This window comes from Pieris napi, chromosome 4 (genome assembly GCF_905475465.1).
Source record: "Pieris napi chromosome 4, ilPieNapi1.2, whole genome shotgun sequence".
NCBI classification, from domain to species: domain Eukaryota; kingdom Metazoa; phylum Arthropoda; class Insecta; order Lepidoptera; family Pieridae; genus Pieris; species Pieris napi.
Window position 1 is genome coordinate 7,181,953 of NC_062237.1, and position 60,948 is coordinate 7,242,900.

A 60,948-nucleotide genomic window follows, 5' to 3' on the forward strand; every position below is an offset into this window, starting at 1 on the left:
CTATTTGAATGTGTTGAGAACTCATAATACTTAGCACTCTAATTCTACCGGCGATTTTATAAATCATATAATTTTTAAGGTATATTTGTTACTATATTGAACTATATACGTAGAACATTAAATACATAAATAATCCTTCGAGGATATTCTCAAGGATTTCCTTGTTTTTCGGGTAAACTAACAAAAGATTGACCTCGATTATGTGTGGTCATAAATTGTATCGGTACCTAGTAATTGACATAACCCCAGTAGGGATCGATAGACTATCGTTTCGTATACAATACGGTACATACATAGATTAATGTTGTCTTATTATTGGGGATTCTGAAGAATATAAAGATAAAATGTAATCTTATGTGGCTAAAAAATAGTTTTGCGCGTACAAGAAACCTCTACGTTTTCTACAGGATGTTTTCTATGGGTCTAAGTCATACTACTGTCAAAGGTGGTAAATTTCATAGTACCTATTCGGACTATTCGATATTGGAATAGCGGTTTTAGAGTGCGACTCTCATCCCTGACCTGAAACCTCTCATCCCTAAAACCCCGGTTGTGCACTAAATAACTTTTTGTCTATGTGCGAAGTTAACTACACAAAAACCATTTAGAGGAAACCGGCATGCTAAAGACGTAAAAGGTCGCCAGCGTGATTCAGGCACAGAAAGCTAATCACCTACTAACCTATTAGACAAAACAAAAGATCACGACTCTGATATTATATCTGACGGTCTCTAAAAGGTTGTAGCGCCACTGGTCTGGTCTTGTACAGACCCAATAGATATGTTTTGCATTACAAACAAATAGAAATGTACAGTATTGCAAACCTTGAGTGATAGTGTTTTATGTATTTATTAATTAACTATCAGTTTTGGCTTTGTGGCTACCTAATAAATCGCGCATGTAATACATGCAATTAACCAAGGATAGAGCCATTTTCTTTTATTTTAAAGACTCTACATAATTTTTTGTATAAATGGATCGAGCCTTTTAATTATTGTATTAAACGATCTACTTTCTTACCTAAGACATCGTCGTTATATTATACATAACTCCACATTGTTTATTGTACAATCTGGCCTCAAGGCTAATTTGAATGAACCATGACTATTTATTTGCTCGGTGACAAAGTGGATTGCTTATTGCAAAAGGTTTAATTTATACATTGATGGTGAGATTTACACAAAAAAAATCTAAGACAGAATACTCAAAACAACTAAATAAGTAAAACATTATTTGGTTAAAAAATAATCCCATCTAAAGCAGCGCATCTGAAATTAACCTTAACGAAATACACGAAATGTAAAGCAAAAGATAACGTGTTAAAAGAAACATTTAAGCCATTTTTAAAGTTAGCCGATTTTCCAAGCAGTTCGTTAAATTAAAAAATCTTATCATCAAAATGAGATTTTTGAGAGAAAAAAAGTTGCGGAAATAAGATACGTTTTTCTTTCAGAGAATATGAATTCAGTAAGAAAATGAAGTAAAAGCATCACTTGGCAGCGCAGTGAGTGTTAATGATATAACGAGCGAAACTCTGCCTGAATTCCAAGTTGAAATTGTGGACCGCAAAATCCAGGAGGGGTGGCGAGCAATTGGGTCAGAGATCGAGATGTAAACATCTCTAATTCGAATTCCATCACTTTTTTTTATTTTTTATTATTTTATATATATATAGTATACAAGAAATGATGAGGACTATTATTATATACTAGCCACTCCTGCGAACTTCGTTTTGCCTTAAAATGATTTTTTACTTAGTCTTTGTTTCCAATTTTTCTCTCATCAACCTTCCTCAGAGTTCATGGAATAAATAAATAAAATACTTTACCAATGTCGATTCGCTTAGAAACATATTTTGCGATTCATTTTAATTTATATAGATTATATTTATAAGAGTGACATTAAAAAAAAAATTGTGTTCATTTAACTACCAAATATATTACATTAAAGTAGCTTTAATATTTCTGCAGATGGAAAAAATCTTTTTGTACGAGTCGAAGCTTTTGACGTTAATGAAAATGGAAATTTAAGTGAAAAGTAAAATATAAATTTCACCTTTTCGCTTAACACCATCCCACTGAAAGCGACGGAGCGCGTCCACCGACACGGCAGTTCCCTCCGCCGTAGTGATTCGACATGTGACGTCATCGCTGTTCGGGAAATAGCGCGGGAAAACTTTACTCTCCATTAAATTACGCTTGATTATTTATGTGGCAAAATTATAATACTTTTTGTTTTAAGTAAAACTGATAATAAAAGGTATATTGGGAAGCTTGGAGATTCATAATATTTGTTTTCGAATATTCATAAACTTCACAAGGATGGTGTGTTTATAAATTAATAGAGGTGTAGTTACATAAACTACGAGGTGCAAAATGAACAGAACAATGACGATAAACAAAATAAAACAAGTGAGTCAGTGTGTGTTAAAATAATTGAAATGCTAGAAGGATAAAAATGCTAGCCGTGACTTTGGTGGTCGTCTGCCAATTGGTAGTTACGACCACCGTCGACCACCATTACGTATTCATAGGTCCATACTATAATATATCAAAAATTATTGAAAACATCAATCAAAACTCAGATTTTTCGGACACCTTAGAATATTACTCAGTGAATGAGTACTATAGAATAAAAAGAGAAGCGCATTCTCTCATTGGTCCTTTTGATTTAACCAAGCTATTTAAAAAGAAGCAAAAAGCAAAAGAAATGTTGCATCCGAGTGCTTCATCGTTGCATTCAAGTGAAGTGCTTCCTGAAAGGCAGTTAGCGTTTGCTTTTACAGATACAATAAAACCCAATAGTATGTCTGTACTTAATAGTAAAGCAGATCCTATTTCTCCTTCAACTGAACCAAGCAGTGAAATAAATACTTTGAATAAGGAAAAAGTAGCAGATGATAAAAGGATAAAAGTAGTAGATGATGATAAAGGGACTACAGCGTTATCTGTAATCACATCAAAACCATATACAGAAAACCGTAAAGTTAATAATGTTGGAAAAAGGAAAACGAAATCCTCTACTGAAGCACCAGTTAAAAAGGTAAAATCGAAGAAGAAAGTATCGCGGAAGTCGAAAAGTGTGGAAAACAAAAGCGATCCTCAAAATAGATTAATAGTGAAAAAGAAAACAGAAAATGAAACAGTATGGCCGATGAAATATGCTGCAATTGTTGAAGGTGATATCGTTCTTGGTGGATTAATGATGGTAGGTTACATTTGAATTTCTGTTAGAATTGCTGTATTAGGTATTTAACAATTAAGGATTCAAAGAAACCAAGAAACTTTATAAAGTACTTTTAATAACAACTTGTTTAGGTTTGGCAATTTTACTCTGATTTCCGTTCGAGAATGGACCTTAGTTTTATACAAATTTCTCTGATCTTTACCCTATATATGATTATTTACATTACACTGTTGTTTTTATCGCATGTCATTTGTCAATTAACCCATGAAATGAGGTTGCAAATCCGGTTAAAGCCTTAATGGCACAGTGACTTGCTTTGCTGAAATACAAACGAAATTGATCGTGATCTCATTAATTACGTTGGTGTCGTAAAACATTTTCTATAAATTAAATGATTTAGAATGAAGATCTGAAATTACTTATCTGTGCGTTTTTAAATAAGTCGTTGGTCGTTCTTCAGACATACATATATTAATCTTCATTTACACATAATTTATTGGACTCTTATTTTGTCAAACCTAAAAAATTTGTTCCTTCTATTTTATGCAAGTGAGCTTTCTTTCCAACCTGAATAAACTTTGATTTTGTTATAATCTTGCGTGCTCAAGCAGCCGCAGATAAGTCCTAGTTTCGTATTCTGAAGCATATATGTCTTGTTTGGATGCATCAAACCGTTTCTTCTCAAAATTATTAGTAAATGTGAAATGTATTGAAGTACGTGCATTATTTTCTGGTTATTTCTGTGGACTAAGCAACCATACTTTAATATTTAACCGTAGCGTAAAGCGCCGCTAACACTTGACGGAAAATGTAGGAAGTAGCTATGTTAACTTGGCGTCATATTTAGGTCACTTGGCTTAGCACCTGTCACGTACCATGCACTAAATGCATGGATTTCCTTGTTAAAATTATTTCATACTAATTGTAGCCGTTTCGTTCGTTATAATACAGATATTATTTACAATCAAATATTTCACTTAACGTACTACGGTACTACGTTTAGGTTATAATGTATATTTCATCTGTTCAACGATCCCACAAATTAAAAAACTTATTAAGTGTTAGTAATACACATTATATTTTTGGTATTTTTGTTGCTTACTGGTAAAGGGCGTTAGTATTACTTACCTTCGTCTAATATAACAATAACTTACCATTCGTGGATTTTCCTACACAAATTGAATTATATTGTCTTTTGCTATAGAAAAATGTAAGATCACCTACAACCCATATTTTGGAATAAGTTTACCTTAGCCCTATGTATTTATTTTACTGTCTTAATTTTGGTTCCGATGTTCTTATAAGAAGTATACAAAATGGCGTTTATTTAAGAATAAATATAAAATTATCACATTCACACGTCTTTGCACTAAACTCGACATTAAATTAATATAAGAACTTAAGCGTAACAATACTTTAAACTTAATTATAGAACTTTAGTTTTGAATTTCTAATTTCAATTCAATCCTCTTATAATTAGACGAACTTATAAATACTAAATGAATATAACTAAGTTTTACTAGGTTAAAAATAAAATAATTTAACCAAATACTAATTTAACAAATATTAACTAAATTTAGCTAGTCGTAAAGAAGTCTGACAACGCTATTTTATTCGTGACACAAATCTTGTCGATGCCCGCTAGGCAGACCTTAGCTTAGTTTTTGTGTTGTTTTAACTCAAATAACCTGTATTCAAGACATAAGTGTGAGTTTGAACTGCAAAGAAATACTGTTCTACTATACGTATATAGAGTATTATTTACGTTTTTATTATTAGTATTTACAACTTAACCTACATGATAATAATAATATTTAAAAAAGGGTTAAATAGAAAATTCAAACAAATGTAAACAGTTTGGTCCCTGTGGCAGTGTATGGCGAGGAAAGCACCAGCTGAGGCCACCACTACTATCTACCAGACACCAACTTAAAACTTTACCAATTTTTACAAATCGTATAATTCTTGAATAGTTTGAAACGGCATCAAGTGAAGGGGAGAGTCACTTCCCGTAAAAATAATTGGAGGACACAGTCATCTAGTCGTTGATACATCAGAGCAGAGAAGAGGTCTCTTGAATCACAATATATTTGATTGGTTAACATTTAATAGAGAATTCGCTTTTACGGAAATAAAATGCGTTTACGCTTAACATTACTTATTTAAAATTTAGTATCAGAAAACTGTTCTTTCGTTGCGCCTGTAAGCAAACGTTATGCATTGATATCCAAAGTACGAATTTGGTTATAGTCGTAAACTGTTTTATGAGGCAAGAATTTTTATTCTAAAAAGAAAGAAAACGAGAAACTCATTTAATATTGATATATAACATAACAACTACAACAAAACAAAACTTAACTAACTTTAACTTATACTTACCTAGTGATGTTAATTGACAATTATCGATTCGGTGGCGTCTTAGCCCTAAGACCCATCTCTTAGATGTAGTTTTAGAGCCTAGACTTTGCGTTAAGTAGGCTCTCGTATATCAAAAATGAATCTTACCCTTATCCTTAAATGCACTGTTCTTTGATCATATTCTTTTATATAAGTCAGCTTCTTTCTTGAGGGAAGCCAGTTTGTAGCTGTGCTATAGACAGTTGCGCATTCAGATGACATCATAAGGTTACTTTTTGCAGTATATGCATGAGTCGAACAATGATGAAGATGGTGATCGATGTTCAGCTTTCTGTGCCTAACATTGTCTCTAAGTAACGCTGGTTTCCTGTTGGCCCTAGTGATAGTTAAGAAATATATTATCTAATCCCAACTCTGGCTTTTAGTATTCCTTTCATATTGTTATAACTATAAGATGATGATAACCATGAGCGATGATGTACTAATAGCAATTTTAATAATGATTTACATGGAATATTCACCTCCATCCAAGAAACATCCGTGAAAGCCTATTCACCTGAAACGTTCATATGATCTTGTACGCAATATCGTAAAGATGATATCAAAGGCAATAAACATTAATATTTAATGTCACATCGTATACCACGTTTTCTTTTATCGCTATATTTTTATAAAATAAATAAATGCGTAATTGGAGAGAACTTGTTATTGTTAGTTCGCGATGTTATTTATTTGACATTATATATATATCAATCATTTCATGGTAATTTTTTTCTCGCTAAATAACGTCTTTACTCCAACAGAAGAAAATGTATAATCCTTTACGCTATTATCACATCGCGCGAGTACTAGCTTTTCGAAGGCGTAACTATATACACAAAATTATCCTAATATAGTATGTATGACGCCAATTATCTGCAAGAGTACACAAATGAACATTAAAAAATAAAACATAGACATAAAATAAAATATAATATATATTTTATGTACATCGGTCTCATAGTTTAAGAGTAAAACTGCTTCAACTATAGGTTGAAAGAAGCGGACTATAAAGGCTTTTGTTAATATTGTGTAATAAAAAAAAAACATATATTTTCAAATCAAATTTTTTTTACAAGGTGTTTCGACGAATCCCATGTTTTAGCGCTGACCGAGTTCAGCTCTGTGGTTAGATGCTTAACTATTTTGGTTTTTCTAACCTTGATGGCCGTTTCACAAAGCATTTTCTTTTGTGAACTAGCGAACTGTGAAATCGACTCCCGGTGGGGATCTTCCCTGAGAGATAGGACCTCCAAATGTTCAAAATTCGAGTATACTCCTCAAAGGCCGGCAACGCACCCACTAAAAATGGGTGTTTATGGGCGGCGATGACTGCCCTTTTTGCGCCTCCCGCAGGTTCGTTTGCAGTTATATAAAAAAGAAAAATTAACCCTGCTAAGGTTTTAATTATTCAAGATATAAAGTGTTCAATAAGGGTTAGAAGGATGACATTCTTTTAAAAAAAATGATCACGAGCAAGTTTCTGCGAAACTGGAAACTAACGTTGAAAACTCAATACAAAAAACAAACAGGCTGGATGCCCTCCAGCAAGGGCATGGTTATGATAAGCGTAACCATAACATTATTGAAGATATGATAATACGACACATTTTCCGTCAAAAATGTTAGGTTAATTTACATTCAGATTTTATCTTCCGGGACCGATATCTTTTTATTCTGTTTTTATAGGGCGTTGTTTTTTAGATCTTTTATGGTCTATAAAAGAAAATTGCATGCAAGCTTCGTTACCATGTCAAACAAGAACTTAGTCAAGCTGAAATTTAGAATTGAGTCATCAACTGCGGCATAATGATGACTTAATGCAAAGATTTATGATTTAGATGAATTAAATACAATTTTTAGTTATTGTCTAATAGAAGATATACCATGAGACAATCCCTACCTAGTACCAATGTAGATGTATTTCTTTTGCGAAATAGCGAACTGTGGAATCGACTCCCGGTGGGTGCCTTCCAACTGTTTAAAGTCAGAGCATACTCCTCCCTTAAAGGCCTGTGATGATTGTCCTTTTTGGGTGTCCCCTAGGCCTATTTATCCCTTATAAAGTTTAAGATTTACACACACACACACACTTTATTAAATTAATTATCTTGATATTTAAATTACGATGTACGTATATAATTACACACAGGCACGCTCACAACCCTTCAGAAACCAGTGACCTGGCAACATAAGTTGACCTCACTCATTTCACAGGCGTTTCTTAAGTTTTATAAAATAGAAAATGAATTGTATTGAGCATATTATAAGGTTTACTATAATAATATAATAGAATACCTAAAAACTATATTTATAGTTATATAGTAAGGAGTGTTGGCCTAGTGGCTTCATCGTGCCTTAGGGTTATCCCGGCAGTGCACCAATGAACATTCTGTCTATGTGCGTATTTAACACTCGTACGGTGAAGGAAAACATCGTGAGAAAACCGGCATGCCTTAGACCCTATAAGTCGATGGCGTGTGTCAGGTACAGCCTTGCGATTCTGTAACTCACTTTTCGAACTCGAAAAGATGGGAGCTTGTAGTTTATTGTTTATCAGAATGCCAAATCATAAAATGACTGCTTCACGACTGATTTGAGAGCGACCGCCGATGCGAAAACCGCTGTGTTAGTTCGAAAAGTGAGTTACAGAATCGCAGGGCTGGCTGATCAACTACTTGGCTAATAGATAAAACAAATGATCACGAAACATACAGAAATTTGAAGCCCAGACGGAAAAAGGTTTTAGCGCCACTGTTTCATTTCGATTTAATAACTTAAATGAATCGTGATATGCTTATAAGAAAGATGAAGACAGAATAAAATATATTCTGCCTTTTATTATTATTGAGAATATGATGTTGTGTATGAGGCGTAAGCAAACATAAAATAAATATAAATATTCCACATATTTTAAATTATGATATTAAATTACATTGAGCTAGTACAGACCAGGACTATATTAAAAGCTATAATAGAACGTTGTGGTACATTGAAAGATAATATTATTTGGTATTTAATTACTAAATTACCACTAACATTATTAATTACCATTACCCTTTCATAGTATTTTAACAATGGACGCTCGAGTACTATGCTTCGAGCGATGTTATACTAATTGTATGTTTAATATGATATTTTCTAGTAACCCGAACATATCCTTTTTAATATACGAGTAAAAAGGATCACAGTATCTCGCGGCCCAAGTTTTCAATTATAAAACACCATTCATTTTGCGTAATGTAAAAAATAAATTTATATAAGCAAATCTTTCTTAAACTTATATCAGTGTTAACTAATTGGATTAACATACACGGCTGTTAGCCGTTAATTATTAATAATTCACACTGCTAACAACCGCGTATGCTATTATTAATAATAATAATCTACTATTAGAGATAATATAAAGCACGTCTATGAATTCGGCTGTAATTTTCAATCTAATAATGGGTGGTAACTATTAATAGAGCCATTCAATGCAAGCCCTGAATGAAACTCGACAGAGGATCCCCATTTATCTTTGTTCGGCCATTGACAGTTCCTGTCATTGTATTAGCGGCTCTTTGACCAATTTCACAGTGCGGTAATCAGACTAGGGCTCCAGAATTAATTACAATTCTAATATTCTAAAATTAATGACAAATGATAGACTTAATCGAGTATTTGTGTATAAAATTTGTATATAATTTATACATCGTAAATTACTTTGTTTATACAAATATTTTACGCTGACGCTGGTTACGCTGGCTTTTACTATGTTTATGTTGTTTTTTTCGGGTAAAGTAATATAAATAATCCATATTTTAAAATAAGACCTGCCTTGCGATTCTGTAACTCACTTCTCGAACTCACACAGCGGTTTTCGCATCGGCGGTCGCTCTCAAATCAGTCGTGAAGCAGTTATTTTATGATTTGGCATTCTGATAAGGTTTATCAGAATGCCATGCCAATGAGTTACAGAATCGCAAGGCTGTTGTGACGATTTCACACATACATTAGAATATTTAAAAAAAAATCTATGTCGCTCTCTGCTAAATATGCTTTGAAAGAGATATTTGCGATAATATTAAACTTATTAATACAAATATTAAGACAGACATAGAAAATAAAACCACTCATATCTGATTTTTGCTTATTAGTTCGACTGGCTGTCAGTGATTTCATGATAAGTAAACCAAATAATATGAGCATTAGAAACATCAGACTCGCCAAGACAGTGATGCTGTTTATATTGCGCATAATTACAAAAAAGGGTGCGTGTACTTATGTACGCGCGTAAGAAGTTATACTTCTTTGGCATTATTAAAAATAGTTTTTAATTGCATGCAAATAATTAATTACAATTAAATAATCAAAGACTGGAAAAGGCGTCATTATAGTCAATAAAGTTCAGTTTACATTTGAAAAATTAAATAAATAAATATTTATTATTATTTTCTTACATTAAGTGTAACATAAATTATATTATTATTCGAATGTTGTTTTTAAAATATGTCCAATGCCGTCTTCCGTGGGCAACTTCATTCTGTTAATTTTGTGTAACTGTGCGCGCGCATCGTAAAATTTCACTCTCATCAATTTTTCATAATGCGCCTAAAGAAGTATTACTTCAAAAACTCAACCAAGATAAGAACCCTGATTTGTATGACTATGGAAACTTTTTATCATTTATCTCCTATATATACAAATTTTGTATTTATTTTGTTTTGTAATAACGTAACACATTAATTGCCTTCGCTTTTCGCAATCTAATAACAGCGTATGTGTGTAATTAAATGTGTCACCGACAAAGTTAAACTTTTCCCACGTTCTGTACAACATTAAGTTGAAATCCGATTTAGAGATTTTGTGACAAATTTATTAATTTAATATTAGATGATATAGGTATATTTTAACTTGCAATTTTTATAATCATAACACAGAAGTTTATTAGTTTCTTAACTGACGTTTCAACAAGTAAATAGTCTAATTATTTAAAGTCTCCACCCACTCCATTGTGTAGTTTGAGCTTTCATATAATTTTAAGCTAGTTCAATATAGTCAGTACTAATTGGTTTAATATTTCATTTGCTAACTAGGCAAAGGAGCTAGGGGAGCTAGCTATTAGAAATAGTTTCTATAAGAGCATGACTATAAGAGGCTTACCAAGAAAGTTTCAGTGCAATCAAAAATCAACAAAATTTGGTTAATTCCCAAAACTTTTTTTTTTTAAATGGCTCTGGCACGGTTTGTGCATTAGCCAGCGTCAAGTATAAGATTTTTATAATTCGTGCTTTTTGCCTTAGAAATTCGACCATGTCCTCCATGTACGGTTTTAGGCACTCGCCCGGCACCGAACAACCCTCCCAAAGGCCGAGAACAAATTATAAATTAAATTAAAACTTGCTCTCGAACCGGGAATCGAACCCGGTACCCCTCACCTAGCTGCCACTTAATAAGACCGCTAGGCTATGAGGCCCCTCCCAAAACTTTTTATATAATTAATGATAGGTAGATTTTATTTTTCCAGAACCATATAAAGCCTATTTATTTGTGTAAAGGTACACGGTCGAGCAACAGGCTCCGAAGGTATGACCAGCGCGGCGCGTTGTGGTCCTCTAATGGCTCAGGGAGGTGTGCAGGCATTGGAAACTATGCTTTTTGCGCTGGATGAAGCTGTGCGAGCTGGGCTACCACCACCTGGTGTCAGGCTTGGAGCTCTAGTACTGGATGACTGTGATAGTGATACCAGGGGGCTGGAAATGGCGCTAGACTTTATTAAAGGTAAAAAACTCTAATTTATATAATAAAAAATACATAAGTATGTATTTTATTTTTGATATTTTCAAAGCTTTGGATGAATTTTCCTACTACATCACAAACTTAGCTAAAAATATGTATAATACACCACCAATACGCAATTCATGCCTATACTAATAATTTACGAAAACGGAACTTAAGTAATAAACGATTACTAAAATTCACCGTAAAAATACCGAAAGCATAATATGCCTCAACGTTGTTTCATTTATTATTAAAAATAGCACCCAGGAGGAAAAAATCGCAAAAAATAACAAAACTCTACATTTAGTTGGGAGAAAATTAACCTCAACCTCAACCTCAACTCCAGCGGTAAAACTGTATTTTTAAAACTACAAAGGAACAGTTTTTATTTGCGTTACACATTTTGTTAACTCAGAAATTGATGAATAAATTGGCTTTGAGTAGATTTTTTACATTGACTAAACATTATAACATAGTATAATCAATATCAAAGTACTTGTTATTGTTTTTTATATTGTATTTCATGTTCGTAGTGTATTTTTTTTGTACTGTGTTTTTTATCACTCCATAGCATTTTGTTTGTAGGATGTATAAAGTGAATGCTTCTTGTTATCACTTGCCATACAGAAACTGCTTTCTACACTTATCTCCTTCCCCTATCTTCATCTTCTTTTTTAATTTTTGACAAAATTTGAAACTTTTAAAGTCTGGGTCTCAAATTTCTGTAACTGTTTGATGATCATTTGTTTTTTCTTCCTTCTGTATCGCGCCGTCGACTTTTTGGGTCTAAGGGATGCTGGTTTCCTTAAGAGGATTTCCTTTGCCAAACGAGCGAGTTACACACGCGCATTGACAGAATCTTTATTAGTTCACAGCCGGGATTCGAACTTACGGCCTCGTAGGTGAGAGTCACGCGCTAAAGCCACTAGGTCAACCCTACTCTGTCGTAAATCTGATTTGTTACTATTTCATATAGTGGTCTTGTGGTATTTCACATATTATTTAAAATAACTTAATCTTAGTATGTTGTGCTATACCAACTAGTAAGAGGTCGCTAGTTACTATTAACGGTTTATCATCAGGATCGATCAGCAATATTGACGACGAAGAATATGCCTGCAATGCATCAGCTGTCAGGAAAGTGATATCAGGTGTGGTTGGAGCAGCTTCCAGTGTGACGTCAGTCCAAGTTGCTAATCTACTGCGATTATTTAAGATACCACAGGTACGACATTAAGTTCCTTTATAGACGATAAGTAATAACTAGTATGTATGGAGAGGATACTAAAGATGCCCTTTAGTTTTGCCTTGCTTCGCGGTTTTTTTTGCGTCCTACCCTTGGGGACCGATTTGCTTTTGTCAAATGCCGTTTTTGCAAGGCGGCCTTGCGTCGTCGAGAATGCTTTAGCCTGGGCAGACGCGGCGACATCCTGTGATGTGACTATCGACGAACGTAAAAAAAGCTTATCACTCAGCCACCAGGCCCTTCAAACAGGAAATCGCTAGAGCAAAATCAGAGTACATTGCCGAATTTGGCGACAAATAGGCCCGCCTCTCTTTGGAGACTCGAGATTTCCGGTTTCTTGCCAAAGCTGTCCAAAATAATTTCTGTTAGCTCTCCATTCCATCGCTACACAGGGGGATGACTCGCTGGCCCATATCGCGAAAGAGAAAGACCTACATCTAGGCTGCAACTTCCCAGCCTATGGGCACCCCTAAATATTATGCAACTGGATTTCCAGCTTTGTCGCTGATCGAACAACAAGGTCTTCAACAAACCTTAAGCCCGTGAACGCACAAGGCTGACAAATCCAATACTAAATCTCAGGATTGGTCCAGCCATGTTTTCTTATTAAACTCTAGCATTACGCTCAACACAAGATTTTGTGAAAGTTTGAAATCCTTGTCTTTTCTTATTGTGAGAGACGAAGGTATCGTAATACTAGCAATTGCCTGCAATTAAAAGCATACACAGTATATTGTAGACAATGTTATGTTACTTACTAAAGGGTATTTACGTCATTCTGAAGGTGACAAGTTTAACGTTTAAAACCTTAATCATTTTTGTAAGCAGAAAACAAAGTGAAAAAGACGTTACGTCAAGTTAAATTTAAAAGTTATTCGACAAAGGAACGCGAAGAAAAGCTCGGAAAACTCTATAAAATGTTAATTAAAGTAAGAACCAATTTTTACTGCAAGTTTCATTTAAGCGTCTTTATTAACTTGACATTTTGCCATTAGAACTTTGTAGGTAGTTTTAAAATCTTCTTCATTTGAAAAATCTTACGTTACTTAATTAAGAACTTAATTTAATTTTTACTATTTTAGTACAATAAAAACAATGTGTAGAAGGTCAGTAATCTCGCTAACTAACCTTACTTCATGCTTGCAACAACGAATGAAAGCTTGTAACAAAAAAAAATTTAATTAACAATCCGCTTTTTAAGATAGCCTTCTCAAACGGCGCAAGAAGTTCTGAGATTTCTTCAAAGCAAAACAGACAACGTTGCTATTATTAGTCGAAAACAATTTTAAATTTATTTTTTCTATTCAGGTTTCTTTTTTCTCGACGTCACCGGAGCTTTCCAACAAAGCCCGATTTGAGTACTTCACACGAACAATACCATCAGATCTTCATCAAGTCAAGGCGATGGTGGAAATCGTGAAAATTCTTGGCTGGAGATACGTATCTATAATTTATGAAGAGTCCAACTACGGTATTAAGGTAATAACATTCTAAATCATAAATAAAATACTAATTATCCTGAAATAAAGATACTGAACTATAGAGTTCAATTCACAGGTTATAAATCATACTTTTCGAGTTGAATTATAGGGGAAAGGTTTATAATTGATATTTTTTGCGCTTCGTAATATAATTACTTGTGAAAAATAAATTATTGTATTGTATTCCTTTTAATATTTTAAAATTAATGAGAAAGGTGATCAAGAATTTGATTTTTGGGTTTCTCGCCAAAGTACAATATAATAACACCCTTAACATGACTAAGCTGTAAACACAAGCACAATTTCACAGAAAACACAAAATATTAAAAAAAAGCATAATTCAATGAACAGAAAAATATAACAAAAAATAGGGTATGATTCTGACATCTCGAAATTCTTAAGCAAGATACTTTTCACAAAACTTACAATACTGTTGAAGAATACCAAAACTAACGTTGTCATTGCAAAGTTTCTAAACTTAGATTGCTGTTTTAAGAAAGTTACATTTTCAGGCATTTGAAGAATTGGAGACTTTGCTTGCTAGAAATGACATCTGCATTGCGGTAAAAGAAAGATTAGCTAAAGATTCTGGTGCAGCTGATGAAAAGGGATACGATGATATTGTAGAACGACTTTTATCAAGACCACGTGCTAGAGGTGAAGTCTGTATTTTATTATGTGACTTCTAAAATCCTAACGAATCCTCCGTTGAAGTAATACTAGTGTAGAGTATTATGTTTATCCAAGCACGACTTCTCCATCTAGGAATCCTAATCGAAGTGGCAAATGTAAAAATGCTATAATAATTTTATAAACCTTCTCTAGACAAATAGGAGTAAAAAGGACTCGGACTTAGATAATTGCATTGCATTTTCAAAAGGTCTGCACAAAGCTGTCAAATACTCAAAATGTAGATTTTAATTTAAAAAATAATATAAATATATAAATTTAATATTGAGACTTTAAGAAATGCCGGAGTTAAGTTCGGTGACGGTTTTTGGAGAGATGTTCAAATAAATGAAACTCTTTGTTTGAAGCTGGTCAAGGGGTCTCAAGGCTTGACACAAGTTTCAAGATCTGGTCTGGCTTTAATTGTGAAAAACATTTAATTGTGATAACTAACATAAAATTAGGGATAGTGGGGTTGCGACGCTAAAAACACTTACTTGGCTTATTTAAGCGTTAAATCTAATTGACTTCAATATAAGTGTATTCAACCTTTTGGACATTATCGAAAACAAGATTGTTATATTACAATTTATGTGTGTGGGAAAAACTAAAGGGGGTAATTTTGGCTTTAAGTGTGCGATGATTTTATTTGGTTTCCGCTTCTAATTAATAACTAAAATATATTACTTCAGGCGTAATAGTATTTGGATCTGACCAAGAAGTAGCTGGGGTAATGGCAGCAGTTCAGCGTAAGAAAGCAGAAAACATCTTCGGCTGGGTCGGATCCGATGGATGGAGTGCCAGGGCACTAGTTGCCGCTGGCAACGAACCTGTTGTGGAGGGAACCATTAGTGTCCAACCCCAGGCCAACCCTGTGATAGGATTTAAGGAGTACTTTCTCAGCCTTACGCCGGAGAACAACGCAAGGAATCCGTGGTTTGTCGGTAAAATATTTTTAATACATGCCAATTGAACAATAAGCAATATCGATATCAAACTGATTACCTAGATTAATTTTGTCGATACCTATTTAGTACAAAAGACCCATTATTCTCATACTTATTTTTTATTTTTTTCACATTGATTCACGAAACCTAAATAGATATTAGTTGGGTTAGTCGAGTTTGTATGTAGACTTGAACACGTTTCGGTTCGAATTCATTTCGCCCAACTATTTCTCCATATACAAAAACGCCTATTTAAATCATAGAAACATTACTATATAAGCTATCTATTTTTGAAACTGAATTACCAATTATTGTAACAATGTAAGCAAACATTCGGTAAACCGCAGCGCTTCCATTTAATTATTACATTAGCTGTGTAATTGCTATGATTATTTTAAAGGGAGTGCTTTATTTAATTATTATTAATGAAATTCCAACTGATTGATCACCGATTGCAAATTCAGTTTATAGGAATTGAATTGCACTTTGTATATATTTGTGATGCTGATTTACAATTTTATTGGCAGAGTTCTGGGAGGAACAGTTTCGTTGCCGCTACCCTGGAGCACCAAGAACACCATACAATACAAACTATAAAGCTTGTACTGGACGGGAGAAACTGTCAACGGAAAATACCGAATTTGAGGCCCAATTGCAGTTCGTTGCTGATGCAGTATGGGCATTTGTGTTTGCTATTAGGTAAAAACTAATTTAAATTCAACCGCTATTTAAATGGAACAAGTGTATATTTATATTGTTAAAAATTATTTCCATTTTAATCAAAAAATTAAATCCGTCGTTATAATGCTATAAAAGGGTGCGTAGGATGTGAAAAGAGATCAGTCTCTCAGACACGAGTGCTTCCTACGTCCTACGTTTAATTCAATTCTAATTAGCGGGTTTTTATAAATTTCCCTAAAGATACATGATTTTTTCAGGGATATGCATAAAGACCTTTGTGGAGGCCGTCCAGGGCTATGTGAAGCGATGCGGCCTGTCAACGGACCTACACTACTACGATATTTGCGACAAGTGCAATTTACAGGTAATCGAAGTCAATGTGGTGATAATACCTCTGCACTAGTAGAGTGTTATGTAAGACTTGGGCACTGTGCCCTACCCATTAGAAACCCTCACAGAAACCCAAAATGCCTTCTTCTTTATCCAAATTATTTTCGCCACCATGGATTACAATGAATAAATATGTTTTTAAATCGAACGATAAATAATTTATATTAACCGAGTGGCCCATTGTAGCAGAAATTTATTTAAATTTGTAAAAAATATCTAAGATAAACATATGACCATTATAAATTTTAGGTAAATTATTATCTACGTAGCATTACGTTTTACCATACAAAGAATATACAATAGACATTTTAAATAATAAAAGAAAATTAATAGTGCATCGAGTAGAAGTGCAAATCTATGACATTTTTAGTAAAGTTTAATAACTAACATAATAAACTTCTTAAAATATCATGATTCATGTGCACTTTTTACTTTTCATGTATCCTTTATTAGTTCAGTTGGTTTTTTGTTCCTGTTTATTTTTTTTTCTTTATGACTACATATATGTTATATGTATTTTTGCACTTCGCGCCTACCTTATCTAATTTTTTTTTTCTCTCTCACAGTGGTTGCCTGGAAGAGATCGCTCGAAAGCGATAAGGCCGCCAGTTGCCATCCTTTTCATTTAATTATGTTCAATTTTTAAATTGTAATGCAACGAAGTGTTAATAAATAAATAAGTAAGCATGTGCTTACGGGTACCTACTGTAAAGCGAGCGAATCGGAACACTCTTCTACTATCAATTTGACAAAACATAATCGTAAAATTTAAACGTAATTGAATCCTGCATTAGCTTCTACTGGTAAATACTTTTAGAAGCTACTTTGTTTAGACATATCTTTTTACATAAAATAGGTCTAAGCGGCGATGAGTTCCACTTTGATCAATATGGTGATGGACCGGCTCGGTATAACATCTTGCACTTCAAGCAAGTCTCTCCTAGAGTGTATCGATGGCTCAAAGTTGGCAATTATCTCGATGGAGAATTGGAATTGATTATGGACGGTAATTTTTGTTTTACCATTTTTTTAATAATAATTATTATAAGTCTATACAAAAGGATGTTTATAGTATTCTTTAACAAAACTATAGTTCATACTGGGCACATCTGTCATAAAATTTTACATAAATACAACAAAAAAAGAGAAAAATGTACTTCAAATACACATTAAAGTAATAAAAATGCCATTATCTTTCACGAGAAACCAAACTAATTTAAAAACAATATCTATTTCTAATAGTGGTTCTGTTGTGCAATTATTACAAAGTAAAGGAAATCTTTTGTCTTGGGAAATTAAAGCAAAAAGTTACATAGAATTTAACTCTAAAAGCGGCTGAACTATTTCCAGAGATCCAATTTAAATGGGATGAACGAAAACCACCCGAGTCAGTATGCAGTGCGGAATGTGAGCTGGGCCAGGCCAAGCAGTACGTGGAGGGAGAAAGCTGCTGCTGGCATTGCTTCAACTGCACGCAATATGAGGTACTTCGTATACTGTGAATCAATAGAAGTCTGCAATAAAAAATAGCGTGTTGGTAATGTGTACGAGGTCCACATATGAAATATTCTGGAATTTCGTAGGTTTAGATATGTCTATTACCGAGAAGGAATTTTATCAAAAACTTAAATTCTAGAAATAATCTTACATGATTATCTTATGCAAAAGGTATACAATATTGAATTGGCTACTACTTTACAAAAAAATTATAAGAAAAAAAAATTCGATTAAAGTAAAATACAAAATTTTAGAGATTAAATAACAAGTTAACACAATAAAAGTGAGGAAAATGTAAAAAGGCATTTATTGATTATAATTAAATGTAGTACTAATACTATAGATCAGATCGCCATATTCGGAGACAGCATGTGTGGAGTGTCCCCGTGGAACACTACCGGATCTTATGAGAACCCGCTGCGCCCAAATACCAGAACTGTATCTACAGGCTTCATCACCTGCAGCTATCGGAGCTATGGCATTCTCTGCTTTCGGAATTTTATTGACCATGTAAGAAAAACATTTATTATTGCGCCATCTAGTTTCACAATGGGCAATTAGAGTACCTTATATCACTGTTTTTCTAACAAAGTATATCAAAGGTGTATTTAAATGTAATAATAAACACAAACACCAAAACTTAAATGGAATCTAAGATTGAACAAAAACAATTGAAGATCCAAAAATAAATATATATATATTTTAATTTCAGTTTAATAGTAATATTGTGGGTTCTCCGAAGTAGTACCCCAGTGGTTCGTGCGAGTGGTAGAGAGCTGTCATTTGTGCTACTCACCGGAATTCTTATGTGCTACTTGGTTACATTCGCGTTAGTTCTACGCCCAACTGACTTCTTGTGTTCTTTGCAAAGGTAAATAAATATTACATAAATGTAAAAGTTCGAAAATTATAAAGCACTTAGGGGTTGAAAAACATAAGCTATATTATACTCTTATATACTCCAACATATGCGTATACAGAGCCTTCATACATACAGAGCATTTCTTTTAATCTAAAATATATGCTTACAGGTTTAGTACAGGGTTCTGTTTCACCGTGGTGTATGCAGCTCTACTCACTAAAACCAATAGGATTGCCCGTATATTTGCAGCAAGCAAACATTCAGCACGCAGGCCTTGCCTTATCTCACCCAAGTCGCAGCTCTTGATATGTTCTATCTTAGTATCGATTCAGGTATGTTTGTATGGGACATGTGGATTTAGTTATAACTAGCTGACCCGGCGAACTTCGTTCCGCCTAACAGTTTATTAATATCATGTCAACTTTAGTTAAACTTAATTTAGGATTTCATTAAGGTAATAAGTTAATAACATTAATACAACGTTTTTTGTAAATAAAGAAATGTTTTATTGCTTGCCATTGAGGAAAAAAGAATTGCAGTTTTACACATTAGGCCTCTTCTCTCTTTCACTTTCACATTCTGATATACAACATTTTTTGTTTTGTTATCCGGCGCAAGAACAAAGTGGTAGGTTTCTTTTATATGCGTAATTTTGTCAACGAATGCAAACAGCATGTAAAATTAATTTATTAATTTATTTTTATTCGATAACTTATCCGATATTTTATTACTTATTCTGCTGAGAATGAATACATATTATATTACTTAAACCCTTTGCATGGGTTAGATAAACTTTAGAGTCGCTCGACCTCTGACCACCACTGATAAAAAGCACTCAAAACGTGAAAATAATCAAATAAATTTGCATTTTGCGTCACTCAAAGAAAATAATAATTAAAGATGAAACTGAATTCTACCCAGCATTAGCAATAGGTTTTAAAAATAATTTTGTGTCCTTATTCTAGGTCGTAATAGTTGTCGTATGGCAACTAGCTTCACCAGCCAGGGCAATCCACCACTACCCCACCAGGGAAGACAATATGCTTGTCTGTGACTCTTACGTGGATGCGTCATACACAATAGCGTTTTTCTACCCTGTGGTATTGATAGTTGTATGTACTGTGTACGCTGTTCTAACCAGGAAGATACCCGAAGCCTTCAATGAAAGTAAATATATTGGTAAGTCATTTAAAAAAACATTTGGTATTACATTTCGATATCTATGGTACATGGTATTTTGTTTTTATTTAACTTACACTAATTTCCCAGTAGTAGTCTAAGACAATAGACGGTAGACCGCTACTACACTCACCAAATACCGTCGCCCATGAGTGTTCTTTACAAGCACTATTTTAAAACGATCCAAATAGCTGGATCGTTCGTTCCTAGACTTGATTGATGTCTAAAATTCATCGCATGCGCGTAATAGTCTACTTCTGTAATACTATTAGTTTTATATAGGATGATCGTTAATAAATGTCTTTCAGGATTTACTATGTATACTACCTGTGTGATTTGGCTAGCCTTTGTACCTCTGTACTTTGGTACAGCAAGTCACGTGCCTCTACGAGTCACCAGTATGGCCGTAACCATATCACTAAGCGCCAGCGTTACCCTAGCATGCTTGTTTGCGCCTAAGGTGAGAATGGTTTATCATAAGACGTTGACAAATGTCACTCTAAAAAGTAAATGTATAAACAGTCGCTAAGCATGTTTAAAATAAAGAAACCTAATTCGAAACATAATCCTAAAGTGATTTGGACTGCAATATTCAAAATCTAATAGTGTAAAGATGGCTGTGTTTCAAATAGGATATAAAATAAAATATGATATCAAATATGATACCTATGTTTCAATATGATTCAAATATGGTACACCGCTTCATCTTGACGACAGCGTAATAATAATATTTTTTAAACGATTTTTAAAGAAAAATAACATAGGTCAAATACATTTTCGTTTATGAACACATTGACAAAGTAGTTTGATGAATTTTAGATGTACATAATCCTAATACACCCGGAGCGCAACGTGCGAGCGAACATGATGACATCAAAATGGCGCGGCAGTCACGGTCGAGGTGCCGCTCCAGGAGCCGTGTGTGCTGCTTTGGTAGGTGCTGCGCCTCTGCCACGACCTGCGACTACACCCTCCACTGACTTCTCTACTATTGATGCGGGTAAAGACAAAATACAATATTTATAGGTTAAAAAATTTCAAAATGTACCTCATTTTCAAAAATAGTTAATCTCATCGACAATCATTGATTCAACGATGACATTGAATCCCTAGAGCAAATAAGACAATCCCTATTTAAATTCCTTCTAACTTACTAACGACAACGACAAGAAGTGCACAAAACATCCAACAGATGTCGCTTAAGCCAAATGTGTTTAACAATATTTTTTGTATACATATTTTATTTACATTAGGGTGTGCATTATTTCCTAATCAAGCTCGTAATACAATTAATATTTTTTAAATTTAATTTTTGGAATACTTCAGAACGATCAACATCTACAGACAGGCAAGTGCAAACAGACGATTTGAATCCGAGTCCAAACAACCAAGAGCGAAATGGCCTATGTTTGGACGCGAACAAACTCGCAGAAATCGCTGGTGGGTTACCAGCCTTTGAATCGAACACCGTGCGACGCCGAGCAACAGCAGAGCCGGTTCGCGTTGCAGTTGCAGTTGTGGGTGCACAAACACCCTTATAGCCCTTAAAAATACCACGGAGACCAGTGTTGGTGTGACTTTAGTGAAAGTGTTTTAAATGTGTATAAAGCAATTTTTTTTCTTAGTATGGTAATCTCAAGTACCATGTATTATCTTTTTACCAAAGCGTGATTGACGTCGCCTTTCTTAATTACCTTCATGTTTTTACTAAGTTTGGAATACTAAATAGCTGGCAGACGTAAAGGATTAATAGCTCTAGTTTTCATTTGCTACGTATGTAATAATATATATGTCACCGTAAAATTGTAAAAACCGTTAGATTGTAATCTATCTCGCGAGATTGTAAACTGTCGAAAGATTGTGAACCTCAACGAACTGCTTACAAATTAACGTATTATTATTCGGTATTTATATGAAATTGTTGGGAAGTAAAATTAATCTGTAATTGACCAAAGTTTGAATGATAACTAAGTTAGTGTAGTACAATCTACCGAATAATAATACGTTAAATTGTAAGCAGTACGCTGAGGTTCACAATCTTTCGACAGTTTATAATCTCGCGAGATATATTACAATCTAACGGTGTTTACAATTTTACGTTAACATATACAACATTTTCACTGTGCAAGATTCAACAACTAAGTGTTTGAAACTATACCTATTAACTGAGAAACCTTTTATAAGGACTTTGATTTGATATTCAGTTATAAAGGCCATACCTACCATATTTGAGAACTTTGTACGTTTGAAACCTTAAAAGGATGTCGAGTGTCAACCTGTTTGGTATAATTATTTTATTTCGAACAACTGCACACAAGTCAGTCCTAAAAATTAAAGAAAAAGAATTTTTTGACGAATGCTGGTATAAAAATCTTAATTAGAAGAACAAAATCTTAATTTTATTAAATGCTTCAAATACATTCGGCTTCTATCAAAAAATCCTACGTTATTTACGAAGCAATTAAATTTTTAAGCATAAATGCTTTAGCATGATTTTTCATGCATTATTCATTTGCATGAACAAGAAGGATGTATAAGGCCATTGAAAAAAAATCAACCAATGTATTCCTTTGTAATATAACGAAAAATTATGAAGCCTATTTTATAAGGTTTACTTTTAAGATGTTCACTGTTTGCGATATTTAAACTAATTATTATAATTGATGTTGTGTTTTGAAAGTATATAGGTATTACGAATATGTGATATTAAAGTAAGATATTTCTTTAATCAAACAAAAATATTGTAAATACCAGGATTAAATTTTACTAAGTTGCCACGTGTTTTTTTTTTGCGTCACTCTCGTCATCTATTTATAAAATGGAAAACATGAAATATCGCGATATTTACGAGTACGAGTTCCACCGTGGCACCAGTGCAGCAGAAACGGCTCTAAGGATTAATAATGTGTGTCGCTAAAGGAAAACACAGTGCGTTTTTGGTTCAAATGGTTTAGTTCTGGAAATTTCAACCTGCAGAACAAGCCCTGTGGACGGCCGGAGACCAAAGTTTATAACGAAGAATGGATGGCTATTGTGAAAGCAACTGCAAATCATGATGGAAAAGCTAGCTGCTAAACAACCAAGGCTGTCAATCGCTCTAGGCCACTGCTGCTTCACGACAACACTAGACCACACTGCACAACAGACTGCTACCAAGTTAGAGGAGCTTTAATTGGAATGTCTAAGACATCCAGAATACTCCCTGGACTTACTTTTTTTTTTTTTGGAGTTTATGGCCTGGTATCTAGACCTTTAGGCCAACTGGACTTACTTGCATACTTGCTCCCACAGATTACATTTTTTTTCAAAATTTGGATAACTTCTTGCAAGGTAAAAAATTTAACTCTGATTGGGCAGTCAAAACTGCAAAAGTCAAAGATTTTATTGATAAGTTAAGGGATCAATCAACTACCTATAAGATGGCAAGTGCATAGATAGCAATGGTACATACTTTGATTTACATTAATGAAATATATTCTATTTAAAATAAATCTACCTATTGTTCCTCCTATACAAAACGCCAATTTCATATGTAACTATGTAAGGGCCTAATATTATAACAATATAATTTTTTTTTCATGATATTATTTTCATTTTCTATCACAACAATTAATACACAAAATATCTTTCTTGTTTCTCACATTTATAAAACAGTATTTTATAAGAATGCAAAAGTTTTATATTGAATTTCAGTAGTACAGTGATCACTGTAACGTAATGCCTCTGGTAAATTCATGTTTCAATATCATTAAGACTATTTAACATAAATTATTTGACTAAAAACAACATTCAATTGACATTAAAGAGCAACTTTAAATTTATTCCAGTTTCTAAATTTATTTTAGTTGATAAACTTTATTAATGAATGGTCAATGGAAACGGTTGCTTATGCATGCAAGACCCAAAAATAAATAATCATAGGTATACCTTACACAAGAGGACTGATTTAAACAACATTTAGGAGAACACTGTTTATTCTCAATAAAACAGAATATATAATTTTTCACTAGCTTAAGTTAAAAAATGTAATCAATTAATGGATTAGTAAATAATAAACTTCAATAACATTACTTTTAAATATTCTTGAGGCTTTTTATTGCTATGTTCTCTGTTAGGTACAATATTAATCCAGTCTGTTAGGTATTTTCCAATTTAAGTAGCACATTACAAAATAGCATTCAAAATTTTTTTATGGAAATTAAGGTTTTGTTCTGATACACAAACCTTTAATTCTACAAATTTACAGGGGTCTATGATAACTTTTTTGCTTTTTGATATAGTGTGTCCACAACTTTGCTCATGTGATGAATGGTTTCCAAGACTGTTTCATATGTTTTCTCCAGGGGGAATTCATCAAACACAATCAGAACACCCTCCCCTTGGTCTAAAATTCCATTAAGCTTTTTATCAAGGATCATTTGAGACAATTTTTTCTCTACTTGTACTATGGGTAAGCGGATACAACGTGCAACATGATCAACTTGGACACGCATGTAAGGCTCCACGATACGACAAAGATTTTGTTCCAACATGGTATCATAAAGGGCCCCAAGGTGTGCACGGACAACAGCATCTTCTTCTAACTCTGGTTTGTAAGTCTTTAAGGCAGCCTGGAAGTCAGCAAGTGATCTCTTGAAAGAAGCAGTAGCAACTGCACGCATTGCTTCAATTTCCTTTCCTGCATATTTGAGAGCAGCTTTGCTACTACTTACAGTACCAACTTCATCAGCTTGATTCAGCATAATCTTTGACAGCAACATATATTTCAGTGCTGTAAGGGCCTTAGGGCTATCAGCTCCATCATAACCTTCAAATGCCTCATAAAAATAAGAATATGCTGTTTTGAAATCACGCTCATCAGCAGCATGTAGAATACCTGATTGAAGATCTAATGCTGCCTGCATTTTTGGCGGGCAATAGATAGCATTGGCCGTTGTACGTGCTGATGTCAAAGAAGCTCGAGCTTTAGGCAAGTTACTTAGTGCATGGAACGTCTTACTCTCAAAAAGTAGTACTTCGAGAAGCAAATTCTTGTCATCTAACTTCTTAAGCTCTTTTAACAATGCAGTGGCTAAATCCAAAGCGTCTGTGTACATACCAGTATCAAAATACAGCGCGATTAGTCGCGCCTCCAAGGACTGTCGTAGAAAGGTTCTGCGTTCCTCCTTTGCCCATTCTATACACTCTTTACATAGCTGCACTTCAATACCAATACCTGCTTCTAAATCCAAGAAAAAATCTACTAAAGAGCGGACCAGTTTCGCAGCTTTGGCCTTACTAATAAGGCTTAGAAAAGGCCTCGTTGCTTTGATCAGTTCCGCCAACTCTTTAGCCTTTCCTTCTTTCTTGTATTTTTCACCAAGATTCAAAATTCCTTGTTCTTTAGCCCTTATGTTTTCTTCGTCATCTTCGGGTACCTCACCTGTGCTAACCATTTTGTCGGTCATGCGGACGTCTTCGTCTCTGTTCGACGAGGATACGCGTGACCTCTCGAATAACATTGCTCCGGCCATTATGTGTATATTTATCACTAAAAACGTATTTATATGATGACACAACAACAGCTACACTTTTTCTTTGTAATTTTGTATATTCGCAAAGTCATCGACGACCTTTTCGGAAACAAATCGTAGACGCGTACGGAGTTGCCATATCAAACATAAATCACACGAATAATTTTGTTTATTTTCTACCAAAATTTAAACAAAAATGAAATGAAATTTGAAATTATAGCAGCATATAAGAACCTTCTTTTAACTAGAACTAAATTATTATTTGAAAACAGTGTACTGTTATAATAATTGTTAACGATGCCAATATACGAACTTTTTTTATAAAGAAAAAGAAGTAAAAGTATAGACAACCAGTGTGAATCTACCATAAATTATATGAACAATTTTGAGTTACAATTTTTTATTGGTTTTATGCTGCGTAATTATTTCGTGAATTAAATACGTAGACCTGTAAAAATGAATGAACAACGAAAAATAAAAGTTTTCATGGATAAAGACGCTAGTGACAATTTTCTCTTTGATATTTCGAAAATATTGATGCAGTTTTATGAAACGCCAGTAATTTTTTTCACCAAGAATGATTACTCTGACAAAATATTTAATACTTTATGTTCTTTGCGGTCTGCTTTGCAAGGTGAATCAGATTCTCAGATTGTTGATATAATTGTTGATTTTCATTTAAATTGGCTTCATGCTATTAATGACATAGATCAATTTTACAAACGATTAAATGATCTTCCTAGAGAAGAGGTTTTTCAGGCGATAAGTTACACAATAGATGCTCTCGGGTTTCGTCTTAACTATTATCACAAATATATGAATAAATGGAAACCATCTTTATCAAATGACCTACAGGCTAATCTTAATGCTGAAATAGAAATTGTGGAAGAAATGCATACAGAAATCACAAAAGTTCTACTAGATAAACTAAAATGTTTCAGAAACTACTCTTCTGATACTGAGTTCAAAGTTAAGGTTTCCAGTGCTGTGGAAGAATTATTAAACTGGATTGATAAAATTACCGATAGTCTAGCATTTGAACTTAGCAAATATATCAATATTCATGTACCTCATCTTAGTGGTGATTTAACAAAAACTTTGCAACAAATTATTGATGACTTGCATAGTTCGAATTCAGAAAGTGCTCAACGGATGCTAGAACATTTAAAACAGAAAGGTAGAGAACTTGGTGCTATGATTCGGTCCACAACCAGCCACGACTTAGAAATATGTAAGGTGATTGAAAAGATAAATATTTTGGAAGACCGTATATCACGGTTAGAACTTGAACCTACATCAGCCGCAAGAATGGCTTTGGAAAAGAAAAGAGATTATTTGGAGAAAAGGTTGAGCATGCTTGATAGTTTGAAAACAACACTGAAAAGTATGCAGCAGCTAACCGAAGTACACTTAGAGTCTGTACCTGATGATGAGCTATGTGTCTGTAAAGATTTTTTTGAGTTTAGGATTTTCAATCATGATTTGCAGCCAGAAGATCGTGAACATTTGGTTACCGAGTTATGCTACCTTTGGGATTTAGCTGTTTTTGGTGAACGCAGCCATAAATCTTTTATTTCTATTTTAAGTGCAGCTGATATTAAAGAAGAATATACCGATGAATTAGGAACATTTTACATTGATGAACATAGTAGAAAAATATATAAATTACCAGATGATGATACTCTTTACCAACCAAATGAAAAAAATGAACTTGTTCCATTAAGTGATGATAGTGAACATGTCTTCTTCTATGATGAATGTGGAAGATATTTTAGGGACCCTAAAACCAGGCAGCGGGTCTATAAAGCCTATCAAACTGCTAGTGAGTACATGATGGATAATACAGGTATTTTATTGAAAGTGAAAGAAGAACGCGATGGGATAACTTACTATTATGATAACTGTGGTCGCTATTATATTAACAGTGAAGGAAAACACATTTACCGCGATGAAGACTCTGTCAGTGAATATGAAAATGATGGTTTTGGAAACCTTGTGCGTATCCGAAGTCATGCAGATATGTTTGAATTATGTCCAAGCGATGCTAATGTAACTGAAGATTTTAAATATTTAAAACTAAATGTTGGCAAAGCTTTACAGGAATGTATTTCTGATGTAATACTGCATCAACCAGCAGATCCTATTGAATATTTATCAGCTCGCCTTGTTACATATAGAAAAAATATTGAACTACGTGAGAAACGTGCTTGTGAAAAAGAGGAATTAGACATAGAGCGAGAAATAAGAATTGCTGAAGAACGTGCTGAGGCTGAACGAGCTGCAAGAGAAGCTGCACTACAGACTCAAGGTGGTAGTGAAGCTAGCTATGATTCGAATCTTTATAAATACAATTCAATGCATGCTGCTGATGCAGACTCATTTGTTCAAAGTTCACATTAGAGCGTTATGTATATTTATAATGATGATATTTGTTTTTGCTCTATTATTTTAATTGATTTTGTCTGATTTGAAATTATTTATAAAAAAGATATTAAAAGAGAAGAAATGGAGGTATTAATGGCTCTATTATGTTAAATTAACCCTGAGGGGAGCCTTTTCGATTTTCCTTTTTTACCGACCTAATGGTAAGGATTTGCCTGTCTAGCAATATACTAGCCGGCCCGAAGGCTCCAGTAGATATGGTCTATACCTAAATTCCTAGTTCTATAAATCATTAGCAGACGGATTAATTTTGTTTACACGTCTCAGGGTATGACGTCATCGCATTGATTGTAGCAGTAGAATGTAGGTGTCCCTACAATCCCTATTTGTGTTTCAAAAAATATTATTAAAGTATATTTTTTATTTTGTATATATTTATTAACAGAATATCATCAATCATCGGGTCTAAATTACGTTACAAAAAAACAAAACTAAGCAATATTATTGTTCTACCGGAATCTCATTGAAAATAGGGAAATAAAAAGTTGTTGTGGGAAATACTGGGGAAATTGCATTAAATGATCTTGATACTGTTAAATTTTTGTCTTTCGTATTGTTGAACATGAAGTATATTAGTTATTTGTATAAAGAATGTTGTTATATACCTATCGGGTTCTTAAGTTAGGAAAATATGTCATGAAATATAAACCAATCGTAAATGTACTTATTATATATCATTTCAATCGTACAGATAACCTAAAACTTCATTCAGAAAATGATTCCAAGAACTCCACTTGCATTTCTTGTTCTTCATTATATCTTGCTTGGTGAAATAGTTTTCAATTTTCTTTACATGTTCACAACATTTTCGAAAATCCTCTGCACCAATTTGTGAGAAAGCTTCTTCTCTTAATAATTTTTCACTTCGATAGATTACAATCAACTTATAATAATACGTTAAATTGTAAGCTCAGAATCTTTCGACAGTTCCGCGAGATAGATTACAACCTTTCGGTATTTGCAATTTTACGGTGTCATATACATTAACTATGAAGAAAATGTTTTTAAAATAGCCCCTCGCCTCCAGAGCTCAGTCCTCTCAAACCTGGAAACAGTTTATACGTTCGGAATGATAACTAGCATTATCCATAATAATTAATGAAGGTCTAGTTAGACTTGAAATCAGCTTCTCTGTTAACCATTCTGTAAAATTGTCTTATCATATCGTGTCACTCATATTATCATGGTGGTAGTTAACAGATACATTTGTTGATTTGATTGTACAGGTACACGACAGACAGACAACGATTTGGTACAAAGCCTTTTACTTAACCAGCGTTTACATTGTAATTTATTGAAAACAATATTTCTCGCTTGAGATTGAAGTGGTATTTTCTACATTTTCATTACAATAAATTTCAAGAAGATAATCAATCGCGAAATCTCAGCAGCGGTTGACACTTGACAGATCTCGTATTTTATTTTTGTTTTATGCCATGAAACTCCGGTAGACTACAGGAGAAAAAAATATTATCTGGATACCTAATTAAAAGTATGTCTTATAAATTAATAAATTAGTTGGTTAAACTAAATTATCGTAAATTTTTACACTTGCAACACCGGGGGTCCATTTAATTATAAATGACCCACCTGCTCAATTTTGTCCCATCAATATATTTTTATTAGGGATGGCGATTCTTTACGAAAAAGATCGATTTTTAAATCGATTCGAATCGTAGTCTAATGAATCGATTCACGAAAAAATCGAGGCCTACAAAATCGATTCTTAAAAAATCGATCTTTTTTTCAAGTTTGCGTTTACAATGTAAATTTGTATCAATTTTACTAAAAACAAGATTAATATTGCAATTAACGATATCTTATCAATAAAATCAGGGAATTCAAAAATAACAATTATTTTTATTACCGTATCAAACTATAAGATCAACTATAAAAAAAAAAAAAGTATTTATATACTGAATGTTTTTATTGATTGCAAAAAAGTAAAAAATAAGAAGCGCTTTACTTATTTACTTACCTACTCTCAATTAGTTATTATTTCGCAACAAACACTACATGAAAATCTGATGAAAATCAATCATGAAAATACTTATATTACGCTAATAACAGTATTCATTAAACGACAATAACAAATGAATAATGCAATATCAATCGTCACAGATTATAAATACATAAAGTCAAAGACTACAAACGTAACTTTTTTATTAAAGAGAGGCGAGTAAAGGATACTAAACATACAGCCATCTCGCGAGTTTATGAGTAGTTAACTCTTTAACCGGCAGCACTCTTATAATTCAGGCACATTCAACTAAATGCAAATAATTGTATGGTTTATACCAAAACAGAAAAAATCGAATGTCGATTTTCAAGGGTGATATATCGATTCAGTGAATCGACACAGTACTTCATATCGATTTAAAAAATCGATATTTTCTGCTCGAAAAATCGATTCTTCGATTAATCGATCTCAGATCGCCATCCCTAATTTTTATTTAATTACACTAAAAGTTAAGTGAGTTATATTTAATATAAATACTATTAATTGATTTTGAGTTTAATATACTGTACTCAATATTCTACCTTTTCAAAATTTGTCAAGTATCTAAGAATTTTCTACTAAAAACCATTGCAAATAATTTCTTTCACGATTTATTATTATGTGTGGTAACAAATATTATAAAGTGACAACTGTTGTCATTTATGACTTGTCCGCCATATTGTGACTACCGAATTTGAGTTTTAATTTTATTTCATGTACAGTGCTCGGGGATAGAACGACCCTTATTTTTTTAATAATAAGATTTCAGTAATAACGATAAAGCAATACAATTAAACCTTATGACAGTACTTAGATAAATGTAATTTATCGCTCGAAATGAGGTGATAGTAATGAAAAAACAGTGTCTTCAGTCTTGTGCCTACGTACTTCCTACAATGATTAAAGTTTTGGGGCAAGGCTCTTCTGTATTTTATGTAAATTAGCATGGATAAGGTTGGAGTGACGTATTCGTGGTTAAATATAATCATTGTGAGAATTGTAGGAGTGCAGTCAAGTCCTATCATTCAAAAGTGGTGAACTTTACAACGTAAATAAACTTAATGGAAGTGAAGGTCTAGTTGAGCAACAGGATGCCACCAAGACCGCCTCCTCCACCCGGTCCTCCTCCACCTCCAGGACCTCCACCTCCTCCAATTTTTGGAGGTTCAAAAGCTTCAGGCTCAGCTGATGACCGCAATGCACTACTAAGTTCAATAAGACAAGGCGCAAAGTTAAAAAAGACTGTTACAGTGGATAAAAGTGGACCACATATTCCTGGTAAAGTGTCTAACAGTGTTTCCAATAATGCACCAACGGTTGGGAATGGAGTTAAAAGTAGTGGAATGTCAAATGGTGGTGCTATGCCGGGTCTAGGTGGACTTTTTGCAGGAGGCATGCCTAAATTAAGGCCTACTGGAAAAGGATTTACTAATAGTGGAAGTAAGTTTATTTATCTGGTAAATATATGCATATTATCAAAATCTCTGTAGCTTTCCTTTACCAAGGCAATATTATTACTTGAGCAAGTATTTAAAATAATATAAATAACATTACTTCTTTACTTTATCAATATTTATATTTTCAAAATTTTGCTATTACATAGTTTTGCTTAAATGAATTGTATGTACTTGTTAAGTACTTTGTTCACTTTCTTATCAATATAAACTGATTGGCTTATCTTTTGATAAAGAACTTTTATTAAAAGTATTCTTTACTTATTAATTCTTTTTCATAATGTAAAATTTTGCCTATTTGTGGATTAGGGGATTTTTATGTTTTTAATTTCCTAGATTCATAAGATGCTATAATATAAGGAAAAACATTAGTTTACTAATAGATACTTCTTTATTTATTTCTATAAACACGAGATCAGAGAATAACTATGGGATTAAAATAGAAGATTTCTTGTATGATTTTTATCACAATATTTTGTTAAGTTTTGTTGGAACTACTGTAATTCCTATTTAAATAAGAAATACAGGTTTTAAAAATAAATGACAACACTTACTTATGGACATACATAATGCTGTTTCCAAAATGTTTAATGTGTGTCTCCGAGTATTCAATTTAAGAAGTAATAATTAATTAATTGTTTTAGGCACAACTCCAAATGGTCAAGTAAGCAGTGGTAGTTCATCACCTCGTTTCCCTCAACATAAGTCACCAGAAAAGTCAAGATCATTTGGATCCCCTGGAGGGAACTTAGTTGCAGCCCTTTCTGAAGCACTTGCATCACGAGAGTCATCAAAAGATGTTCGTGAGTCACCCAGAGATCAGGCACCATCTAGACCAGGTGTTAGGAGGCAGCCCAGTGAGGCTAAAACTAGAGGACCTCCACCAGATCCCCCGGTGCAAAAGAACCCCATGCCTTTGGTGAGATATTTTCTCTTTATTAATAATCATCAAGTTTAATATGATTTACTTCATAAAAAAGCAATGTATTGTTGAAATTTAAAAAAAATTTCTTTTAGTTAGGTAGTAACCTAATAATCCCAGATTTATTAAAAATTATCAGGTACAGAAGGCTGACTACTTTCCCAAAGAAAAACTATCATGACATGTACTAAATAACATGGAAACATATATAGAAATCGAAGTCCAATCAATACCTTTGTGTTAGAGTTGTAGCGCCACTTTTTTATTCATAAAAGTGTAAGAGGCCTATTAGTTGATCAGTTTTCTAATAAATTTAACAAAGAATTCTCATTAACAATCCTGATTATTTATAAGAATTCTTAATTATTAACATGATCCATGCATTACATAATTGTTTGAATGTGAAGTAATTATTGACGTATTATTCATTAAGTTGACTAAGTGCACCCATAACTATGATGACTCATACTTTGACTAGTTTTTCCATCTATACCAAGACATTATTAAATGATATTTTTGACTGAACTAAACTTCGTATTGCCTTAGTAGTAATGCAAAATAAATGTGTGGTAAAATCCTATGTTAGCGTTCTTTTAATAATACACTATTTTATAATAAGACGGAAGCATATAAACTATTCGGGTAAGTACTATCTTGACCGTGAGTTAAAAAAGGGCGTTGTCTTTCAAAAAGTGAGTCCGCTAAAGCACATAACGATGGCGTTATAGGTTTCCAGGAATGATGTCTAACTAAATATCCACCCCACCAATGATTTTTTCTAAAAACAGAATAGAGATAATAAACAAAAGCCCACACGTACGAGCTCAAAAGTTTCATAGGATTAAATTGTTATTGTATCGAGTGAGCTTCCCTTTGTATGAGAACGATTAACCTAGATTAATTATTTGTCGGGTTTAATTTGTCTGAGGACGCCAGTAATGTTTAAAAACGTAACCTACTTTTCGCTCTTTAGACTGAATAGAATTACCGAGTGATAATATTACATTAATTTTAACGAAACAAAATCTGGACAATGGGTTGTACGTAAATAAAATAATTTAAGTCCGATTTAAAAGTAAAAATAGAAATGTTATATTTTACGTCTGTCTTAGTCGAAAAGCCACATATCATGAAACCTGTATTGCCTGGGCTCGTTTACCAGCTAGCAACGATTGTTTTTGATGATTCAGGTTGACGGCTATCTATATATATATATATAAAAAGAAAATGGTGTTCGTTTGAGGCTCTTTCACGCTTAAACCACTGATCGTATCGACATGAAACTACCACCATTCGATGCGAAATTTTCCTAGATGGTTTATGGCTATTTATTTTTTTAATTCCAACGTTCCTTCATTTTTTTATTTCTGTTCTACTTTTATGAAAATTTTTCCCGCTAATAAAAACAAAAGAGGCTTCCTAGAACCGCAAAACGTCAACATCTGTTAAAAACTCGATTTTCGAAATATTTCAATTATCTTAGCGGGAAGTTAAAAAGAAGAATAATAAAAATATGAAAAAAAATAAAATAATGAAACATAAAATTTATTTTAATTCGTCCAGCAAAGCGGGCGCGAAACGGCTAGTGTATAAATATATAAATAATATAGAAATTAAAAGCGAACAAGATTATATCATGGTCCACGCATGAGTGTGCTGTTAAAATAATCAAGGCGTGTGGTAAAATAGCCGTCCAAATATCGCATGTGGGTGGGGTTTGTTTTGTAATAAGATTATTTATATTCTGATAATGTTAGCTGCGCTTGCGATCGTTTCGCAACGCACGTGTGCGTATAGTTATACATATATATATATATATATAGTTTAAATTGATTTTGAATTTGAGAAATCACGTAATTAACCTTGGGGCATACCCCTTGACTTTTATTTATTTATGTAGGTGTCTGTTACCTATTTCATTAAATTATATGAACAATTATAAGTATTAGGAAATTTATACAGAACAGAGCGATAAATAACAAATATTTCATATAGAGCTGTTAAATAAAATAATAGAATAAAAAATATATACGTGACGTAATTAATTTGGGTACGTTTAGGCATTTTTTTTTAATTTGAGGTGTGCAATTTATGTGTGTACCTTGAACCTAGCACTAAAGAAAAACAAATATTATTTTACGTTGTATATGTTAACGTAAAATTGTAAAAACCGTTAGATTGTAATCTATCGGTTATCGGTTATCGGTATTCGGTAGATTGTACTACACTAACTTAGTTATCATTCAAACTTCTTTGGTCAATTACAGATTAATTTTACTTCCCAACAATTTCATATAACTACCGAATAATAATACGTTAAATTGCAAGCAGTATGTTGAGTTGACAATCTTTCGACAGTTTACAATCTAAGAAAAGTAGAAAATGGCCGTTTCACAATTTGACGGTTTCACTTCGATAGATTACAATCTACCGAATAATAATACGTTAAATTGTAAGCAGTACCCTGAGGTTCACAATCTTTCGACAGTTTATAATCTCGCGAGATAGATTACAATCTAACGGTTTTTACAATTTTACGTTAACATATATTTATTATGTTCGTGGCCAAAAACAGTTGATTTTGAAACTTCACTCGTAGACCGCTGGAGCCACTCCAATTATCTTTATGCTCGTTAGTTCGTATCTCGTACCTACAGTTTTTTGATCGTGCTGTATAATTTTTTTTTTAATATTTATCGCGACAATTTAAACCCTAATCATACCTCGAAAGTTAAACCATGCTTAATAAGTTTCGATTAAATCGCTACTGTATGTATTCTCAAATATTAGTTACGTATTTTTTTAAAATTGAATTGTATAAAAATTCCACGTCGCTCAATTATTTATTAGATTTAAATCTATTTGATAATAGGACTCCCCGATAATAGAAAAGGAAATCTCTACTTATATCGCAACTGTTTCCAAACACTGCAGAAACAGTTTCTAGCTTTTGTTATTAGGAATTCATAACTGTAGTAGCCATAAAAACTAAAAAGCCGAGGAGTTCTAAAAATATGGATTGAAAATGGGAACTGTACTGTTATTGTTACACATGTAGTAATAATACTAATTACCGCTATCATGTTTTTCACAATGTCGATTTAATACAACTGATAAAGAGGCTTCTAGTCTATCAAGTTTATCAAACGGTTGTTATAAAATATTATCGGGGTTTTATCACATATATGAAGGTATTAAAAAAAATCCGTTCGTATATTTTCAATACCATTTCAATATAAAAAGATCCTTGACGAAGAACAAAGTTGTTATGTAAGAATTGAAAACCTAAAATATCTTTAATACAATTTCAATACTAAAACTGGAACAGCCATTAAGTCTAGACTGGACACGGAATTATTGATGTAGATGTTGCACCGTCTTAAACTTGAAAAGGTTTTACAAAAGATGATATTGATTTCAAACGTTCTCGAACTTTTTATACTCCGATAAAACAACAGAGAGATTTCACATGCTTAGGGTAGGTTATATTTGTTAGTAGTAATCGTAGTTGTGACACAAAAACACAAATAGTAATCCATTTTTTTTCAAGAAAAACCGAAGAGGGCTTCTTCAATGAAAGGGATCAATTTGTCTGACACATGAATTGCCTCTTTTCTATGAAAGAAAAATACAGGTTATTACAATGACTTTATAAAAGCTAATGTGGAATGCCTTTGCAAAATTCTACAATTAATTGAAGAAAAAATGGATCTCAAAAACAGTATACACGTTGGTGTACAAATTGATTTTATTTTCTGTTTCTTCACCAAATGTTTAATCCGAAATTAAGTCTAATTAGTTATGTGATAAGAAACGGTTAATACGGTGTTAAATATTTTTAGTTACATGTATACATCAACAATAAAATAGTTCTATCACTACTTACGCTACACACTACGAATTATTTAATAAAACGGCTCCCATTTGGTGTCAGGGTTGTGGGTGATTGTTTTTCAGGACGTGTGTAATTGACCCCGTTTCTCGATCCCCTTGTATATGAAATTTAGGCGAGCGTCAAGATCGTTAAGAACACCGTTTTATGTTTCTAATGGCGAAAAGAAAAATATGATATGTTGAATCTATCGTAGAGTAAGAGAGCCATGAAAAGCACTCTTCTTCAGTGGCGCCGCACAACTTCCTCCATTCTCCGTTGTCTTCGGCAAGCCTCTGTGCCAAAGTGATGGTAAGACTTGTCAGGACCTTCACTTGATGCGCCCTCCTCTCCTAAATCTATCTATATATCCTAATAATGCATGCTTAAATCTTAATTAATTTTAACAAGTAAACAATATCTTTACATTACAATAATGTTACGCAAGATATTAAATTGCCTACGTCCAGTGCGTATTTGGCGTGCGCTGCGAAATATTATTTATGACAACATATATTTACGACGTTGAAATATAAAGTTCAATACAAAGGCATCAAATGTGTCTCCTGGAACATCTCCTCTCTATACTTCCGGGAAATTACGTTATCTTTGTCCTAAGTAGGTCAATATAAGCCTTAAATGATCGGCGACAGACACAGAATTGTGGCTCTTTACGGGACTTGGTACTAGTACTACCTGTCTCAGCGTCTTGGTCAGCAAGGAAACATCTGGATAATCTGTTTCCACTGGATTCGGTCCAGCGCCTCTTTTATTACAGTGTACAGTTTTGAGGACGATGAGTCTTTCACTTTATAGGTCAATCTAGTTGGTAAACGCCTACGTGATCTTTTGCCTTCTATGTTACTAACCACGATTAGTTTCTTCAAGCTCGCATCGCCTCTGCCCATGAACTAGCATAGTTCTATACTATAAAACCAAGTAAGATTTATGAGCGCATATCATAGATAAGATTGGCACTGATAAGCCAGTTTGCTTCGATTAAGAGATGTTTGCGGTCGAATATTTCCTCATAATATTTTATTTTTTCATTAAATTATTATCGGATATAAAGAGAGTAAGTCCATTAATTGAAATTTATAATTAAGGTTGTGGCTTTAAGCGTTTTCCACAACATTGCTAAAGAAAGTTTTTCGTACTTGTGAGAGTGGTATTAAGTAGTATTTATATTGAACTATAAGTATTGAAAAATTATTTTTAAATCTCCGAAATATGACGTTAACTGTGAAAGTGTTATTTTCAAAAATAAAGGCTTTACAAATGTTGGTTCTATAATATATACGCGTAGCAAATTTACAACACAATAGTAGGTTCGGTAAAAGCTTAGAAAATAAAATTAAGAGAAAATAATATTTTATAGGAGTATACAAACATTCCTACCGACTGAAGTTTGACTGTCTTTTCGAATTATTTATTGTTGTCGTCCAGTTAAATTAAATCCCTACAGGACACCTACGTACGGTTGATTACAGCTCAGTTTATATATAATTATATAATATATACGCGTAGCAAATTTGCAACACAATAGCATTATACATTTTTGTTACCAGACTTCTATACAATTATATTTAATCAAAACAAGAAATCCTTGTACTATATAAACCAAAATCGTTAAAAAAAGATTTCTAGACCTTTCTAATAATACTTATAAATGTTTTTCTAGTTTCATCACATATAAACGAGGAGGGTAAATAATAATAATTTATTTGCAAGAATATGGTATAAAAATATTATGGTGGTACAATCTAAACTTCACATAGCGGCGTGTATATTTGTCTTACATAATAGGAATATATAGTAATAAGGTTTATATAGAAGTTACATATTACATTACACTAGCAATCATATCGTAATAGTAAATTCTTATATTGTTTTATCAAATTAAATCCAAATATCAAACCACCGTTTTGCAGATTTAAAATAAAGCTTATTAATTCAACTTATTATACGACTGCAAATAAAGAAAATAATAAGTCGTTAGAAAATTTCACGTCCTAACCATTGTTTCAACATACAATGACAAATCTCATCCCACAATATAAAATCAATGGTTTTTAACATCGCGTATCGTTCCTACCATCCTTGGTACTCAAGGGTAGTACTTGTATTTGAAAGTCGCAGCAATAATTGGAGGTAAACGATGAGAGATAACAAAATTAATATTTGATCATGATAATGCCAGTTGATTATTATTTTCATCATTCAAAAACTTAGGCAAGTTTCATGTGTAGTTTGATCAGATTGGCTAAATATTTAACATACAATAAATACTTAATCTTTAAAACATACTTTTAGTCGGCAATACTATAGTTTTAAAATACGACTAGTTTGGAGGGCAGCAACCTGTTAGTAATCGGATTGACATTTATCGCGACTTTAGCAGGGTGAAGGTTAATCTTTTATGGTCGCATAGATTATAGAAAATATATCAAATGAAATTTAGTAGTATTTGCACTAATGATAAATCTATCTCCAGTTGTTTATTTTGCCCTTCCAAAGTTACATTACTACAGAAGATAATAAAATAAAGACTCAGGCAGGCGAAAATAAAGTCTACCAGAAATGCTGACAGTATCTTATTCGTAAACACACTTATAAGCCATAATAGTTATGCTTGATATGTCAATTTATTTTAGAAGTTATACTAGAGTGATAAAAAAAATGTCTTTATTCATTTTAAGTAGATATGCATTACAATGTGTAAGATTTGGGAAACCTTTTAAGTAAGAAATACCTGTGTCAGGGTTCCCAGCTCTTCCATAACAAACTTAAATATAAATTCTTTAAAATATATTTATATATAATCTAATTACATATTTTATTTAATTTACTTTTCAACAACACGCTAAGATAATTAATAAGATAAGATAATTATGTTTATATTAAAGAAATAAATAGAAAATAAAAAGACTACTACATATTTTAATTCGATGCCATCTTGAAAACGTTTATGCCTACACTGAAGACCAGAATGGTTTATGTACCTAACGCTTATTTCAATTATTCTATTTATAATACGCGCGTGGGTATGATTCCCAATCTTTATTTATTTAAATTAGAATATGCGGGAGATTGTTTAAAAGTAAAACCCATAGTAAACTTTATTTGGAGTACCTGGGAGATAAGTTATTCTTAAAGCTTCTGCAAACCTAGATGTTGGAATACCATATTTAATACTCGCGGTTCTATTCGAATCTCACAATCATCATATATTCTATTTAGTCTAATTGTCGAAACTTATATGGGGAAAACAAAATTAAGAATTCCAATGTTCCTGTTGCTTTTGTGGTGAAGATTTGTCTCAGTCAAAATACCACATAGATAATAAATTTATCCTGCAGTTTCCTGCAAATAATTATTAAATTTGGGTTCAGTTAATAACTAAACCGTAGTAGCTATTTTAAATTTACAATAATTTCACGTAATATTGCCTAATGATCCTCCAGGTGTATATACAATACAAAAATGGTACCTACATGAAAAAAAATCATTGTAGTTTTTTATAAAAAAAAATTGTATGTAGCTAGAATAAGTGTTGCACGTAGCGTAGGCCTCGCTATGGGTCATAGAAAATATTACTTAAAAGCATAGAAGATGTTTGATTATTCAATATACCTCAAGGTCCACCATAAGGTCAGAAACTGTCCGGTATGAATCACCATTATCAGTTTTCCCTTCGAGCCTTATGTTTATGTGATCACTTAGTCATCCGTGACTCACAATGTGTCATTTACACCGCAAATGATATTGGCACATATGCACGATTGTTTTCTAATGGTAATCATGCGGTTGGCAGTAGACCATTTACCACTTTTTGCCCTATAGGCAAGGGAAAGTTCGAAGTAGGTAAATACGTTATCGTGTCTAGAATAAAAGGCAAATTTTATTGAATTATTGAGTGCCGTGATATATAGATGTTGACGAATTCAGAAATAAATTATTACTGCACTTTGTAATACAAGGGACCGAGCATTTTTCTTCGTTATAGTGAGTTTACGTTATAGGGAGTGAAGAGAAAAAACACCAAATTTAACCAATTACAATAATTTATATATATATATACATATAATAATAGATAGGTGACAATGGTGCGTTTAATAACTGAGACCAAAATTTCCTACAGGCAATGTAATTTAAAAATAATGGCACACGTGTTAACAATAACAGCGGCAAGAAGGCTGTATGGCCTCAGATGTCTTTCTTAGAAATTTCGGCACCTCAATAGGTTAGTTTTGTAATCTGATAATAAAAACAATTACACTTAAGTATGTTGTTCATGTCTAAAGATGAAAATATTTCTTCGTCATAGAGAGTGGCTGTACGTTATAAAAAGTGAATTAATGTATGGGTTTTGTGTTAAACCAAACAAATGTGCCTCATGCTACAGAGAGATTTTCGTTACAACGAAAGACGTTATAAAGATTTAACACTGTATATTGTAAGAAAAATATTTACTTAATCATTTTTTTTTCTTTTATACCAGTTCTTTGTACTAACAGTTCATTGTACTACCAGTTCTTTGTACTACCAGTTCTTTGTACTACCAGTTCTTTGTACTACCAGTTCTTTGTACTACCAGTTCTTTGTACTACCAGTTATTTCTAAATAATGGGAGCTATGTATTATGTAGAGAGACGTCGATTCCCTTTAAACATTCATCCACTTCGTGTAATCTTCTTAATTGTCTGTTTTCGTATATGTACCTACTTTAAAAGCATACCCAGGAACCGTTCCAATCCCGTTCAATTAGTAACCCCTGTTGGGGCATGGGGAAAATACATTACGGCATCCGTTCATCGATCGTTTGTCAATGGTGTTCAGCTTTCTGTGACTACCAATTAGACGAAATTATTGTTTTGCTGGGAATCGTACCAAGGACAACAATATGCGTTACAAACTAAGGTCGAAGCAAATGTAATTTATATGGAAAAGTTGATAGTATCTAATCTAACTTTTTATCTTTTACACCAAAGCTTAGATTGTAGACGATATTTTCTGTTTGCTTAGCTTATTCGGATGTCTGGTGCTTAGCCTGTTAATTGTAAAAGGATCTGTTGTAAAATGTTTTTAAAATCTTTATATTTCGTTATAAAATGAAATAAAATCGTTGTAGCTTACGAAATATATTTGGTCCTTATTCCACGCTCATCAACGACCTGGCTGGTACTTTATACGTAGAACCTTAACAAGGATATGATTATGTTTACCGGTTATAAAATATAGATGAATAACACAATAACACTTAGTATATAGTAATAAACAGCCCTAACACATAACCGAGCCCTTACTCTGTAATTCTAATAGCAATACCGACAATGATTGCGATCCCAATAATGAGTTTTTGTTCCGCGCGTTCCCAAGTTCGAACATCGAACTTGCGTACAATAACGACTGGATGTTGTCGTCCCTATTGGAAGTCACAGAGTAAGTGACCAGCTCTAGATTTCCTATATTGCATACAGTGGTAGAAATAGCATCAGAGGTATTCATTAATAGTTTCACACATAAGCTATTTACTTAGGATTTCAAAAATTTGTTTGTTTATTCGGCGTAAACTTTCGTAGCTGAGCCTCCATAAATATGTATCTAGTTTATTATATATATCCCCTATATTATATATCTAATAGGGGGTCTATTAGATATAATTTAATGGAAAACTATGAGTACGATCGTTACAGCCGTAATAGTCTATTTATTATGTTTTTATAACTTATTTGATGGCACAACCATCAATAGGATAGCTACATTTTGTATAGGTATAATGTTGTTGTGATGTACTGTGTTTTGTATGTTTTTTTTTTTCAATTTAATTTTATGTTTAACCAAAATATCATTTATATAGATAACTTAATGTAAGCCTTTAAAATCATCTCAATTTGCATTTAATACCGGCTCACAAATCAAGGGCGTTGAACAGACAACAATAATTGGATAGAAAGAAGCTCCGATACTCTTTTTAATCGCCTATATTTTTGTTTGACAACATGCTTAACAGCGTAATAATAAACTTAATGATTGGCCTGCATCATTTGCGCAACAAAGGGAAAATGTAGTACTAGTAGGATTAATAGTAATTAGTAGGCATTTTTGTAATACTATTGTATAGCTTCCGCCAATATTGTAATGAATGTAATGAGCAGGATATTACTTAATATGGCCGACCTTTGACGTGTTTTAATAAATTTGTTTAAACAGCTGGGGTTCTCATATTACGTTTTTTTATGAGTTAAAATTTGAGCTATTACCGCGAAAGAGTTGATGGACTCATTTTTTTCTTATATCAAATCTTTGAGTAATTTCATTTGCATTCATAGTAATATTTTCATATAACCAAAATAGTCGTTTTTGTTTTTGATATTTTTTTTATTGACAAAAATCAAAATGGTCGTGCGCTTCCAACAACGCGAAAAAGTCATATTTTAATATAGGATGAAATATAGAGATAATTTTATTCTTCAGCAATTTTGTTCCAGAACACTTGTTTAAAACATTTATCTTTTCACGATCGATGAATTTCACAAACACTTTAATTAATATTAATTTGATACTTTTAAATTACAGAGTACATCAGACTCGGTTCTAACTACGGGTGTGACGGAGCGAGTGAGTTCCGAGCAGAATTTGCCTCCTAATGTCGCTTCCACGCTGCACCGCAATAGGAGCTCGTTGCACTCGGGCTCTCAGACGTCTTTGGGTAAGAATGCATTTTTTTTTAATAATATTAAAAATGTCCTGGCCAACGTCAGTGAATGCACAATACATATGAAAGCCTCATAAGTGTCCCCAATACTTAAAGTAGTCCTCTAAAGGTATACGGTATAAGTACTTACGTGTTTGACAAATGGGAGTGCTTACCGCTAAGTCTGGACTGTGAATTTTACTTTAAGTATTATAATAATAATAAAAATAAATAATAATTTTATGTTTCATTATTATTATTTTTTTTTTCATATTTTTAATATTCTTCTTTTTAACTTCCCACTAAGATAATTGAAAATTTCCGAAATTCGAGTTTTTAACTGATGTTGACGTTTTGAGGTTCTAGGAAGCCTCCCCGAATGTTTCCGCGGTGAAGTCCGTATGTATAAATTTTCATAAAAGTAAAACAGCAATAAAAAAATGAAGGAACGTTGGAATTTAAAAGATGAAGGAGCCTCAAACGAAGACCATTTTTCTTATATATATAGATTTCTATTACTAACATCGTAATTACTCTTTTATAATTTACATACTTTAAAATTTTTATCGCTTATTCCAGGTGGTTCCATGACGTCACTTACAACAGCGCCGCCGGCAGCCACGCCAGCGTCTTCGCTGTCCACCTCGGACCTATCAGAGCGGCCTAGAGTCAGCCATGGGAAGCCCAACTTGGCTCCCAAACCGCCGACTAACCAACCCGACAGGCCTTCACCACCGCCTAAGAAGCTCCTTGTTAATGGAAAATTGGCTGCCAGGGCGCAGAGTATGAGAGTGCCTAGGTTAGTTAATTTAGAATATTTTAAGATATTACGAATTTATTATGGGCCTTACGGATAGAAATTAAGAGTTATAGTTATAGTTATAAACGTCTGCAATTCTATTCGCGTGTGGAGCGCTATTATCCTAAAATTTGGTATAAATGTAATTTTTATATATTTACCAGGAGTGACTAAGGGAGCGTTCAAGTATTACGTCACGCAATTTTTAGAGATTATTGCCCCCCCCCCCCATGTAACGCACCGTAACGTTTTTCTGTACTGTACCCAAGTATAGTTACCAAGTTACCATTATGTGGTGTAAAGTACTGGAAAGTCGAATAATATTAACAATAACGCGTAATTCAATCCCCGCCCCGTATCGTAACGTATTACAAAAGAAACTAACCTAACCCCCCCTCCCAAACTTCGTTACGTAATACTTGAACGCTCCCTAAATCATAGAGGCAGCCCTTATTAAAACATCGGGTTTTAGATCTTAATAAAAATGCCCCAGGTCGCCTCCGGTGTCCCCGCCGTCCCCTCCGGGACTGTCTCGGCCCCCGCAGCCGCCCCCAGCGCCTCATAACCCGCCAATTGCATCCAAAAACAACGCATCGCACTTTGGTAAGATATAAAATTAAATTATCTATCAAAAACACAAGACAACACATTTTTTTATTTCTTTATTAAGCTATTGCATAGATTTTATCGTGGACTTTGAGCGCGGCGACCGAATCAAGAAATTCCGTAACGAAAAAAACCTAACACACGATGACGTAATATAGGTGCGGCAAATACGCGTTAGTGGGACAGAACGCATATTGCGCATTCCCATCTGTCTGACGAGATCGGTGACGTAGCGTGAGCGCGGCCGGTGCAGCCGGTACGCGTTAGAGTGAGACAGACTATATAGGCGTTTTAGTCTGAGTGGTAGATTGAAATAATATCAAAGAAAAACAAATAAATAATAAATAAAAAATTATAACTGCATAAGTTGATAAAAAATGCTATGCAATAGCTTTACCGCGGCAGTCCCCGAGTGCCACACGTTTTTTTTATTACAAACGTTAACTAACTGCTTTGAGATGTGATGAGGAGCATAATCTCTCTTTGATTGCAGTTTCTCACAAACATTTTGTAAAACAAAAGCTTGACGATTTAAAAGAGTGGAGAGTTAAGTTCTTCTCGTCCGTTCTCAACCTTGATTTGAGAACAGCCAGTATAAATTTAAAAGCATTACATTTTTTAATTACGCACTATACGAAGACCTCTAGAGTCTCGTCGCCTGCTTAGAGACTAGGCTTACACTACTCTCTAAATTCAAGAGATAAGATCTGTCATTGTCATATCACTCTACTTTATTGCGATTTCAATGTTTTGATTCTATTAACTTTATTGCTTCATTGTTTGAAACTTTCACCAGGTACCATGCGAGCACCTCGCGGCCTGCGCCCACCCGGGGTTTGTCCCCCTCCACCTCCGGGTGCTCCTCCTCCTCCCCCTGGAGCACCGCCACCGCCCCCTGCCCGAGGGGCTTCGCTGGCACAACCTCCGCCGCCCCCGCCGCATTATAGGCTGAACGTAAGTAATTTATATGTGTTATGTCCATTGATATATAAAAAACCCAAGATGCACAATCAACGTCTAAAAAACGTCCTCAAAAAATGAGCGCAACATTCTAAATTGTGCACTCATTTCAAATAGTCTCGCGTCTAATAAGTGGAGTCGATGTTATTTATTTGTGTTTTTTTTTATAAATAAATTTATGTACTTTTGAACTTTTTTGTGTGTAGTTTTTGACAAATATATTTACTAACAAATTATTTTTTAATTTAAAGAAAAAACTTTTTAACCGGATTAAAGTTATGTATTATTATAAATTTCCAACTATTTAACATCCAATACCTTTTGTCTTTAGTCACCGTGACCACGCACGCTGTAAAGCACCCGAAAAGTCGGATAAATTTAAAATTATGTTAAATAGTTGTAAATAAAAAAGTCATGTTCGACTCCACTCAATACCTTGTCCTACCGAACCACGGTCGGTCGTAAAATTTTATTGCTTTAAGTACGTATACACTGCGTTGTAATAACAACTTTAAGCAATTCGCGTAAGGTTGATTTTGCAATAATATATGCTTGTAACATATACTGTTATAGAAAATGACAGAAATAGTGTTTCGGGACACTTTCGAACGTTACTTTTATTCGAGACTGTGCATCTTGGGTTTTTTATATATCAATGGTTATGTCTCTATATCTCTGTTATCAGTACGTATGTATTACTATTTTTAGATTTAAGAACCCTTTTTAAGTAAAAAATTAAAGTTAGATAAAATCCAAAACTACAAGTAACATCGAAAATGCTGAGGCTAAGGAGACCGCCTGGTTTTGTCATAATTTCTTAAATAATTTGATATTTAATTGATTAGGCTCAAATGTAAGAAACCAATATTACACGATAAAATTAGGCAATTCCATGAATTTAAAAATTTATTTTCTACATGTAAGATTATCGATAAGTACATGAGATATCTGTAATCTGATTATGAGATTATGGTAGTCTCTCTCTCTAATTACCTTTCAAACTTACACTAATATGTAACAACAGTATGTATTGCCAAAAAGTAGTTCTTTTTAAAACCCATTAATAATAATTTTCATGGATATAAAATTCCAGAGCACAAACGAAGAACCCCACGCGCCTGCACCGCCCGTCCGCGGTTCGTCGATACGCGAACGCGCGGCCGAATTTGACGCTCGCTTCGCAGCTTTATTCCACCCGATGACGTCATTCCCTGATCCGCCGCCTTTCCTACGCGTTACGAAAGGCTATTGCAGTGCCTCTGCGCAGGGTAAGTACGCTTAGAGCGAGTCAATGGGATAGTAGCTCGTAGACTAAAATTCTGAGATTATTTTACCCCGGTGGTTTATCGTCCATACCACCAGAGCCAGAAACAGTTAAACTAGCTATCCCCTGTATTAACTGGTTGTCTTTTTGACAGTTGGGAGAGTAAGGTCACACTGATGTTTAAGCCTCACAGGAATAAATAGTATTCTGTACATTTTCAAATGTCAAAATGTTTCAGATGACAGTTATATTTAACTTGTTGGACAAAATATGTTTTGAAGGGTACTAAAAACCCAATATTGCTACTGTTTTGATTTATTGTAAAATTTTGAGCTAAGTTTACTTAGGTAAAAACTAAGGGTGATATTCAGAGTCAATTGGACAAGCCAAGCACGAACAAAGGAATTTCCAAACCAAATCTTTGTCCAAAAACATTATGGACTTATATGTACATACATATACATAGGCTTTCTCCGTTTTTAATTGTTTCATATAAGTTTAACATATGTGTACCTCAGTACGAACTGCTGTTACTATAGGAACAAACTATCTTGTTTGTATAAAATTACTTTTTTATCAATTTCTAAACATTCCCATATTATAGTTTAATACAGTTCTCATTTGGCAGCTTTAAATTTTTTGATTGCTTTAAAAATTTGATTTGTGTTTTTGTAATAATTACCCTTATAAAATTAGTTATGTTTTAAATTTTATTCTTGTCTGTGAAAATATTCCGAAAGAGCGTAACGCACATAATATTGCTCTTTAGTCATAATGTATACAATTAAAATATGTAAATAAGTTGTTTAAGTGCATTAGGTACAATTGAATTTGGCATAATAATTTTAGAAGTATGAACCAAATTGTATAAGGGAATGTCTATTTTGTCTATGCTCCTCTTTACAGTTGCATGTAAGTGCATGTCGTCTATGTCCAATATTTGTCTATGTGAAACTCTTCCCGTCCAAAAAGCATTTATCTTTAAAAATTTCACGCTTATCCACATTTTGTTGTCATCGGTTTGGGAACCATTTCATGTTCACCAGCATTCTTCGTTCCCGTAAAACCAAATTTGTATTTACATAAGAAATTAGCTGATTAAGTGTAAATGTTGTTGTTTATGCCGACGGGCAAGTCTTGAATCGTTGGCAAAAAAAATTAATTACCAAAATTCTAACATATCGTACGAAATATTTTAGGTATATTGAGTCATAGTATTATAATAGTATTTTTGCATTTTTGTTTGTTTAAAGATCATATTCACGTAGATTATAAACGTGTTTCGAATTATTATTAAGTTACAAAGTTCGCATTGAAAACGGTGCTATTTTGCTTTTTTAATGACGTATTTCTACTTATATATTTTGTAGACTTTAATTTGCATGAATATGTTCTTTTCTACGCACGTAGATGTATGTGTAGATTAAATTTGTTACTAGTGAGGTGCCATTATTGCGAACGTAATGCCTGCTTGGAAAATTATATGAAAAGCATTCTCTCGGTTGCCGGCAAGTGCTTCCAATTGGAAAAATTCATGTCACTTTTCCGAACATTTTTGCAAGGGACAGCCGAGAGATTAAGGCTTTACTGGTATGTGATACGGATGTAAAATGCTTAATATTTAAATTTATATTTTTGAACAATAAAACAGTTAATATTTTACAGCGTTGTCGAGTATTTCATTGTTAAACCTAACACTGTGTTGTCCCGAGCTTTTGTATTGTTTAAATCGCATTTTTACAGGTTAGACATTCTTGTTACTTAATATATTGTTAAAGATGTTTATAACATTCGACAAAGTCTAATTATTATTTAAGAACAGAGTCATAATCAGACTGTTGACAGACAGCGTGACTTTCTCATTATGGGTTAACATTGTCATTATTCATCAAATTCCAAGAAGAAATGGGTATACCTTGTTGGGAGAAGTAGTTTCGTATTAATCTTGTATGTGTTATCTCTATTGATTTTGTAGTTTATATATGGGGTAAATTTCTTAATAATACTCTATTTTGTTAATAGTGCATTGATCTATTGAACGAGCATGAACGGGTAAGTTCAGTTTTAGTAATTAGCATGGCATGAATTTTGCACGTAATACAATATAATCGACACTAATAATGATATTAACTTTTTTTGTAAACGCGGAATACGACGTATACCTAATCAAACCTAACAAAATATGACCCTCACTTTCATACAAAACTAATCATAATAACATCATTTAAAATACATCGCACGACTTTACGTTACATTAATTGCCAAGTTCATTTAATGTATATACACGTCGCTTTAAGATGTACCGGTAATAAATATTAATTAAAAAGTGTTTGTCAACAGTGAGTAAGGCCCAAGCGCCGCCGCCCCCGCTGAAGGTGCCCCTCGAGGGCTGGACGGGCACGTCGAGCGCCTGCTAGCGACCGCCGGGGGCTTTTGCCCCCGTCCCCAACACACGCTCGGCCACCACGGCTCACCTCGTCCCAGACGCACATCCCGCTCACGCCCTGCTCTCAGTGGCTCACGCGTTACTTTTCCCAGCCAAATACGCAACGAAAACAAATGAATCCGACCTGTCCCTCCCGATAGACGACGTCGCAATGCCCGCCGAAGACGTCAGCGACCTCCGAGAGGTCGTGGACGCGATCAATCGACTCTGCGAAAACATGAAGACTAGTTATGACGAGGAGGAACCAGAGTTGGTCCCCTCAGACGAGGCAGTGGTCCGACGGGTCGAGAACTACGTCGCCGAGAAATGGAGCGACTCTGTCGTCGAAGAGGTGTCCGATACGGATCAGCTGGTGACAGTGTGTGAACCGATAAGCGAATATTACACGGCCTCGTCTGAAGTGTCCTTACTCTCTGATGAAATGTGCCAACCGGATAAGGAAAAGGTTGACCGAAATTACGCCTCGTCTGAAGTATCTTTACTGTCGGATGAGTTGGCTCAATTTGAAGATTCGGATAAGGAAAGGGACGATAGGAACAGTGTAATGGCCGGTCACGTGGCCGCTATGAGAGAGAGGTTTGAGAGTATGACGCGAACCAGCACTCCGTGTCCGGATGTATTGCGATCCGCGTCACCCGGCTTCGACATATTGTTCAGGAACATAACCCCTTCGCCCGATCAGTTAGACAAATCATAGATGACTCAGGTAAGAGGCGAATAGTAGGTGCCAGTTGAATTTACATTTCTAAATTTTTATTCAATTTATAGCATTAGTAACCTAAATTAGTCCTGGTGTAGGTCGAAAGCAATGCGTTAGCTAAAGATGGTGCCCTCACATACACATTACTTCATTTACTTTTTCTCTTACCAGCCTGGTCATCATTACAATATACATGTGGAATCTGCGATTTAAGAAATTAAGAGCAGTAAAATAATTAGGTGCCAAGGACTCCAAATGTACATTGTAAATATGGTATTTTTTAGAAAGGGTTGTGATCTATTTACTTCAACTACTTAATACCATCGACCATACATATCGATTAGATTTAGAGCTGGCAATATTTAAAGGAACTAGTACATATTTTGATTAACCTCATATTCTGTCGTATTGTGATTTGGGAAAGCTCAAATTTTGTAGCATTTACTATACGAAAATTGTACAATTAGCGAAAAATAAGTTATCAGACCAAAAAAGCGTTTAGCTTCGTTCTAGCGTTTACTGTATTTACATACTTTGGACACGGTTGCCATATTATATTAGTGAAATAGATGATAGCGATTCGTTGACAAATTTAATTTTTATAGCGTCCTTTGTTTTATGAAATCTGTTGTGAATTTTACCAAGTTTAAATCAGTTACGTGTTGGTTTGACGGTGATACTAGTTAGATTTTATATTACGTATAGTTACGGGGCATTGGTATTATCTTGCAAATTAGCGTAGTTCTTGTATTATAACGTTACATATACAAGTGAGACCTTTAACGATTCAATATATGGCTTTATTATGTAACAAAGACTTTTATTTATGTACCCTATGTTGTAATTAGCATGGTATTATCAAAAATATTGTAAATCTCGACTCTTCGATTGTTCTACTATATTGGGTAAACCCTCCTAATAATTTAATTGTATCTTTGTAGAATTTATTTAAATCTTTCCTAAATGGCTTAAGTTAACTTTAAGGGTTAAGATTCTAAAACTTCCGTACGTCAAAACGTATTGACATTGACATATGGTAGTCATAGCTCGAGCTGTCATGACGCCATACCATTAGTTATTAAGGTATAAATAAAACAAAATTCCATTTGAGAGCATTTTATTGAGTAAATCTGTCAAAATTCTACACGAGTAGAGCAAACGTCACAACTTGTGGAAACTCTTAAGGAAAAAACGTTCAAGGCGAAAATATAACATTAACATCTTATTGTTACTCTTACACACTTTTAACTGTAAATTAACTACAACGCCCGTCTTAATGGCGCGGGCTGTTTAAATATCGCTAAGGGACAGGGGGCCGCCAATCCAACAACTTGTGTTGTGACAGAACTCGAGTCGCCTGTTACTTGACGCTTCATTAATTTAGCATTTCAACTTTAGCTTAAGTTTTTAGAATGTCATCATTATAATAGCTATTCGAGGTTTTCTTTTAGTAATATGAAGATTTAAAATTTCTCAAAATATTAATGTAGCGTCATCGCACAGGGAACTGCCGGCCCAACCCGCAAACAACGCACAGACATACGAAACAGTTCACAATTGTTAACAATAACTATTACCACTATACTAGACCCAAAATTATGACGTACTGTTTCAATGTCAGCGCAGCGTGTAGCGGGGACCTTTGACGACAGAGGACAATAGCCGCCATCTTGTTTATGCTGCCATGTCACAAATTAAACATAGAAACCGGTAGAATTAGCGCCAATCTTCAAGGTTGTGGGATGAGTGAACGTCCGCGTTATACATATAAAGCTTCGTTAGGTATGGCATATTGCAATTGGCCATGATATTTGGCGCTATTTCTTTTCTATGATGAAGGTCCCCGCACACCAGTGACGTCGGGGCGACTCGCATCACCTGTCCCGCGCGCCGCACTTACTGCTGCTAGTGGTGGTCACCCATCCTCGCGCTGGCCTTACCTTGCCCCGCTTAACCGTCACCGGCTCGATTCACTAGCGGAACGTACGCCACTAACTATTGAGACTTTTTCTTACGTATTAAATTTGACAAATTTTTCTAAGAATTACGTTTAGAATTTCAAACTTAAAGCTTAAATATTCAGTCAATTTCAAAGGGAACATGACAAGAAAGCATGACATCACCCTCTAATTATTAAGGTTAAAGAGAGACAGCATGATTTCAGGCTAGAAAGAGAATGAGATGAAAAAACCTCAACGTCGTAGGCAAGCATATCGGTAGAGCGCCTACCTTAGCGGCGTGCGAGACTAGTGTGGGTCGTTTAGCCTAAATCCCCAGCTACCGATATCGCGGCTGCATCATGGGTAATCCCGGAACCCCACCGGGGAACATGGCGCCCATTTGCATCATCCCGCCGGGCAGCAGCATACCTGCGCATACAAGTTATTATTACTTTAGCTCGGCTGTAGTTACGCACACGACGGCCTTGGACAACGGCGACCAACTAATGTTTAAGGTTGAGACACTGTGCTACGATGATACGATTAAAATAACATACTGAAACCAAAAAAGATGGTATAAGCTACTATACTGATTTGAAGGAAAACTATTTTATATGATTGAACGCTGTTCTCGGGCCGTTTGGTATGCGTAGAGTGTTATAATCGGATATGGTGTAATAGTTATCCCTCCTCCTAGCCCACACCGAGTCAACAGGGGACCAGGAGGGTTCCCACACGATTCATATCTGGACTAATTTAACATAACATCGAATTTCCGTGCATTGTAATGGCGTCTAATGAGTTAGTACAATTTACAATGCGAAAATCCAACGTTACATAAAAACCAGTTAATGAAACTTATAGGAACCCCCAAGCGGTCCAACACACGGCTGAGCCGTTGTGACTGCTGAACAATCGCCTGTCGCCCGGACATTCGCCGGACCGACACCCACAGTGTGTATATGCCATAACGATGGGAATTAGTCACAATAAGCGGTGTGTCGATGGTGTTATGTCCCGGGACAGTACACGTGTCATGTAGGAATGTGTGCGTCATATACGCACTCGGGTGTGGCGACTGGTAAGGTGCAGTATAAGCGAAGTAACACAGGTAGGATAAATAATTCACATGAAAAATCACACTGTCCAAAAAAAGTTACTCTGCGTAATAATTTGAACCGACATGCATGTACCGGTGATCCGAGGTCTTCCATTTCAGCCAATCGCTATTCCGATGTCTTCGGTTCATGCACATTTTAAAGCGACAAAACTACTTTACGTAAAATAATATTAGTGTACCCACCCGATAACCGACAAATATTCACATATCATATGACACTACGAGAAAAATCGAGACAGTAATAAGATAGAGCTACTACAGTAAGCAAATCCATTAATGTGAATAAAATTACCGATTCGTTCCGACGCTCGGACGGTTGGCGCATCGAAATCACAGTTAAATATCTTGAGTGTTTTGACAAGGCTCGTCTGTTAGAGTTGTCTAAATACAGGTTACGTACAACAATGAGACACACCCACCGGCTTCTCGCAACTCGATCATCGACTTAAACAACCAATTGCTTAACGATAGCTTAGGTGTCGTGGAAAATAGAAAAACAATTAGACACGAAAATATTGTATTTTATTCAAGACAATCCATTTTCCACGCTGATATGTTAAAATTAAGTTACATTATGCTTGAGCAAGTGAAAAGTATTGGTACATAACACCCAGTGTGCTGAGAAATTAACTTACATTTACCTAAATCAACATTGAGAAATATCTCTGATTATTGATGCGTTACGTGATTGGATTTTTTTTAACTATACAGTAATTGTGCAACAAACTATACTAAATTACACCTAAATGCATTAATATCACGACGACAAATAAATGCATATCTTAGGCCTATTTTCATATAAAATAAGCCACCAGAATTTCTTCACGTAGAAGAATACAATTTTTAAAATAAGGTGGGTAGTTGCCAGAGTTCACAAATCAAAATATTATTATATCGGAACACTTTCAAACTTATGTTTAATGTTTAAAATTAAAATTATGCAAACAAAAAAATCTACGTTGGCTATGAAATTGCATATTTTTTTAGGTATACAATATGTAACAAAAACCCTTAAAAAACATTTGATATGAAAAATTCTGTAAATTACGCGGCGCATTGTACAAGAACGAAAAAAGCATTAATCACTAGCGATAGAAATTCAGTACTTTACAATATACCAGTAAACCTTCAAACATGAATTTAGAACTGCTTGGCCTAGTAATACTTTTACTAAAATTAACATTAGTTGTAAAATTATAGATGTGATTTGTGAACTCTATGTGGTATAAGCTTTAAAGAAAAATTTTGACTAATGTATCAGTATTTCCACATAGTGTAGATCAAAATTCGACAATATAAAAACACCTCATTTTTATTCTTGTTTTTTTTAAATTGATCATAAAAAGCTCATTATTTACCACATAAGGGTAAATTTGTTGGATATTTACAACCAAAGCCTGATGTAAAAAAAATCTCATTATTCTGGTCCAGTTTTAAAGTTGGGACACGTTTTGTACATTATAAGTACAATATTTAAGTTTGCATTAAAACCAGAATATTTAAATGGTCAAAAATCAGTATCAATTACTTTTTTACTTAATGAACAACAAACTAAAAGTACATAAACAAACATCGGAACATTCTTAGGGTTGTATTGACAGAAATAAACACTGATGCAATACATTTTCAGATCAAGTCTGGATGATACAAATTGTCCTAAAAAATTTAGACTCCCAAAATTACATAACATTAATATTTTAACTCCCAATATTAATATATAATTTGACGTTTTCCATATATTCAATAACGCATTGTTGAAGCCTAATGTGTGTAATACTGACCGGGTTGTAATGGCCGCATGAGGTTGAACTGTGGCATGACGGGCAGGACTGGAACGGGCATGGATACGGGGACGGGTACTCGCACCTGCCCGAGCATACCCATCATACCCATGGGCATCGGTCGACGCATTGCCTGCTGGCGGGCAGCCGCCACGGCTGCCGACATGTGAGCGGCCACCTGGAAGTTGAGCTTTACGATCGGTGCTGATGCTGATTTTGCGGGCTGATTATTGCAATATTGGAGGAATGTCTCTTTACTTTTTATCTACTGTTAATTGTTACATATTTTTAATAATAATTAGTTCTTTGAAAAGGTATACAAAAATAACTATTTAACTATATTTTATATTTTGACCTCAAACTTTAAATTGCAAGTAACTCATGCAAATTTTTGTACCTATAACCATCACCAGAAAGCTTAGAATGGTTCTGTATAAGAACAAGCCATATTTTTTTTGCAAAGGGAGACAAGAGACTGACACAATACAACAATAATGACTTAATGCCCCATAACCATAGCCAAAGAAAGCCCAGCCCATATACAATAAAGAAAAAGTAATTACTTCAGCCTGGCTGGTACTAGGAGCAATCATAGGCGGAGCGGAAACTGGCGTGCTTGGAGCATCGGGTTTCGGTTTTGGCCTAAATTTAGCATTTCTCGCTTTAATTTCTTCTAAAGATACATCTTCTGGTGGATGAATGATCTTGGATCCAGCGCCTGTGGCTGTGACCAGTGGACAAGTGTTGGCTGCTGGAGGTTTGACGTCTCCATTCTCTCTTAGTTCAGAGGATGTTGATGTTGTGGGTGGTGCGCTTATTGTGGCATTGCTGTAAAGAAGTAAAAAAGTTAAGCCCCGGCAGTAGCTGGCCCATTATTTGCAGTTTATTATTCAGCTGATGCTACTTTTCTAAATTCATAGTATAAGATCCCGATATACAACGACCTTCACCGAGATGCTTATTTAATGAAACTTATTTTATATTTAATTTAATATGTCAATAAATATAATCCATATGGGTTGCCTAGCAAATTTCAGTCCAGAGTATGTTTAATTAATATTTTAAAAAAATATTTTTTTATAATGCATGTATTAAATTGTTTTAATTTTTTTCAATCAATATTTTTAATCAGGGTACTATTATATATGTATCACTATAACCTTATTTTTTACTAAAGATGTATATATACTTTAGTGTCACATAAAAAATATACACATCAATAATTAATTGATTAAAAACAACCTAACGTTTGCATATTGTATGGGCTTCATACTTTCGATTGGTATAGAATTTATCTAATAATCATACCGGTGAAATGTTTAAAAAAATATTTTTTTTAAATATTAATTAAACATACTCTGGACTGAAATTTGCTAGGCAACCCATATGGATTATATTTATTGACATATTAAATTAAATATAAAATACGTTTCATTAAATAAGCATCTCGGTGAAGGTCGTTGTATATCGGGATCTTAGACTATCACATACTTCATTTTTTTTAAAGACAATTCACACCAATTGACCTAGTCCCATGCTAAGCTGGTGAAGCTTGTTTTATGGGTAATAGGCCTACATATTACAAAATATAAATACATATTTAAACACCCAAGACCTAAGCACAACACTAAATGCTCATCACATCGATGTTCGGCTCAGCGGGGGATCAAACCCGGGACCCATGGATTCCCAGTCAGGGGTACTAACCACTAGACCAATGAGTCATCATCTTAATAATAATATAATGACCAACTAGATTATGCTTGTTTTAGTGTAAAGTATGTATAAGCAATAATTATTTTTGACTGAATTTGTTTACTAATATTTACCTATAAGCAGGAAAGGTAGGTTTACTGGGTGTCGAGACAGCTATACTTGAAGCAGGGAACAAAGGCCTCATGCCTGGCATCATCATTCTGAAAAGTGACAATATATTATATTTTAGAACAGTTACATTTTGAATAATTCAATTACAGTGTAAACTTTATGTAATAAAGCTGAATGGACTGCACATTCTGATCTTATAGAGAATTGTCATTACATGGAAAGAAATACTACATTATACAAAAAAATGAAAAATAATTTGAGTCAAGTAAGTAGAAGGAGCTTAATGTAAAGTGATTATACATTGAAAGTTACACTGTACATATTACAACAGCATAGTTAAGGAAATTTTCTATACATAGTTATGAAATAGTTCTGTAAAGAAAGATATAATAGAATAAATAATTTAGAGGCACAATTTTAATACTTGAGTAGCTACTCAAGTATTAAAATAGTAGTAATTTCTTATATACTGAAATATGCTTTATAATATGCATGCCAAAATACACTAACTACCAAATATCTTTAAAAATCCCACTCTTTAATTTCTGTTGACAATTTTTAATACAAAAGAAATTAAGTAAAAATAGTGACACTATTCTACTTTGGCAATATCGGTGATAAACTTTTACCTCTGTTGCATGAAATGTGGCATCATATGATTCATTCCCATTGGCCCTGGATACATTCCAGGAGGTACAGGACCCATTGGGGTTGGTAAAATTCCTGGAGTTAAGGTTGATGGTCCTGGCCCCAACTGTAAATAGTACACATTTAAAACATAATTTATTAAAATTGCAATGCTTTTTGAAACTAACTAAAATAACTTATGTTAATCTATAAGCTTTAACAAGGTGCCTAACAAATAAGTATCACAATAATACTGTCCTACCAGCTGAATAGGTAGACAAAGATGGGATGAAACTTTTAAAAATTATATTACTTTTCTATTAATAATAAAAAAGAAACACACAGAAACACCAAAAATAACAATAATCAAAAAAATCTAAAAATAATGAAAGATTTTTTCTTTTAAAGAACAAAGTACATTTTAATTGTGTTATGCATGTGTGCTGTGGTTATAATTGGCCCTGGCTCAGCATAATGCTTAGGAGCAGACTGTTCCATAGCGCTGGTCATTCTGCCAGAGACCACAGCAGTTGGTTTGCTCCTCAGTCGCAATAAAATAAAAATAATGTAATAATAATAATACATAGAAAAAAAATGTATAAATTAATTATTATTTTTATCTACTAGGTGAACCATTATTTTGTTTTTATCTAATTATGTAATGAGGTCATGTTTACAAAATATCATAAGCAATACAAAACATTTTACATGAAATGCGTAACAAGTTATGTAAAATTAAATTTTGAACTGTTAAGCAATAATTGTAAAATACTCTTTCAGTGATTACTGTAATTAAGTTATGTTTTAAACCTATATGCTATAAAAAGAAATCTTACAAGTGCTGCTGTAGCCTTTTTCTTTGCTGCAGGTTCATCGTCATCACTGTCAGACACCTTACCACCACCTATACAATTATGATAGATACAGTATATTTATTAACAACTATGCCTGCCTACTACATCTAAACATCAATTACTTCTAATGCTAGTGTCCCAAGCAAATAGAAAAATAATGTACATACATCATGATCCACACAGCTTAGCTCAAAGAAACATTTTATACCTGTCTTTTGCCTCTCATGCTCCTTAATATCTTCAGGGGGTATACCTTCCATTCCATAGATTTCAATTTCAATATTTGATCTATTTGGTAAAGAATTAGGTACTTTATCTATGGCTTCTTTGTGAACCTGAAAAGCGTAAAACGAATGCATTACGACTTTAAACTAAGAAAATATGATTATTAATGACTATACACGCGAAAATTGGCTCAATCGACGTGCCAAAATATCTTTAACCTATAAGTGTACGAGTTAAAAAATACTTCGCAATTGCGTGGGCGGGCGGAGAACGTGCCAAGATTTAGGGCAGACTACGCACCTGCATGCAGTGAATCGATAGTCCTGGTCCCGTATACAACTTCTTGTGACAGATGTGGCATTTAAAATGTTTCGCTTTTTGATGTTGAATCAGAATTTTCTCATCATCGAATTCCCTGTTACAATACCTAATAATCGCTAAGGAAATTAAATTATAATTCTTCTACATTATTTTTTTTTATCTTTGTATAACTTTATTATAAAAGGATACCAGCACCAAGGTTTCGATGCCTTCTTCTTTTTCCTGCCCATAATCGACACAAAGTCTTAAACTTTATTCACTAATTCAAATCTATATTAACTTAACTAAAATTATTATCACAATTGTACTAAATACTAGCAAAGCTATTTTATTTCTACAAAATTATCAATCGGGTAATCAATGATCTTCAAAGAAGAAAACAACATGGCCGACTGTATAATGTATTGAGTTATGAGTATACGTAAGTATTTATTTAACGGAAACGGAAATCACCAATTTCGTTGTCAATTGTCAAGAGTGATACAGACTATTAATTTTGATTAAGTTTCGGTTTTTCAGCGTACAAAATCTTACAAAAATGTATATGAACGAATTTAATAAATATTAAGAATACAGTATACTAACATAGGAAAATATTTCGGAACCACATTTATATACTCGTTATCGACTACATAACTCTTCGTTTTAGTTTGGGGTGAACTTAAGAGTGCATGATATAAAACTAAGTTTGAAGTATACTCTTTGAAATAGTCTTTCACAGATTGTCATACCGTCCATGAACAACACACTTAATCACTACTGACTACAGGGAGCTTAGTCAAGACTCAAGATGCCTTAACAGTAGTGTGCGTTTTCCAATTACAGAGCATAATGCAACTCAGTGCCGCACAATGCCGCATAATGCCGAAGCTTATTTGGAACGTGAATTAGTTTTCAAATGCATCAGCAGAGTGCGCTAAGTCAGTGTTGAAAAAAAAAATGTTCTGAATAGAGTTAGCAACCTCATGAATGTATAAATAATGTGGTTAACAATAATAATTGGTTGAAAACTTTTTACGCTTATTTTAATAATCAAATTATTTCATTAACATTTTTTTACTGAAATAGGAGAAAACCTTTAAAGAATATAAGGTTTTAACAAGCTAAATTAACAGTAAAATATTTAGTTTCATGTAAGAAGTTTACATCATTTACGTTTTGAGTAATTTTTTTTAAATGATTTTTAAAAAAATTACTTATATACTTTTTCAAAACCATTGCAATGTTTACAAAAGTATAATCCTGTAAAATAAATTTGTTTACAGATCCGAATTTTAAATTAAAATTGTATTCATATTTTAAATGTGGAATATAAAAAAGTAACTATTTATACCTTCATCCATACTTATATTTATTTTTTTAGCAGTTTGAAATAACTTTAATTATGTATTTTCAAAATCTTCGACGAAACGAAAGCCTTACAAATTTTTCAACAATAAATAATATTTACCAACGAAAATTTCGATAAATGCCAACTTAAAGAAAAACACTGGTAAATTTTCTGTCACTGTGTTGGTATTTATTGCGAGAAGCACGCGAGAGCATTAGTTTTGAGAGTGCTCAATTGTGCGAAGCTTTGCTGTAGTTGGAACATTCAACGTTGAGCATTATGCCGCATAATGCGCTGTAGTGCTGTAATTGGAAAACGCACAGTGTATGCAAAAAGTTGAAAACTAAAAATATTTCACTATCATTTTGTTTTCTATTTCAAGATTTGCAGATGAAAAATCACGTAGGTATAAACAAATATAAATAAAACACTGTGATATGACATTCTTCATAATAAATATTGCTGAAAAATCGATTAATAAGTAATCGATTTTTCTTAAAAAAATAATCGATATTTTCCTAATTTTTTAATTAATTTCAAAATAAACACCTTAAATATGTTATTTATCGTGGTTTTATTAATTAAAAATAAACAATAGAAATTATAGACACAAATTTAAGTTTTAGAATAATCAAAATTGAAAGTAACCTAATCTCCTTTTGAATTTTGGTGAAATTTTAGAGATGCTGATTGTATGCCTTTTCAGTAGCACATTGCAGTATTTTTGTCGACTTTTTTATTGTATGTAACCTTGTGCTGCTGAATAAATTTATTTTACTTTTAAATTATAGTGTTCAATTCAAACTTGAGTTGTTGTGTAAATAGCTGGTTTTATCACCCTTTCGATCTTTAAAAAAAAATCATCAATGCATCGAGTATATATATACATATACACATTATATCAATCAAATCACATCTTCAAAGCATCGGATCTATTCAATGTATCACATTG

At 33.6% G+C, this 60,948-nt stretch overlaps 6 protein-coding genes across 7 annotated transcripts; 4 read left to right on the plus strand and 2 right to left on the minus strand.

The window, feature by feature from the left end:
* Window positions 1-2,129: 2,129 nt before the first annotated feature.
* On the plus strand, window positions 2,130-22,168 carry LOC125049195 (metabotropic glutamate receptor 2-like). The gene is made up of 17 exons (XM_047648341.1): window positions 2,130-3,207; window positions 11,124-11,346; window positions 12,429-12,571; window positions 13,901-14,071; window positions 14,586-14,730; window positions 15,435-15,686; window positions 16,217-16,388; window positions 16,628-16,734; window positions 17,617-17,766; window positions 18,111-18,244; window positions 18,601-18,767; window positions 18,970-19,128; window positions 19,289-19,451; window positions 20,085-20,298; window positions 20,607-20,758; window positions 21,118-21,298; window positions 21,625-22,168. Exons 1-17 carry the CDS (start codon window positions 2,458-2,460, stop codon window positions 21,837-21,839), a joined length of 3,498 nt encoding a protein of 1,165 aa, XP_047504297.1. The 5' UTR covers window positions 2,130-2,457; the 3' UTR covers window positions 21,840-22,168.
* Window positions 22,169-24,254: 2,086 nt separating this feature from the next.
* LOC125048724 (26S proteasome non-ATPase regulatory subunit 11) lies at window positions 24,255-25,944 on the minus strand. The gene has a single exon (XM_047647562.1). It carries the CDS (start codon window positions 25,809-25,811, stop codon window positions 24,549-24,551), a length of 1,263 nt encoding a protein of 420 aa, XP_047503518.1. The 5' UTR covers window positions 25,812-25,944; the 3' UTR covers window positions 24,255-24,548.
* A 258-nt stretch (window positions 25,945-26,202) lies between these two features.
* On the plus strand, window positions 26,203-28,791 carry LOC125048723. The gene has a single exon (XM_047647561.1). It carries the CDS (start codon window positions 26,268-26,270, stop codon window positions 28,209-28,211), a length of 1,944 nt encoding a protein of 647 aa, XP_047503517.1. The 5' UTR covers window positions 26,203-26,267; the 3' UTR covers window positions 28,212-28,791.
* A 2,111-nt stretch (window positions 28,792-30,902) lies between these two features.
* Window positions 30,903-49,303, plus strand: LOC125049055 (WAS/WASL-interacting protein family member 2-like). The gene is made up of 8 exons (XM_047648127.1): window positions 30,903-31,692; window positions 32,351-32,625; window positions 43,079-43,211; window positions 43,776-43,995; window positions 44,489-44,598; window positions 45,398-45,555; window positions 46,655-46,829; window positions 49,166-49,303. The coding sequence occupies exons 1-8, from the start codon at window positions 31,344-31,346 to the stop codon at window positions 49,240-49,242; spliced, it is 1,497 nt and encodes a 498-aa protein (XP_047504083.1). The 5' UTR covers window positions 30,903-31,343; the 3' UTR covers window positions 49,243-49,303.
* Window positions 49,304-49,405: 102 nt separating this feature from the next.
* On the plus strand, window positions 49,406-51,561 carry LOC125049057. The gene has a single exon (XM_047648130.1). It carries the CDS (start codon window positions 49,423-49,425, stop codon window positions 49,966-49,968), a length of 546 nt encoding a protein of 181 aa, XP_047504086.1. The 5' UTR covers window positions 49,406-49,422; the 3' UTR covers window positions 49,969-51,561.
* A 150-nt stretch (window positions 51,562-51,711) lies between these two features.
* LOC125049056 (BUB3-interacting and GLEBS motif-containing protein ZNF207) lies at window positions 51,712-59,082 on the minus strand. 2 transcript variants are annotated; one of them, XM_047648129.1, is made up of 9 exons: window positions 58,856-59,082; window positions 58,646-58,772; window positions 58,329-58,455; window positions 58,103-58,170; window positions 57,269-57,393; window positions 56,642-56,728; window positions 55,376-55,640; window positions 54,813-54,990; window positions 51,712-52,340 (listed from the first exon to the last, which is right to left on the minus strand). In XM_047648129.1, exons 1-9 carry the CDS (start codon window positions 58,894-58,896, stop codon window positions 52,249-52,251), a joined length of 1,110 nt encoding a protein of 369 aa, XP_047504085.1. In that variant the 5' UTR covers window positions 58,897-59,082; the 3' UTR covers window positions 51,712-52,248. The 2 variants fall into 2 exon arrangements, with proteins under 2 accessions (XP_047504085.1, XP_047504084.1); XM_047648128.1 differs by having other exon boundaries at window positions 54,813-55,002; window positions 58,856-59,081.
* Window positions 59,083-60,948: the final 1,866 nt, after the last annotated feature.

What these genes read in the sequence shown, in the direction of transcription:
- LOC125049057 (XM_047648130.1), top strand. Translation starts at nt 49,423, where the DNA reads ATGCCCGCCGAAGACGTCAGCGACCTCCGAGAGGTCGTGGACGCGATC.
- LOC125049195 (XM_047648341.1), top strand. Translation starts at nt 2,458, where the DNA reads ATGCTAGCCGTGACTTTGGTGGTCGTCTGCCAATTGGTAGTTACGACC. An exon ending in GGCGCTAGACTTTATTAAAG is followed by an intron (nt 11,347 to 12,428) that starts GTAAAAAACTCT and finishes GTTTATCATCAG; the next exon opens with GATCGATCAGCAATATTGAC. An exon ending in ATCAAGACCACGTGCTAGAG is followed by an intron (nt 14,731 to 15,434) that starts GTGAAGTCTGTA and finishes ATATTACTTCAG; the next exon opens with GCGTAATAGTATTTGGATCT.
- LOC125049055 (XM_047648127.1), top strand. Translation starts at nt 31,344, where the DNA reads ATGCCACCAAGACCGCCTCCTCCACCCGGTCCTCCTCCACCTCCAGGA. An exon ending in AAACAACGCATCGCACTTTG is followed by an intron (nt 44,599 to 45,397) that starts GTAAGATATAAA and finishes AACTTTCACCAG; the next exon opens with GTACCATGCGAGCACCTCGC. An exon ending in CGCCGCATTATAGGCTGAAC is followed by an intron (nt 45,556 to 46,654) that starts GTAAGTAATTTA and finishes ATAAAATTCCAG; the next exon opens with AGCACAAACGAAGAACCCCA.
- LOC125049056 (XM_047648128.1), bottom strand. Translation starts at nt 58,896, where the DNA reads ATGGGCAGGAAAAAGAAGAAGGCATCGAAACCTTGGTGCTG. An exon ending in TATCGATTCACTGCATGCAG is followed by an intron (nt 58,456 to 58,645) that starts GTGCGTAGTCTG and finishes TACGCTTTTCAG; the next exon opens with GTTCACAAAGAAGCCATAGA. An exon ending in AAAAGGCTACAGCAGCACTT is followed by an intron (nt 57,394 to 58,102) that starts GTAAGATTTCTT and finishes TACTATTTACAG; the next exon opens with TTGGGGCCAGGACCATCAAC.
- LOC125048724 (XM_047647562.1), bottom strand. Translation starts at nt 25,811, where the DNA reads ATGGCCGGAGCAATGTTATTCGAGAGGTCACGCGTATCCTCGTCGAAC.
- LOC125048723 (XM_047647561.1), top strand. Translation starts at nt 26,268, where the DNA reads ATGAATGAACAACGAAAAATAAAAGTTTTCATGGATAAAGACGCTAGT.